The 72089-nt window shown below is 36.0% G+C and overlaps 1 protein-coding gene across 1 annotated transcript; it reads right to left on the bottom strand.

Moving 5' to 3' along the window:
* Nucleotides 1-34161: 34161 nt before the first annotated feature.
* Nucleotides 34162-44695, bottom strand: LOC145983603 (uncharacterized). The gene is made up of 4 exons (XM_083116666.1): nt 44039-44695; nt 36570-36833; nt 35652-35862; nt 34162-34496 (listed from the first exon to the last, which is right to left on the bottom strand). Exons 1-4 carry the CDS (start codon nt 44693-44695, stop codon nt 34162-34164), a joined length of 1467 nt encoding a protein of 488 aa, XP_082972792.1.
* Between the last annotated feature and the right edge of the window lie 27394 nt (nt 44696-72089).

The raw sequence follows: 72089 nt of genomic DNA, 5'->3' as shown, positions 1-72089 counted from the left end.
AGCGTTTCCTGCGCTATAAGAGTTTTCATTTCATCGAAGCTAGACTGCTCCTTTTCTCCCCAAGTCCATATTTTATTTTTCTGTAAAAGTTCCGAAAGTGGAGCTATTACTTCCGAATAATTAGGTACGAACCTTTTGAACCACACGAAGCTTCCTAATATCCTCTGTACTTCCTTTCTGCTACGGGGGATCGGTAACTCCACTATACTTCTGACTTTATCGGGGTTAACTTTTATTCCTTCTGCAGAGATAATATGTCTCAAAAACATAACTTCAGATTTTCCAAACTCTGTTTTCTTCAATTTCGCTGTCATTCCAGCGTCCCTTATGCGTTTTAAAATGAAACACACGTGATTTACATGATCATCAAAGTCTGAATCAAAAATTAAAATATCATCAACATACACAATACAAAAATCAGATACATTGCCTAAAACATGATTCATTGCACTAGTAAACGCCGATACTCCAGTCGAAATTCCAAAAGGCAGCTTCTTAAATTTATACATTTTACCATCAAAAATGAAGGCTGTAGAGTCTCTACTTTCTTCTGTTAACGGTATTTGAAAATACCCTGCACATAAATCAAGCGATGTAAAATACCTCTTGCCATGAAAGCTCGCCAATATTTCTTCTAAACTTTTCACTCTATTATGCTCCAGTCTGATTTTAGCGTTAGTAGTACGAAAATCCACAACTATCCTTTTCTCGTCAGAACGTGGCTTGGGTACCACTAACAAAGGGTTGAGGTAAACAGAATGTCCCAACTCAACAATATCATCTTCTTGCCACTGACCTATTTGTTTTCTAACTTCCTCTTTCAAAGCAAACGGAACAGGGTAATACTTTCCCACAGCTGGTTCATTATCAATCAGTTTAATATTATAAGTGAATTTATTGCAAGTCCCAGGCCGATCCGAAAATACATCTAACAAAAGAGCAGTTCTATTCAACATTTCTTCTTTTTGCGCCACCGTCAGAGCAGTAGACATTTCCATGCGAGCTTTCAGGTCTTCAGGTCTCTAACGTCGCCAGTTTCTAAACCTGCTACGATCACCAAATCGGACACCCTTCTCTTCATAATCACATCTTGGCAAAAATCCGACAACTACTTTTCCACCATTAGTTTGAAATAACATTTTTTTCTCTTGAAAATTAAGAGTAGCTTCAACGGTAAATAATAAATCGCTACCCAGAATGGCAGGCACATTAAAATCTCTAACAACAATAAATTCCATGAGCAAACTAGCATTTGCCAGAACAGTCGGTATAACTGTTTTCCCCATCACTCTTGTTTTGTTTTTTCCGCTATAATCTATTAACATAATATTATCTACCTTTTCTAGAGAAGGCCTAGTCACGTCAGAAGTAATATTTTTCCATGTATTAGCAGAAATTAGCGATACCTGAGAGCCGGAATCCAGTAAACAGTTTACAGCTTTACCATTCATTTCCACTTCTACGCAAATAGAATGTTTAATTAATTTTCTCTTTTCCACACTGTTCAAAATTTCATTATTACATTTCAAGTTTTCAACTTCCAGATTTTCATACTCCCTTACATCTACTTCACAAATATGTACAGGTTGCAATTCTAAAAGAGTCAAAAATTCCTTCATAGCCATTTCATTCCAGTGAACTAAGTCTTCTTCTCTCTTTAGTAGGTAACGTTCATATTTGCTTAAATCCATCTCTCCATTCTCCATATAAAACATCTTTTCTAGATCCACAACCTTCACATGATCACACTCTTTATTTTTTATTACTCTATTAAAATACAACAATTTTTTCCAATGACCATATTCCGAAACATGAGCCACGGCCGGAATAGGTGGAACAGTACACAAAATAATCTCATTACTTCTTTCTTTCAAATACGACACTAAGTAAGAATACATTTCCTCAAAATGCTCATTTTCAGTGAATCTCATGACATCATTAGTCCCTACAAGAACTAGAACGTTTTCCCATTTACAACTTGCACTTTCCTTTCTTTCCTTTTCTTCCAAAGCATGAACAAGCTCAGAGACTCTACTTCCACTAACACACAATTCTTCCCAGCCGCTTTCTATGCAGTTTAATTCAGGAATTTGCCTTCTACAATATGACGCTAATCTTTTTAACAAACTATCTCCTAACAGCACACAACTCTTGAGACTAGCCACAGAATTCTCTAAGTCTGCATTTATTTCAACATCAGTATGCTTTTTATCAGCATCAAAAAAAATATTTTTACGGTTCACCTTCGACCCTATTTTTGATTCTCGTGCCTCACTCGCACTTTCATTTCTCTTCTCTACATACTGACTTCTGTTGCTTATTCGTTCAAGAGTACTAATTATTTCATCCTTTTGTGTCTTCAGATAAATATCGCTGTTTATTTCACATTTTGAAAAATTTCCCAAATCTTTTTCCTCCGAGTTTAACTGTTCAAGTTCGTCTTCTATTCGTTCTTCATCCTTTCTTGCAGGTTCAATAATATCTTTGAAATTCATTTTAATATTTACATCTTGGTTTTTGGTCCGCCCACTCTTTAGTGGCGGAACGGTAACTCGTTTTTTGGATCCTCCTGGTTATGTACTTCGGCGGCGACGACCTCATCTTCGCTTCTATTCCTCCTAAAAGGCAGACTAGAACTTTCATAATATTCACTCTGCCAGATTTTTCTCTCAAAACGAGGTGAATAGTTGCTTTTTCTTCGCTCATCCCACGGAGATACATCAGATCTTTCATTTCTCTTCAAATTTTGGTTTCCTCCTCTTCCAAACTGCAAATTCCGACGATAGAATCTTGAATGGTTCCTCCCTTCATCATGATTCTCGAAACTTTCCGTCGATGTCTGTCTATAGTTATCCTTTCTCGGTGATGTAGGAGTAACATCGACATTACCAACATTATATCGTCGCTCCTCTCTACCTCCAACGTTTCTCTCATTTTTCTGGCCTCTAGAAGAATCTCGATTCTTCTGTTCCATCCACAATAATTCATGACTCCTTATCAGATCAGCAACTGAAGACAAGGTTTTACTTTTAACGGTTAACAACATTTCACGAAGCCTAAAAAGGGAGTAAGTTTGCTATTAGGCTGACACACTTTTCTTCCGATAAGGCAGGTTCGAGCAGCTTCAGTTGCCTCGCCTTGTCCCAATAGAACTCTTCTACACTTCTTCCCTGACCTGACACAAATTTCTGTGTTAGAACTTGAGCTAAACTTGCAGACTTAACATTTTCTGACTCAAAAGCATCCAAAAATTCCTTCTTAAATACTTCATAGTTCGTAAACTTTTGCTTATTTTCTATATACCACATTTTAGCAGTCTTTACCAACACAAAAGGTATCACATTCAGGTACTGATGCTTGCTCAGGGCCATCAGATTCAAGCTGTCTTCCACATGCTGAAGAAATTCAGTGGGTAACATTTCGTCTGTCTCTCCTGTAAACTTGGTTAACTTCGACACTTCACTGTACTTAATCCCTACTTCCTGCCTGCTAAGAATAGTCACACCATCTCTCTTTACTTCCTCTCCATCATCAGTCTTTACTTCATTCTGAACAAAATCTTCAAACGGCTTAAGGTCACAACACTTTCTAGAATCCTCAGTTTCCTTGAATCTGACAAAATCATGCTCTAACACGTCAACCCTATTTTTTATAACCTGTATTTCAACATCAGTTTCCTTGAACTTGCTTTTATTAACACTCCGTTCCTGAACCCACACCAACTCCCAAAGTTTCAACGTTCCCTTGAATGATATTTAAATCATATTTCAACTTTTCCATTCCTGTCTGGCATGATACTTTATTTATCTCCATAACGTCCTCCATTTTTTCTATCCTCGTGACTTGCACCTCCAAAACGTTTAGTCTTTCCTCCATCTTGTCATTTATTTTTTGCATGGAAGCATTTATTATTTCCTTGAGTTCCAATTTATTCTGTTCCTGTTTCTGCTCCAATTTTCTGTATAAGTCTTCCTGCACCAGCCTATCTTTTTCCTCTTTCTGTCTCCGTTCTAACCTATCTTGTTCCATTTTCTCGTATAATCTCTCCCATTTCAATCTATCCTGTTCCTTATTTTCTTCCCATTTTAGGCATAAGTTCTCCTGCGCTAGCCTACTCTGTTCCATAAAAGACAAAATTGAATTCAAGACATAATTTTCCTTTCCCCGACCAACGTCAACTTGGCAAACAAATTCGTCGGTTTCTTTCGAAACACCCTGTTCTTTTTCCGTTATTTTTACTCCAACGGCAGGTTTTTCTCAACTCGATTTTTGCATCGTTCACATAAAAAGTCTTTACCAATGTCAGTTTCGTGTTCTTTATACTCTTCCTCACTCATTCCTATACAGTCTTTATGCAGCCATTGTTTGCAACCCAAACATTCTATCGCTCCATCTCTTCCACAACAATCCAATATTTTCTCCCACCCCACTTCGGGTGCGAAGTCCTTTTCAGACTGAGTATTTCCTTTTGTGCGAACCATGTTGCCGGTACACGCTGACCAAAGTTACAACACAACGATAAATGTTTTCATAAATATTGCCGACAACGACGCAACACAATGCCTGTTACCCCTTTTATTTTTTTTCTTTCACCAAGACTATCTAAGGCAACTCCCGTGGCTTTCGGACACCATATAACGATAAAACGTGATTTTATCGTTATTACTATTAGTATTAGACTTAGCTTTGCTTTTTAACTACAGTTCGGTTGAGATAAACTGATTTCAACTATTATTATAGATTTCAATGTTTGAAGGAAAGAATAACCAATTACCTTTACTTTCTTTTATTACAGAAGAAAACTAAGAAAAAACTTCACAAAAAAAATAATTAAAGGTTCACACTGATTCGCTGGTGGTTCTTGGTTTACATGAGTAAACCCAATACAAGAGTTGACACCAGTACTTTAGATTATCTTGGTAAAAGAAATGTAAGAAAAAATCACTCTCACATATATTTATAAAAAAGAACAAATTTAACCTTTTTACTCACGATTACATTGCCGACCTTTAGAAAGAATTAGCGCTTTTCAAAATTTAGTGGGATTTTTTCATCACAAGATCAAGCTTGTGGGGGTTAAAACACGAGAGCTTTCGTCACTTAGGACCACTTCACTAAAATCCTCGTTGTTCCGTCTTCTTTTTCCGACGATTCTTGGTGTCTTGTCGCTGGAGAAAATCCTTCTCTGGAATCTCTGCAAAACTCAACAGAAAGAGCACTGAATTGCGCGACCACCTTCCAGTCAAAATCTCCGCGCCAACTTCTGTAACTTCTCCGCGCCAACTCCTCGAGCGATTCCTTCCCTTTGTGTACCGGACTCAGTCTATTATTTCAGAAAGGGGTGTTTTGATGCTTTTTGCTTCTTTCTTCCCGGAATGTTCTGTAAACAATATGTTACAACCTGTGCTCTGTTAATATAATGTAAGCTAGAACCGATATTCCAGCAATCAATTTTCAATTCTCAGCTATTTATAAGAAAATACGTTTTCATTTACATTGAACACTTACTAACGTATGGGTAGTTTAATTGCATGTGTGATTCTGTGTTTTATAAACCAATATTGTTCTTGAAAAATACAGGATTACACTGTAGTCTTAGGCTTGAAATAAGATGAATTCAACATCAAACGAGGAAGAAATACGGAAATAATCTAGGATGTCAGTAGAGATTTGACACCACCCACTAAAAGAAAGAGAAGAGAAGAGAGAGAAAGAGAAAGAGGAAGAGAGAGAGAGAGAGAAAGAGGAAGAGAGAGAGAGAGAGAGAGAGAAAGAGGAAGAGGATATGAGAAAGAGAGAACACACATACACAGAGAGAGAGAGGGGGGGAGAGAGAGAGAGAGAGAGAAAGAGGAAATGAGAAAGAGAGAAAGCACACACACACACAGAGAGAGAGAGAGAGAGAGAGAGAGAGAGGAAGAGGAAATGAGAAAGAGAGAAAACACACACACAGAGAGAGAGAGAGAGAGAGATAGAGAAAGAGGAAATGAGAAAGAGAGCACACACACACACACACACACACACACACACCCAAGAAAGAGAAAGAGGAAGAGAGAAATAGACAGAGATAGGAAGAGAGAGAGAGAGAGAGAAAGAGGAAATGAGAAAGAGAGAACACACACACACAGAGAGAGAGAGAGAGAAAGACAGAGACTGAGAGAGAGAGAGAGAGAGAGAGTGAGAGAGAGAGAGATAAACCGAGATACAGAGAGAGATGGAGAGAGAAAGGGTTGAAAAAAAGGGTAGAAAAGTGTTTTTAGGCGTTTGTTTTGAGATTTAACCCTCAAAGAATAAAAGAGACGATAGAAAGTGGTTAAAGAGAGAAAGAGGGAATAAAGATGCGAAAGATTATAGGTGGCGAACCTGAGAAAGGGAGAGAGAGTTGAAAAAAGGGGATAGAAAGGTGTTTTTTGGTGGAAAAAAGGGTAGAAAAGTGTTTTTAGGCGTTTGTTTTGAGACTTAACCCTCAAGGAATAAAAAAAAACGATAGAAAGCGAATAAAGATAGAAAGAGGGAATAAAGAGGCGGAAGATTATAGGTGGCGAACCAGAGAAAGGGAGAGAGTTGAAAAAAAGGGGGGTGGGATAAAAAGGTGTTCTTTGGTATTTATTCTGATTGTCTGTTACCACTCGAAGAATAAGAACATAAGAAAAAAGGGATAAAGATGAGAGAGAGAGAGAGAGAGAGAGAGAGAAGAGGAAATGAGAAAGAGGGTGAAGAGAGCGAGTTGAATAAGTGGTAATTGATGGAAGATTATTCACACAAAACAGAGAGAGAGGAATAAGAAAGTGGGAGAGAGATAAAGAGGAAATAAGAGGGAGAGAGAGAAATATGAAATAAGAGGGAGAAAGAGAAAATGAAAATGAGAAAGAGGGAGAGAGAGAGGGAGAAAGGAATAAAATAGTAGTCTAATTGATGGAAGAATACTCACACAAAACAGCCATGCTTTGTTTGGGAATCGAACCCAGTGGTGAGTTTGAAGGCGAGAACGAAATCTGAGCTGATTGAGAATATAGGAAGAATGGCATTGCTGATCATCCGTGGAACTGTTGTTTTGTGCTGAATTTTGAAAGTAATGAAATTTCCGATGTTATTTTGAAAATCCTAGAATGGAACTGTGACACCCTTTCTCCAGCATATTTACTGGTTTCCAACGGGAAGGTGTTTCAAAGGCACATTTTTTGGATCTATGACCGTTCATCGGCAGGAAGTGTAATTTCTACTTTGATGTCGATTGTCTGTTAATACCCTGAAGTGTTAACGGGAGACGCACTATTTCGGAAGATTGACTTTCTCCGATTGTGTCGTCGGATTAAAAATAGAGACATACAAGCACAATGTGTTTGCGGAAAATTTTGTGCACCGATGACGTTGAAGTAGTTACTGTATCGACAACAGTATAAAATTAGATGATTGTCACCAGCTGCCACATTTCCGAAAGAAGCTCAAGAAGACGCAAGCTGTATTTGCCGACTTGTATCACTAAATTAATACCAGGTAAGACTGTAGTGAGTTGTTATAATTTTACTGTTTAATATTGCATTGTGTATTTGAGATAAAAGTTTAATGTGAATTTTGTGCATTTTATTAAGTTTTTATTAGACTAATTGCGATGATGATGATGACAAAATTAAAAATGGCTTCTCGAGTTTATTTTATGCTCGGATAGGTTAATCAGGACTGGGTTTATATTTTAAATTAAGATCCGAACCAATGCTCTGTGTTTCTAGACCGATATTTTAATACATCAGTCGCAGTGAGGGTTCACGAGTGGGAAACGCCACAAAGATGCGAACTTAGAATTATTATTATTATTATTATTTGGCGCACTAGGATGTTAACCAACCGCTACGATTCTTAACCTTTTGCTTTGTAGGTACTGTCTCGGAGAATGGTAGTAAGACATCTGAATGTCTTTCAAAATAAAATTTGTTGTGATTTTAGTTTAGAGCAAAGATGAATTGAAAAATTTACCGAAAACACTAATATTATTTTTTCTTTTCAGATTAACACTGCAGAATCGCCCTTCTACTTTGTGTGAACCATATTTGAAAATAAAAAAATCGGTAAGTAAATTTTAAACGAACATTATTTTTTTTAAATTAACGATTCAGTGAATATTGCAGTGAATATATTGATATTATTTCTATGTATTGGTTATTGGTAACTTGAAAAAACGAGTCAGTGTGCAATATCTTCTAGACCAAGATTTCCTTGAATACATGGCGACGATGAGACTGAATGTTGACAAGATGAAAACCGTTTTATTAAGGTTATTCTATGCTCGCATAGGTTAATTTTGACTGGATCTATATATTTAAAATGCAGATTATAACTAGTGTGCAAGGTTTATACGCCAAGACACATCCCCACTATTACTGTATCATCGAGTATCAAGAGTCAAACATAAAATAGGATTCGAATTTAGATTTTTTTTGACATTATAGGATGCAAACAATTTTTAACGATTTTGATTTTCATTGATTGATTGATTTACTTTATTTTATTTTGTGCTTTTTGGCTAATTTGCGATGATGGGGATGAAAATTGATGAATGGACACTCACAAACATTTATGCCCATTTATGGACTTCTAGCGTCGGAGCGCGATGCTAACCACTCGGCCACGGGGTGCGACATTTTAACGATTTTGAATTCTATGCTTTCTAGCTAACTTCACCGACAGGAAGAATGGTAGCAATGCATGCAAATAATTTTCAAATAAAATTTGTTGCATACGATAGTCTGTTTAAATTTATTAGATTTATTTAATTGAACAATGTACGGAAAACACTAATATATTTTTTTATTATTTTCAGGTTATTCGTGCGGATCATCTTTTCTATTTCGTTTGAAGTGTATTTGATAATACGAAGCGGTAAGTAATTTTTAAACAAGAACAATATTTTTTGTTTAACTTTTAATAGATTCAGTTACAGTGTAGTGCATATAATTATTTCATTACTATGAAAACCAGTGATGTTGCTTCGGAGTTAACTATTGGGGGGGGGGCGGTGGAAGATGAAATGTGTTAATTACATTCACAATAGAACAGTTTGTATTACAGTGAGGATTTTTTTACTACCCAAGAAGCTAGCATTATTTGAAAAAGATTTTTTTTTACTACCCAAGAAGCTATTATTATTTGAAAGAGATAGATATTTGTATTTAGAAAAACAGAGACATTTGAAGAAAATTGTTCTGGCGCATTTACGATTCGAACCTAAGACTTTTGATTTTGATGTGCACCAAGATTTTCTATTTTTATTTTATGTTATTTTTTCTACCACTTTTGGCTGAACGCGACGATGAGTTATGAAGGGATACTTACAAATAACATCTTTGCCTAATTCGGGATTCGAACAAGGGACCCCTTTGGCGCGCCAGCATTCTTAAAATATAACTTTCGTAATTCAATGTAGCTTTTTCTACCGATGAGTAACCTCGACGGTGAGGATAAGTGATGATATGATGCAATTGATGAAAGAACACAAAAAAAACCCAATGCAAAAAAAAACAGGAATCGAACCTAGGATCTCTGGTGCTGTGCTAACCACTTCACCAAGCGGTAGGATATTTGGGAATATGTTCTTTTGGCATAAAGTTATGTGCATCGGAATATAATATTGTGTCAACCATGTAAATTTATGTATCTTCACGGTAATTTCGAAGAGGAAATGTTTGTGAGTTTTTTCTAAGCGTGTGTGGCGATGCGGTTTCAATTTTTTATCCCATTTTAAATTGTAGGTCCAGTCCCAATTAGCCTTACTGCCCATAAAATGGACCTAAAATACCAAATCAATCAGCCAACAACCAAACGGTATGATATTTGGGAATCTGGTCTTCTGACATAAAGTTATGTGCTTTGGAATATAATATTGTGTCAACTATGTAAAAGTATGTACTTCCACGGAAATATCGAAGAGGAAATGATTGATAGTAATTGTATTATATGTAATAAATTTATAAAATTAAAAAATAACCACCTTGAGACTTATCCAGATTTTATTTTTCAGCGAAATGACCATCGACGCAAACATGGTAATTGTGAACCCCATGGAAGTGGACGTAGTGTGTGTATGAAACGACCGAGGATATTACCCACGTTTTCACAGTCGAGTATTCATGATGGCAGGGAAGAACACCATCGAAGTAGACAATGATATTGTTACGGAAATTTTAACGTTCTGTACATGTTCGCACGATTATGTCGACGTGTACTGTCTCTGGAACTCATTGAAGCGTTACACTCCAGATTACGCTGTGATTTGCAATGGATGTTACGAATGTTTGGATAATCAGGATGGACATTCTTGTGAGATGGACCATTTTTTGAAATGTTTGTGTTTCACAAACACACAAGCACACACAGAGAGAGAGAGAGAGAGAGAGAGAGAGAGAGAGAGAGAGAGAGATGTGTGTTGTTCTCACTTTCTTATTTCCTTTTTCTACATCTCTCTCTCTCTCTCTCTCTCTCTCTCTCTCTCTCTGTGTGTGTGTGTGTGTGCTTGTGTGTTTGTGTTTTCTCTTTTTCATTTCCTCTTTCTCTCTCTGTCTCCAGGGTTCGATACCCGGTGGAAGCACATAGTGGTTCGGATCCCACTTTAAACTGTAGGTCCAGTCTCGATTAGCCTTACTGTGCATAAAGTGGACCTAAAACACCAACTCAATCAATCTTTACCACTATTCCTTTACCTTCACCATTATCCAAATGTGGTAAAACATAGATCACATGACATCACAAAATATACCTTATCTAAAACTTCATATGCGTCCTTTTGCAATTTCTTTCCCAGTTTGGCATGCCAATACTCTATTTTGCACCAAATATTACTTAGGTGATAACAAATCCATCTTGACACATTTTTCAGTTACAAATCATCCCATTTGTAGTAATATATCACATGACGTGTAGAAACTGTTCAATTTCGAAAAAAATATTACGTCCTGGAACATTTTCGGATAATAATTCATGCTCAATGTTGTAAAAAAGTTTGTTCTCTGATCAAATCCAAAACACACGCCCATTTTTTACTTCCCTTTATTCCCAACTGTTTTCCCTTATCACCATTAAATCCTTCAGATTCTTCCAACGGTTTTTGTTATCAAGGTACAAGAAAAAGCATATAAGAGGAATATAAGATGTCCATAGGCGAGTGTCATCGAGTATCGAACCAGGAACCCCCTTTAATCTTTACAAACTTGTCGTCAAAAGTCAGTTCACTGTTCAGTTTTCTGTTAGTCAAAGGTTTTGTGTTGTGTTGTGTTTAATTGCTTTATAGCAAATCTGTGTGAATCTTTTGGGGGGAAAAAAGCAACAGTGCAGTGAAGGGTATAATCTAAGAGATTTCGAAAATTCTAATACACCCTGGAACATTCTTGGATACTATTTAATTCTCAACCTTGTAAAACGTTTGTTCAATGTTCAATTCCAACCCTCAACCACTTCTTTACTCTCTTCCATTCTCAACATTTTCCCCCTACCACACTTAAAAAACCACCCACAAATTGTTCCAACGGTTTTTCTTATCAAAATATGAAATAGGTATATGAGGTGAATTTGAGATGTTCGTAGGCGAATGCTCCATCGAGTCTCGAACCAGGGACACTTTGACCTTTTCAAATTTGTCTTCGAGAGTCAGTTTACTGTTCAGTTATCTGCTCGACAAATGATTGGTGTTGTGTTTTATTACTTTGTCGCAGCTCTGTGTGAATCTAAAAGAGAGAAAACAGCAGTGAAGGATATGCTCTGAGAGACAAAAGGGAGGGAGTGTTTATTTCTCTCATGTTTCTTTTGGTTTGTTTTTTATCGCTCTTTGTATTTTATTTATTTTTCTCTCCTTTCGAGTCACGATAACAAAAAAGAAGACAAAAAGAGGGAATTTGTATATCTTTTTATTTTCTGCTTTGTTCCTATATCTCTTTGACTCTATCTCTGTTTCTTTCTTTCCTTTTTCACAGCCGCACATGAAAAAAACAAGAGAAAAATAGTTATTCTTTCTATTTCTTCTCCCTCTCTTTATCTTCATCTCTCTTTTCTCCCTGCATGCTATTATTCCGCTTGGCACCGGTTTTGTCTTAATATGCAAATCAGAAAATGTTAGTTCCGTTGTACGAATCGGTTCATTTGCAGAAAACGCGATAAAATAATAGTTCTGTTGGACGTATTTATCAAAAGAACTCGAACTTGTAATCTCAAACACAGCTCTGTTAAAATATCAAGGCATAAGATGCAACTTTGAAATTGGTGTATCGTCATCGGGTATCGATTCTGGGACCCCTTTATCATAATGTCACTGCTTGATTATCTTAATTTCTTTACTGTCGCATTCCTGCCACTTTTCTCTCATTACAACAATGTGAATTGGAGTGATGATACTTACATCGGGTATCTAACCAGCAACCTTTGAACCTTTCAAATTTGTCTTCAAAAGTCCCTAGTTCGACCGTAGACTGGTGTCTCCACCATGTGTCCGTCCTTGGAACCTTGAACATTTGTGTTAACCGGCATTACAAGTATATTATTTGCATCATTGCATGTTAACAACATTACAACTACAACTTGCGAAAAACAAAAAAAATAATAATAATAATTCTCTCAATTATTTTACCTTTTCCATTTTCAAGTAGATTAAATGTGTTAACCACTTCTATTATTTATGGAATCTCTCTTCTTACTTTACACACATTTATCAAGTTTGACTGCTGTGAACTTCCAAGACTTTACACCCAAATCTTACAATTCCGAGAAATTTCTCCCCACACATCTCCAAAGACCTTGTGGGTCCGGACAATGTGTGTTCCCACCGGGTATTCAGCCAGGCATTTTTATTACAAGGTGACAACATTACCTACTGCTGGTAAATTTGAGATGGACATAGAATAGATATTTTCATTAGGTGTCAAACTCAGAACAGTTAAATACAAGACATAACATAGGTTACCATTACATCATTAGTTCATTAAGTTAATTAATTTAATGTCGAATTCCAACCACTCTGAGTTAATAGTTTCAGTATGTTTCTACATCCATTTCATTCACAAAGTGACTAATCAGGATAGGACCTACAGTTTGAAAAGTGAAATCCGAACCACCATTCCCTCTATCTTATTACATATTGCATACATTTATATACATCACCATTCATTTCATTATAAATAATTTATATATGCACCAATTATGTACTTCAAAAATTGTAACTAAACATTCATAAACTTTAAACATATTTTATTTCTTGTAATCATTACAATAAACAACAGTATAATTTTCAAACATTTAATTGCATGAGTTTTTACATTTTCACATTTGGCATGTTCTCTATACTTATCACATTTTTACTTTTCATAATACCACGGTATTTTTCAACAGCGTGAAAGAACGCTTCACACTATCCACTTGTGGACATTCAAGTTCATATGACAAACATTTTCTCTAACTATAACTTATCCACCCATTTTACTTTTTGTGAGGGGGGGATAGAAAGAGCAGTGGACCAACAGTTTTAAACAAAACCTATACTTCACTCACATTAACGGTAGAAAAAGCGACATTAAATTACAAAAGTTACATTTTAAGAATGCTGGTGCGCCAAAGAGGTTCCTTGTTCGAATCCCGAATTAGGTCAAAATGTTATTTGTAAATATCCCTTCATCACATCGTCACTCGTCGTCGCGTTTAGCCAAAAGTAGTAGAAAAAAATAGCATAAAATAAAAAAAAATCTTGGCGCACATCAAAATCAAAAGTCTTAGGTTCGAATCGTAAATGTGCCAGCACCATTTTCTTCAAATTTCTCTGTTTTGCTAAATACAAACATCTATCTCTTTCAAATAACGTTAGGTTCTTGGGTAGTAAAGAAAAATCCTCACTGTAATAGAAACTATTCTATTGTGAATATAATTAACACATATCATCTTCCACGCCACCTCAATACACTTAGTAGTAAACTCCGAAGCAACATCACTAGTTTTCATAGTAATAAAATCATTTTTTGCGCTACACTGTAACTGAAACTATTAAAAATAAAACAAAAAATATTGTTTTTGTTTAAAAATTATCACTTATCTATACAAAACATCCATTACCTTAACACCTATCTCCCCATCTGGTCGCACCATATGTCCGCTCATTCTCTGCAATGCATACCACCAGTTCTTTCAACAGTGAAGACATCTCACAAAGAGTGCAAAGGTTATTGTAGAATACCTGCTCATCTCCTAGCGGATCTCCCTTGAATTCAGGGTGGCTCTGTTGATAGAACTGAAATACATGTAACGTATTCTCTGGTTCCTGGAAATACTGCCTCACACTTCTTATCTTGCTCCATATGCACCGATGACATTCAGATTCAGATCCTTTGCCGCCGCATTTCAAAAAATGGTCCATCTCACAAGAATGTCCATCCTGATTATCCAAACATTCGTAACATCCATTGCAAATCACAGCGTAATCTGGAGTGTAACGCTTCAATGAGTTCCAGAGACAGTACACGTCGACATAATCGTGCGAACATGTACAGAACGTTAAAATTTCCGTAACAATATCATTGTCTACTTCGATGGTGTTCTTCCCTGCCATCATGAATACTCGACTGTGAAAACGTGGGTAATATCCTCGGTCGTTTCATACACACACTACGTCCACTTCCATGGGGTTCACAATTACCATGTTTGCGTCGATGGTCATTTCGCTGAAAAATAAAATCTGGATAAGTCTCAAGGTGGTTATTTTTTAATTTTATAAATTTATTACATATAATACAATTGCTATCAATCATTTCCTCTTCGATATTTCCGTGGAAGTACATACTTTTACATAGTTGACACAATATTATATTCCAAAGCACATAACTTTATGTCAGAAGACCAGATTCCCAAATATCATACCGTTTGGTTGTTGGCTGATTGATTTGGTATTTTAGGTCCATTTTATGGGCAGTAAGGCTAATTGGGACTGGACCTACAATTTAAAATGGGATAAAAAATTGAAACCGCATCGCCACACACGCTTAGAAAAAACTCACAAACATTTCCTCTTCGAAATTACCGTGAAGATACATACATTTACATGGTTGACACAATATTATATTCCGATGCACATAACTTTATGCCAAAAGAACATATTCCCAAATATCCTACCGCTTGCTGAAGTGGTTAGCACAGAACCAGAGATCCAAGGTTCGATTCCTGTTTTTTTTTTTTTTTTTTTGCATTGGGTTTTTTTGTGTTCTTTCATCAATTGCATCATATCATCACTTATCCTCACCGTCGCGGTTACGCATCGGTAGAAAAAGCTACATTGAATTACAAAAGTTATATTTTAAGAATGCTGGCGCGCCAAAGGGGTCCCTTGTTCGAATCCCGAATTAGGCAAAGATGTTATTTGTAAGTATCCCTTCATAACTCATCGTCGCGTTTAGCCAAAAGCGGTAGAAAAAATAACATAAAATAAAAATAGAAAATCTTGGTGCACATCAAAATCAAAAGTCTTAGGTTCGAATCGTAAATGCGCCAGAACAATTTTCTTCAAATGTCTCTGTTTTTCTAAATACAAATATCTATCTCTTTCAAATAATAATAGCTTCTTGGGTAGTAAAAAACATATTTTTCAAATAACGCTAGCTTCTTGGGTAGTAAAAAAATCCTCACTGTAATACAAACTGTTCTATTGTGAATGTAATTAACACATTTCATCTTCCACCGCCCCCCCCTCAATAGTTAACTCCGAAGCAACATCACTTGTTTTCATAGTAATGAAATAATTATATGCACTACACTGTAACTGAATCTATTAAAAATTAAACAAAAAATATTGTTCTTGTTTAAAAATTACTTACCGCTTAGTATTATCAAATACACTTCAAACGAAATAGAAAAGATGATCCGCACGAATAACCTGAAAATAATAAAAAAATATATTAGTGTTTTCCGTACATTGTTCAATTAAATAAAACTAATACATTTAAACAGACTCTCGTATGCAACAAATTTTATTTGAAAATTATTTGCATGCATTGCTACCATTCTTCCTGTCGGTGAAGTTAGCTAGAAAGCATAAAATTCAAAATCGTTAAAATGTCGCACCCCGTGGCCGAGTGGTTAGCATCGCGCTCCGACGCTAGAAGTCCATAAATGGGCATAAATGTTTGTGAGTGTCCATTCATCAATTTTCATCCCCATCATCGCAAATTAGCCAAAAAGCACAAAATAAAATAAAGTAAATCAATCAATCAATGAAAATCAAAATCGTTAAAAATTGTTTGCATCCTATAATGTCAAAAAAAATCTAAATTCGAATCCTATTTTATGTTTGACTCTTGATACTCGATGATACAGTAATAGTGGGGATGTGTCTTGGCGTATAAACCTTGCACACTAGTTATAATCTGCATTTAAAATATATAGATCCAGTCAAAATTAACCTATGCGAGCATAGAATAACCTTAATAAAACGGTTTTCATCTTGTCAACATTCAGTCTCATCGTCGCCATGTATTCAAGGAAATCTTGGTCTAGAAGATATTGCACACTGACTCGTTTTTTCAAGTTAGCAATAACCAATACATAGAAATAATATCAATATATTCACTGCAATATTCACTGAATCGTTAATTTAAAAAAAATAATGTTCGTTTAAAATTTACTTACCGATTTTTTTATTTTCAAATATGGTTCACACAAAGTAGAAGGGCGATTCTGCAGTGTTAATCTGAAAAGAAAAAATAATATTAGTGTTTTCGGTAAATTTTTCAATTCATCTTTGCTCTAAACTAAAATCACAACAAATTTTATTTTGAAAGACATTCAGATGTCTTACTACCATTCTCCGAGACAGTACCTACAAAGCAAAAGGTTAAGAATCATAGCGGTTGGTTAACATCCTAGTGCGCCAAATAATAATAATAATAATAATTCTAAGTTCGCATCTTTGTGGCGTTTCCCACTCGTGAACCCTCACTGCGACTGATGTATTAAAATATCGGTCTAGAAACACAGAGCATTGGTTCGGATCTTAATTTAAAATATAAACCCAGTCCTGATTAACCCATCCGAGCATAAAATAAACTCGAGAAGCCATTTTTAATTTTGTCATCATCATCATCGCAATTAGTCTAATAAAAACTTAATAAAATGCACAAAATTCACATTAAACTTTTATCTCAAATACACAATGCAATATTAAACAGTAAAATTATAACAACTCACTACAGTCTTACCTGGTATTAATTTAGTGATACAAGTCGGCAAATACAGCTTGCGTCTTCTTGAGCTTCTTTCGGAAATGTGGCAGCTGGTGACAATCATCTAATTTTATACTGTTGTCGATACAGTAACTACTTCAACGTCATCGGTGCACAAAATTTTCCGCAAACACATTGTGCTTGTATGTCTCTATTTTTAATCCGACGACACAATCGGAGAAAGTCAATCTTCCGAAATAGTGCGTCTCCCGTTAACACTTCAGGGAATTAACAGACAATCGACATCAAAGTAGAAATTACACTTCCTGCCGATGAACGGTCATAGATCCAAAAAATGTGCCTTTGAAACACCTTCCCGTTGGAAACCAGTAAATATGCTGGAGAAAGGGTGTCACAGTTCCATTCTAGGATTTTCAAAATAACATCGGAAATTTCATTACTTTCAAAATTCAGCACAAAACAACAGTTCCACGGATGATCAGCAATACCATTCTTCCTATATTCTCAATCAGCTCAGATTTCGTTCTCGCCTTCAAACTCACCACTGGGTTCGATTCCCAAACAAAGCATGGCTGTTTTGTGTGAGTATTCTTCCATCAATTAGACTACTATTTTATTCCTTTCTCCCTCTCTCTCTCCCTCTTTCTCAGTTTCATTTTCTCTTTCTCCCTCATATTTCATATTTCTCTCTCTCCCTCTTATTTCCTCTTTATCTCTCTCCCTCTTTCTTATTCCTCTCTCTCTGTTTTGTGTGAATAATCTTCCATCAATTACCACTTATTCAACTCGCTCTCTTCACCCTCTTTCTCATTTCCTCTTCTCTCTCTCTCTCTCTCTCTCTCTCTCTCATCTTTATCCCTTTTTTCTTATGTTCTTATTCTTCGAGTGGTAACAGGCAATCAGAATAAATACCAAAGAACACCTTTCTATCCCACCCCCCCTTTTTTTCAACTCTCTCCCTTTCTCAGGTTCGCCACCTATAATCTTCCGCCTCTTTATTCCCTCTTTCTATCTTTATTCGCTTTCTATCGGTTTTTTTATTCCTTGAGGGTTAAGTCTCAAAACAAACGCCTAAAAACACTTTTCTACCCTTTTTTCCACCAAAAAACACCTTTCTATCCCCTTTTTTCAACTCTCTCTCCCTTTCTCAGGTTCGCCACCTATAATCTTTCGCATCTTTATTCCCTCTTTCTCTCTTTAACCACTTTCTATCGTCTCTTTTATTCTTTGAGGGTTAAATCTCAAAACAAACGCCTAAAAACACTTTTCTACCCTTTTTTTCAACCCTTTCTCTCTCCATCTCTCTCTGTATCTCGGTTTATCTCTCTCTCTCTCTCTCTCTCAATCTCTCTCTCTCTCTCAGTCTCTGTCTTTCTCTCTCTCTCTCTCTCTGTGTGTGTGTGTGTGTTCTCTCATTCTCATTTCCTCTTTCTCTCTCTCTCTCTCTCTCTTCCTATCACTGTCTATTTCTCTCTTCCTCTTTCTCTTTCTTGGGTGTGTGTGTGTGTGTGTGCTCTCTTTCTCATTTCCTCTTTCTCTCTCTCCCTCTCTCTCTCTCTCTCTGTGTGTGTGTGTGTGTGTGTGTGTTTTCTCTTTCTCATTTCCTCTTCCTCCCTCTCTCTCTCTCTCTCTCTCTCTCTCTGTGTGTGTGTCTGTGTGTGTGTGTGTGTGCTTTCTCTCTTTCTCATTTCCTCTTTCTCTCTCTCTCTCTCTCTCCCCTCTCTCTCTCTCTCTGTGTATGTGTGTTCTCTCTTTCTCATATCCTCTTTCTCTTTCTCTTTCTCTCTCTCTCTCTCTTCCTCTTTCTCTCTCTCTCTCTCCCTCTCTCCCTCTCTCTCTTCTCTTCTCTTTCTTTGAGTGGGTGGTGTCAAATCTCTACTGATGTCCATGCTAAACTGACCAAATTGAACATTTGCAGACCATGATCGAGCTTCAGAAAGATACAAAAATCCAGAATGATCTCGAGTTTTAATCCTCCGTATCACGTGCGGCGGAACTGAGTGAAACCTCTATTTAAAATTTTGAATCATTTCGTTACGAGCGCAATAATGGCCGGGAAAGCACTAGGAAACCTTTCTACACAATTCCCAATGAAACGTGTAGGCGTCGGCGCATCTTTTCAGGCGTTCTTTCTGTTATTTACACGCCACTGAATTGACCAGTCCGTCATTATCGGCACTCAGTAACGGGCTCGGAAAATTTTCCTACTGTATATAGCATCCCAGGCATGAATTTGGCGGGAAAAAGTATAAGACGAACGCACATTGTTCTTAATACAAATTATTTGTATGCAGAAACCATTCCAGCACACATACGAAATGTCGGAGTTGTCAAAATAACGATATTGAAAAGTGACAGCATTCTGTTTCTTATATTTGACTCAGTATGTCTACTCGCAAGAGTACCAGAAATAAATTGAATACGCAGGTTTGAGAAGGGAATAAGGCCAAAAAGTAAATTTGTTTGAAATTAAAAAGACCGGTAGGAGTGGTAGGAATTCATTCCCTACTTGAGTATGCCGATTCAATTGAGATTTGAACATTTTAAAAATATTTGGTAAGGTTTTTCGAGTAGTATTTTGAACATTTGGTTGCATTTTCTGCGAGTCAGAGAATGTGACAGAGTTTTGGAACCATTAATTTCTATCTAAACCCATATATATTAGATAGGATATCAACTATTTTGAAAAATTCGTTGAAAATTTCTTCGAAAAATACCGTGATTTTATTAGAAACATTACGTTGATATTTATTAAAAATTAAGTTGAACATCTTTGAGTGGTGAGTTAATTTTTTAATTCATTAATTATATTGCACAATTTTCTTTTTTTTACAATATTATTTTTGTGCATTAGATTCAAGAGTCAATGTTAGTAATTGTATTAGACACTTTCATTTTTATTTATTTATTTATTTTAATAGCTAATAAAAATATCCGAAACGGACACATTTGTATTCATGTATATTTCGCTTTATTGACAGTAAGTGCTTGCTTAATTCTACATCTATTTTCATCAATGAGTCGTGAAAATAATGTTGGTTTTGATGGGGAGGCACTGAGTGACGCGCGGATTCATTTGCACTATTATGAGGGCGAGGATGACGGAAGGTTAAATTACCTCTGGAAGAATGATAAAAACAGCACCAAGTCTACATTTCACAGGTGCAAAACTTTATATACGATTTAAATTTCTCTGCTTGTCGAAGGAAGTAACGAATTAGTCGATGTACACGGCGATATCGATGATTATGCATCACAATGTTATAAAATCAGGGAATTCCTTGCCCAAAACCTTCTCCTGCTGCGGACAAGGTTTTGAGCAAGGATTGCGCCGAGTTTTCTTGAACTTTGCTTATATACGTGAATAACAATGAACATTGTTTTGAAAAACAAAAATGCTAGAAACGTATAAACAAATATAACAATGGAAATGATTGAAAATGTACACAAGCAGTCTCCTCGTGAACAAGGTTTCATTCTTGATTGTACATTATTGCTGTTGAATGGTAACCCGAAAATAATTGTAGACAATACTGGACACACTGAACATTCTCAACTATAACCAACACATTTGCATCCTATATCCACTGTTGGAGAAACAGGTATAAAAGAAAAAAATCAGTCATCTACCTTTAACAAACTTCTCAGTTTGACACTCCTTGTTCAATCGTTTCAGAGCTCATCCCCTATCTTAAGCAATTTATTCTCAATTTCCTAAGCCAACTTGTAAAGTGGGATGGGCAAATATTTTCCTTTCTTTCTCGAATTGTCCTAGACACTTTTTCATTCTTTTCTTCTATTTCATTCATAATACTTGCACCTGTGCTCTGTTAATATAATGTAAGCTAGAACCGATATTCCAGCAATCAATTTTCAATTCTCAGCTATTTATAAGAAAATACGTTTTCATTTACATTGAACACTTACTAACGTATGGGTAGTTTAATTGCATGTTTGATTCAGTGTTTTATAAACTAATATTGTACACCAGTACTTTAGATTATCTTGGTAAATGAAATATAAGAAAAAATCACTCTCACATATACTTCTCCGCGCCAACTCCTCGACCGCTTCCTTCCCTTTGTGTACCGGACTGAGTCTATTATTTCAGAAAGGGGTGTTTCGATGCCTTTTGCTTCTTTCTTCCCAGAATGTTCTGTAAACAATCTGTTACAGATGCCCTCTCCCAGATGAGACATTAGATGGACTGATCAAGGAGAGGTAATGTCTTTTAGAGTCTATTCATCTCCTTGATTTTTTTTTAAATCCTCGTATATATATTTTTCACACTCACATTGCAGTTATCATTTTTTTTAAATACACATAACGATATCGATATTCCTTTATATGTAGCACAAAAATATTTGTAAGGTATGATTTTCAGTTACTAAATGTGTATATAATAATTTAATTACAATGATTTCAGGTGAATTCACGACATTAGAAATTTAAATATTTACTCTTGAATTCACACATAAGCACCATGTGTATTCATTCATCTAAGCACTATTAACATTCTACGCAAACTTTCCAATATATATATTATCATAGTTCACCTATCTTTATACCTTACATAAAATAAACTTTCAATCATTATCACTATACGGTCTATCAATCTAGTACAAGTAACATTAATCAATCACATTTACTCTTGGAGGTTTTCGAATTTTTTCAACTGGCTTACATAAATTTCTCTCTTACAGTTACTACAATTCCATAATTTTAAATTTTCCACATGTTGAGATTCAAGTACCTCTCCAGAGCAACAATCAAGTAAATCAAAACTTCCAGAATTAATTTGATTTTTACACAAATAAGGACCCTTATAAAGTAAACAATATTTTGCTATAACTTTATTAATTAAAGAACTCTGATTTCTAGCCTTCAGGAACACCAGGTCCCCTTCTTGAATTTCCCTTCTACCTTTCTCTTCATTTGCTTTCTTCTTCATATCCTTTTCCCTAATTGTTCTGGTCCTTGATTCCACCATTATCAGCCGTTTCTCCAATTCTTCTGGAATTTCTTCTAATTTTAAAGCAACTTTCAGTGGGTTATCTATTTGTTCATTAAGATGAATTGTGACTGGCGCTTCGCCTAAAGTGTCATTGATAGAATAATTTAGTAAATTTACAACTTTCGCCACCTGTTTAGGCCAATCTTCGTGAGCTTCATTGCAAAGAAGTCGCATTAATCTATTAATTTCTTGATGGATTCTCTCCACGAGATTAGTCTGCGGATGGTAGCTATTACAGTAATAAACCTCTACTCCAAAACTGTTCATTTTCTCCTTAAATTGTTTACTAATAAAACAAGGCCCTCGATCGCAGATGATTCTCTTAGGTATCCCTAGGTGCACAAAATAGTTATTTACAAGTTTTTCCAGCACCCTCTCAGTTGTTGCAGCTGTCATAGCATATGCTACTAAATATCTTGAAAAACCATCCAACACCGTTAGAAGAAAATTTTCTCTCCGGCAAACTCTAGGTAAAGGTCCTTGCAAATCCACAAACACTTGTTCTCTCATTCTCTCTATGCGATGTTGCCCCAAACTAGACTTCGGAGGGTGCTTGTCAGCTTTACTCCTGGCACAAATCTCACAGTCATTAATCCAGTCTTTGATATCTTGCCTCATTCTCCTCCAACTAAACGTCTTCAATATTCGATCAAACGTTTTCTTCAATCCAAAATGTCCTGATTGATCGTGATAAACGAATAACACATTACCAATCAAATTTCGAGGCAAACATATTTTCCACACTCGTTCAAAGTGAAAATCTCTAATCATCAACACTCCAGACTCAACTTGGTAATATTTTAGTAGCGGTCCTTTTCTCTTAACATTTTCTACATTTTCGTCAGTTTCTAAAGCATCAATTATTTTCCTCATTTCTTCATCTTTTCTTTGTGCTATTACAAAATCTTCTATTTTCAGATTTAAATCTGATAAAGAAATATTTCCCACTACATTAACAAACAATTTCTCCTTTTCAACTTCAGGCTGAAAACGAGACAACAGGTCAGCTAGATGATTTTCTGAGCCCTTTATGTATTCAATTCGAAAATTAAATTTACTCAATTCCAGCGACCATCTACATAGCCGAGGGTTCCAATGTTTGGCCGCAGTCAGCCACTGAAGTGCTTTGTGATCGCTCCAAACAACAAATTCCATGCCCGCGACATATACTTCAAACTTTTTAATCCAGAATAGTATAGCTAGGCACTCTAATTCTGTAATTGTATACTTTCTCTCAGCCTGATTTAGTTTCCTACTAGCATAGTGTATAATTCTCCGTTCACCATTTTCAAGCTGGAACAAATATCCACCTAAGGCCATAGTAGAAGCATCACAGCTGATGTAAAACATCTGTGAAAAATCTGGATGGTACAAAAGCGTTTCCTGCGCTATAAGAGTTTTCATTTCATCGAAGCTAGACTGCTCCTTTTCTCCCCAAGTCCATGTTTTATTTTTCTGTAAAAGTTCCGAAAGTGGAGCTATTACTTCCGAATAATTAGGTACGAACCTTTTGACCCACACGAAGCTTCCTGATATCCTCTGTACTTCCTTTCTGCTACGGGGGATCGGTAACTCCACTATACTCCTGACTTTATCGGGGTTAACTTTTATTCCTTCTGCAGAGATAATATGTCTCAAAAACATAACTTCAGATTTTCCAAACTCTGTTTTCTTCAATTTCACTGTCATTCCAGCGTCCCTTATGCGTTTTAAAATGAAACACACGTGATTTACATGATCATCAAAGTCTGAATCAAAAATTAAAATATCATCAACATACACAATACAAAAATCAGATACATTGCCTAAAACATGATTCATTGCACTAGTAAACGCCGATACTCCAGTCGAAATTCCAAAAGGCAGCTTCTTAAATTTATACATTTTACCATCAAAAATGAAGGCTGTAGAGTCTCTACTTTCTTCTGTTAACGGTATTTGAAAATACCCTGCACATAAATCAAGCGATGTAAAATACCTCTTGCCATGAAAGCTCGCCAATATTTCTTCAAACCTTTTCACTCTATTATGCTCCAGTCTGATTTTAGCGTTAGTAGTACGAAAATCCACAACTATCCTTTTCTCGTCAGAACGTGGCTTGGGTACCACTAACAAAGGGTTGAGGTAAGCAGAATGTCCCAACTCAACAATATCATCTTCTTGCCACTGACCTATTTGTTTTCTAACTTCCTCTTTCAAAGCAAACGGAACAGGGTAATACTTTCCCACAGCTGGTTCATTATCAATCAGTTTAATATTATAAGTGAATTTATTGCAAGTCCCAGGCCGATCCGAAAATACATCTAACAAAAGAGCAGTTCTATTCAACATTTCTTCTTTTTGCGCCACCGTCAGAGCAGTAGACATTTCCATGCGAGCTTTCAGGTCTTCGATACTCGCGTCTCTAACGTCGCCAGTTTCTAAACCTGCTACGGTCACCAAATCGGACACCCTTCTCTTCATAATCACATCTTGGCAAAAATCCGACAACTACTTTTCCACCATTAGTTTGAAATAACATTTCTTTCTCTTGAAAATTAAGAGTAGCTTCAACGGTAAATAAAAAATCGCTACCAAGAATGGCAGGCACATTCAAATCTCTAACAACAATAAATTCCATGAGCAAACTAGCATTTGCCAGAACAGTCGGTATAACTGTTTTCCCCATCACTCTTGTTTTGTTTTTTCCGCTATAATCTATTAACATAATATTATCTACCTTTTCTAGAGAAGGCCTAGTCACGTCAGAAGTAATATTTTTCCATGTATTAGCAGAAATTAGCGATACCTGAGAGCCGGAATCCAGTAAACAGTTTACAGCTTTACCATTCATTTCCACTTCTACGCAAATAGAATGTTTAATTAATTTCTCTTTTCCACACTGTTCAAAATTTCATTATTACATTTCAAGTTTTCAACTTCCAGATTTTCATACTCCCTTACATCTACTTCACAAATATGTACAGGTTGCAATTCTAAAAGAGTCAAAAATTCCTTCATAGCCATTTCATTCCAGTGAACTAAGTCTTCTTCTCTCTTTAGTAGGTAACGTTCATATTTGCTTAAATCTATCTCTCCATTCTCCATATAAAACATCTTTTCTACATCCACAACCTTCACATGATCACACTCTTGATTTTTTATTACTCTATTAAAATACAACAATTTTTTCCAATGACCATATTCCGAAATATGAGCCACAGCCGGAATAGGTGGAACAGTACACAAAATAATCTCATTACTTCTTTCTTTCAAATACGACACTAAGTAAGAATACATTTCCTCAAAATGCTCCTTTTCAGTGAATCTCATGACATCATTAGTCCCTACAAGAACTAGAACGTTTTCCCATTTACAATTTGCACTTTCCTTTCTTTCTTTTTCTTCCAAAGCATGAACAAGCTCAGAGACTCTACTTCCACTAACACACAATTCTTCCCAGCCGCTTTCTATGCAGTTTAATTCAGGAAATTGCCTTCTACAATATGACGCTAATCTGTTTAACAAACTATCTCCTAACAGCACACAACTCTTGAGACTAGCCACAGAATTCTCTAAGTCTGCATTTATTTCAACATCAGTATGCTTTTTATCAGCATCAAAAACATTTTTACGGTTCACCTTCGACCCTATTTTTGATTCTCGTGCCTCACTCGCACTTTCATTTCTCTTCTCTACATACTGACTTCTGTTGCTTATTCGTTCAAGAGTACTAATTATTTCATCCTTCTGTGTCTTCAGATAAATATCGCTGTTTATTTCACATTTTGAAAAATTTCCCAAATCTTTTTCCTCCGAGTTTAACTGTTCAAGTTCGTCTTCTATTCGTTCTTCATCCTTTCTTGCAGGTTCAATAATATCTTTGAAATTCATTTTAATATTTACATCTTGGTTTTTGGTCCGCCCACTCTTTAGTGGCGGAACGGTAACTCGTTTTTTGGATCCTCCTGGTTATGTACTTCGGCGGCGACGACCTCATCTTCGCTTCTATTCCTCCTAAGAGGCAGACTAGAACTTTCATAATATTCACTCTGCCAGATTTTTCTCTCAAAACGAGGTGAATAGTTGCTTTTTTTTCGCTCATCCCACGGAGATACATCAGATCTTTCATTTCTCTTCAAATTTTGGTTTCCTCCTCTTCCAAACTGCAAATTCCGACGATAGAATCTTGAATGGTTCCTCCCTTCATCATGATTCTCGAAACTTTCCCTCGATGTCTGTCTATAGTTATCCTTTCTCGGTGATGTAGGAGTAACATCGACATTACCAATATTATATCGTCGCTCCTCTCTACCTCCAACGTTTCTCTCATTTTTCTGGCCTCTAGAAGAATCTCGATTCTTCTGTTCCATCCACAATAATTCCTGACTCCTTATCAGATCAGCAACTGAAGACAAGGTTTTACTTTTAACGGTTAACAACATTTCACGAAGCCTAAAAAGGGAGTAAGTTTGCTATTAGGCTGACACACTTTTCCTCCGATAAGGCAGGTTCGAGCATCTTCAGTTGCCTCGCCTTGTCCCATAGAACTCTTCTAAACTTCTTCCCTGACCTGACACAAATTTCTGTGTTAGAACTTGAGCTAAACGTGCAGACTTAACATTTTCTGACTCAAAAGCATCCAAAAATTCCTTCTTAAATACTTCATAGTTCGTAAACTTTTGCTTATTTTCTATATACCACATTTTAGCAGTCTTTACCAACACAAAAGGTATCACATTCAGGTACTGATGCTTGCTCAGGGCCATCAGACTCAAGCTGTCTTCCACATGCTGAAGAAATTCAGTGGGTAACATTTCGTCTGTCTCTCCTGTAAACTTGGTTAACTTCGACACTTCACTGTACTTAATCCCTACTTCCTGCCTGCTAAGAATAGTCACACCATCTCTCTTTACTTCCTCTCCATCATCAGTCTTTACTTCATTCTGAACAAAATCTTCAAACGGCTTAAGGTCACAACACTTTCTAGAATCCTCAGTTTCCTTGAATCTGACAAAATCATGCTCTAACACGTCAACCCTATTTTTTATAACCTGTATTTCAACATCAGTTTCCTTGAACTTGCTTTTATTAACACTCCGTTCCTGAACCCACACCAACTCCCAAAGTTTCAACGTTCCCTTGAATGATATTTAAATCATATTTCAACTTTTCCATTCCTGTCTGACATGATACTTTATTTATCTCCATAACGTCCTCCATTTTTTCTATCCTCGTGACTTGCACCTCCAAAACGTTTAGTCTTTCCTCCATCTTGTCATTTATTTTTTGCATGGAAGCATTTATTATTTCCTTGAGTTCCAATTTATTCTGTTCCTGTTTCTGCTCCAATTTTCTGTATAAGTCTTCCTGCACCAGCCTATCTTTTTCCTCTTTCTGTCTCCGTTCTAACCTATCTTGTTCCATTTTCTCGTATAATCTCTCCCATTTCAATCTATCCTGTTCCTTATTTTCTTCCCATTTTAGGCATAATTTCTCCTGCGCTAGCCTACTCTGTTCCATAAAAGACAAAATTGAATTCAAGACATAATTTTCCTTTCCCCGACCAACGTCAACTTGACAAACAAATTCGTCGGTTTCTTTCGAAACACCCTGTTCTTTTTCCGTTATTTTTACTCCAACGGCAGGTTCTTTCTCAACTCGATTCTTGCATCGTTCACATAAAAAGTCTTTACCAATGTCAGTTTCGTGTTCTTTATACTCTTCCTCACTCATTCCTATACAGTCTTTATGCAGCCATTGTTTGCAACCCAAACATTCTATCGCTCCATCTCTTCCACAACAATCCAATATTTTCTCCCACCCCACTTCGGGTGCGAAGTCCTTTTCAGACTGAGTCTTTCCTTTTGTGCGAACCATGTTGCCGGTACACGCTGACCAAAGTTACAACACAACGATAAATGTTTTCATAAATATTGCCGACAACGACGCAACACAATGCCTGTTACCCCTTTTATTGTTTTTCTTTCACCAAGACTATCTAAGGCAACTCCTGTGACTTTCGGCACCATATAACGATTAAACGTGATTTTATCGTTATTACTATTAGTATTAGACTTAGCTTTGCTTTTTAACTACAGTTCGGTTGTCGCTGTGTCTTGTCGCTGGAGAAAATCCTTCTCTGGAATCTCTGCAAAACTCAACAGAAAGAGCACTGAATTGCGCGACCACCTTCCAGTCAAAATCTCCGCGCCAACTGCTGTAACTTCTCCGCGCCAACTCCTCGAGCGCTTCCTTCCCTTTGTGTACCGGACTCAGTCTATTATTTCAGAAAGGGGTGTTTGGATGCTTTTTGCTTCTTTCTTCCCGGAATGTTCTGTAAACAATCTGTTACAACCTGTGCTCTGTTAATATAATGTAAGCTAGAACCGATATTCCAGCAATCAATTTTCAATTCTCAGCTATTTATAAGAAAATACGTTTTCATTTACATTGAACACTTACTAACGTATGGGTAGTTTAATTGCATATTTGATTCTGTGTTTTATAAACCAATATTGTTCTTGAAAAATACAGGATTACACAGTAATCTTAGGCTTGAAATAAAAATATATTATTTACAAAAGTAACAACTGGGATGAGTAACTTAATTCTTGGTGTTTAGATGTCACCTAAGTTTTTACATTTGTAAGGAATTTCATTGAATTTGACAATTTCATAAAGTTTATCAATATTTATATTCTTGTCAGTAATCATTTAACCTATGATCATCCATGCATAGGCTAAAGGGGGCTGGGTGCATATACGTAGCTTCATCCTAACACCTGCTCACTTTATCTCCAGGTTGTGTAAATTTTGGGTTTATGCAAATTCCTTACAAAAGTTACCTTACAAGAAGTCTCGATATAAGCGATAATAACATTCTTGCAAGCGATTCAACAAAAATCCATTAGGACGCAAGATTTAATATTACAAGGGTCGTTCAAGGTTGACCGGGATTTTCTTACGTAAAAAATCGACGAATGTTGAAACGTGCGGGTGACGTAATGTATTCCATGCGCGAGTAACTAGCGCCCGGCATGACGTATTTCGCGCTTGCGCAGCAGTTGCAGCAAACCTGGCGGCAAGCAGTGTGTCTGTGGCTGTGGAGCAGCGGTGTGTAATCAAATTTCTCGTGTAGGAGAAAATGAAACCAGCTGAGATTTTCAGATGATTGCAAGCACAGTATGGTGAACAAACGATGTCGCGGACAAGAGGGTACGAATGGTGTGAGCAGTTTTGCGAAGGACGGGAGCTGGTGACAAATGAAGCGCATGGACACATTCGCCCGACTGCAGTCACACCAGTGGTGAAACATGGTTGCACAATTCAACCCCAGAGACCAAAAGACGCAGCATGGAGTGGCGGCATAAAGGTTCCCCGCCCCCCAAGAAAAACAAAACGCAGCCGTCCGCTAGAAAGATCATGGCAAGTGTCTTCTGGGACATGAAGGGCGTTATCCATGTTGATTTTCTGGACAAAGGGAGCACGATTAATGCCCAGTATTACTCCACTTTCTTGAGTGGTGCTGTACGAAAGTCCATTCGCAAGAAAAGACCTGGGATGTTGTCTGGAAACGTCATTCTTCTCCATGACAATGCCCGCCCACACACGGCCAATGTGACAACAACAACTCTGGCCGACATGAGCTGGGAAGTTCTGTCCCATCCCCCCTACAGGCCGGATTTAGCCCCCACTGATCATAATTTGTTTGCACCCCTTAAAGACCATCTGGGAGGGAATAAATTCACGACAGACGAAGCACTGCGGAGCGATGTCCTCCAGTGGCTACGATAACAACCAAGTTCTTTCTACGCCAAAGGAATTCGTGAGCTGCCAGAACGATGGCAACGGTGCCTCGGCGTGCACGGAGAATACATTGAAAAACTGACATAGTTTGGTGTTTCTTATGCTACCTATTTCCTCTGCAGAAATAAAAGTCCGGTCAACCTTGAACGACCCTTGTACAAGTACATAGTCATGAGAATAATAAATCTTCATTGCCTGGACATCTTTCTTTTTTTAAAAAAAGAAATATATTTTCCATTAAAATATATTCACTTAATTTTAATTTTACGGATATTCACTTTCAAATCCAAATAAAACTTTAGGATTATAGTTATTAGAAATTGCGGACGTCACCACCTTATAGAGGAGTGCAAAATGTAATCAATTTCGCCTGCGCAGTGTATCTCCAAGTTGTGTAAATTTCGGTGTTCAAATTCTTTGCGAGGGGCAATATTAATGGTACCTCACAGGAAGACTTTGCAAAAGCGAGAATATCTTCCTTGCAAAATATTCAACATAAATTCATTAAGAAGCAAGAGTTAACATTATAATATTCCAAGTACATAGTCAAGAGAATAGTTAATCCGCATTAACTGGACATCTATAATGTAAAAAATCATTTTTTTAAATATAAATATTTTCATAAAATTTCAGTTTAACCGATGTTTACTTTCAAATTCATTTTTCATTTCAAAAGTATAATTATTTGGAGCTGCGGATATCACCATCTAAACAAGAAGTGTAAAATATAATGAATGTCGCATTTGCTCAGCTGATCCTATTAGACTCTTGCACTCGTGATACATCCAATACTTCGTTGCGCCAGAGGTATTTCTGCATCGAGATAAATCTCGAGATTCATGTGAAAATTGGAAAAATGCAATCGCACAGTAACCATGGTCACCCATTTCCGGTATCAAATATTTGCGTGCAAATGTGGATACTATAAGATGAATTCAACATCAAACGAGGAAGAAATACGGAAATAATCTAGGATGTCCATGCTAAACTGACCAAATTGAACATTTGCGGACCATGATCGAGCTTCAGAAAGATACAAAGATCCAGAATGATCTCGAGTTTTAATCCTCCGTAACACGTGCGGCGGAACTGAGTGAAACCTCTATTTAAAATTTTGAATCATTTCGCTACGAGCGCAATAATGGCCGGGAAAGCACTAGGGAACCTTTCTACACAATTCCCAATGAAACATGTAGGCGTCGGCGCATCTTTTCAGGCGTTCTTTCTGTTATTTACACGCCACTGAATTGACCAGTCCGTCATTATCGGCACTCAGTAACGGGCTCGGAAAATTTTCCTACTGTAAACTATAGCATCCCAGCCATGAATTTGGCGGGAAAAAGTATAAGACGACCGCACATTGTTCGTAATGCAAATTATTTGTATGCAGAAACCATTGCAGCACACATACGAAATGTCGGAGTTGTCAAAAAACCGATATTGAAAAGTGACAATATAACGATAAAACGTGATTTTATCGTTATTACTATTAGTATTAGACTTAGCTTTGCTTTTTAACTATAGTTCGGTTGAGATAAACTGATTTCAACTATTATTATAGATTTCAATGTTTGAAGGAAAGAATAACCAATTACCTTTACTTTCTTTTATTACAGAAGAAAACTAAGAAAAAACTTCACAAAAAAAATAATTAAAGGTTCACACTGATTCGCTGGTGGTTCTTGGTTTACATGAGTAAACCCAATACAAGAGTTGACACCAGTACTTTAGATTATCTTGGTAAATGAAATATAAGAAAAAATCACTCTCACATATACTTCTCCGCGCCAACTCCTCGACCGCTTCCTTCCCTTTGTGTACCGGACTGAGTCTATTATTTCAGAAAGGGGTGTTTCGATGCCTTTTGCTTCTTTCTTCCCAGAATGTTCTGTAAACAATCTGTTACAGATGCCCTCTCCCAGATGAGACATTAGATGGACTGATCAAGGAGAGGTAATGTCTTTTAGAGTCTATTCATCTTCTTGATTTTTTGTTCAATCCTCGTATATATATTTTTCACACTCACATTGCAGTTATCATTTTTTTTAAAATACACATAACGATATCGATATTCCTTTATATGTAGCACAAAAATATTTGTAAGGTATGATTTTCAGTTACTAAATGTGTATATAATAATTTAATTACAATGATTTCAGGTGAATTCACGACAATAGAAATTTAAATATTTACTCTTGAATTCACACATAAGCACCATGTGTATTCATTCATCTAAGCACTATTAACATTCTACGGAAACTTTCCAATATATATATTATCATAGTTCACCTATCTTTATACCTTACATAAAATCAACTTTCAATCATTATCACTATACGGTCTATCAATCTAGTACAAGTAACATTAATCAATCACATTTACTCTTGGAGGTTTTCGAATTTTTTCAACTGGCTTACATAAATTTCTCTCTTACAGTTACTACAATTCCATAATTTTAAATTTTCCACATGTTGAGATTCAAGTACCTCTCCAGAGCCACAATCAAGTAAATCAAAACTTCCAGAATTAATTTGCTTTTTACACAAATAAGGACCCTTATAAAGTAAACAATATTTTGCTATAACTTTATTAATTAAAGAACTCTGATTTCTAGCCTTCAGGAACACCAGGTCCCCTTCTTGAATTTCCCTTCTACCTTTCTCTTCATTTGCTTTCTTCTTCATATCCTTTTCCCTAATTGTTCTGGTCCTTGATTCCACCATTATCAGCCGTTTCTCCAATTCTTCTGGAATTTCTTCTAATTTTAAAGCAACTTTCAGTGGGTTATCTATTTGTTCATTAAGATGAATTGTGACTGGCGCTTCGCCTAAAGTGTCATTGATAGAATAATTTAGTAAATTTACAACTTTCGCCACCTGTTTAGGCCAATCTTCGTGAGCTTCATTGCAAAGAAGTCGCATTAATCTATTAATTTCTTGATGGATTCTCTCCACGAGATTAGTCTGCGGATGGTAGCTATTACAGTAATAAACCTCTACTCCAAAACTGTTCATTTTCTCCTTAAATTGTTTACTAATAAAACAAGGCCCTCGATCGCAGATGATTCTCTTAGGTATCCCTAGGTGCACAAAATAGTTATTTACAAGTTTTTCCAGCACCCTCTCAGTTGTTGCAGCTGTCATAGCATATGCTACTAAATATCTTGAAAAACCATCCAACACCGTTAGAAGAAAATTTTCTCTCCGGCAAACTCTAGGTAAAGGTCCTTGCAAATCCACAAACACTTGTTCTCTCATTCTCTCTATGCGATGTTGCCCCAAACTAGACTTCGGAGGGTGCTTGTCAGCTTTACTCCTGGCACAAATCTCACAGTCATTAATCCAGTCTTTGATATCTTGCCTCATTCTCCTCCAACTAAACGTCTTCAATATTCGATCAAACGTTTTCTTCAATCCAAAATGTCCTGATTGATCGTGATAAACGAATAACACATTACCAATCAAATTTCGAGGCAAACATATTTTCCACACTCGTTCAAAGTGAAAATCTCTAATCATCAACACTCCAGACTCAACTTGGTAATATTTTAGTAGCGGTCCTTTTCTCTTAACATTTTCTACATTTTCGTCAGTTTCTAAAGCATCAATTATTTTCCTCATTTCTTCATCTTTTCTTTGTGCTATTACTAAATCTTCTATTTTCAGATTTAAATCTGATAAAGAAATATTTCCCACTACATTAACAAACAATTTCTCCTTTTCAACTTCAGGCTGAAAACGAGACAACAGGTCAGCTAGATGATTTTCTGAGCCCTTTATGTATTCAATTCGAAAATTAAATTTACTCAATTCCAGCGACCATCTACATAGCCGAGGGTTCCAATGTTTGGCCGCAGTCAGCCACTGAAGTGCTTTGTGATCGCTCCAAACAACAAATTCCATGCCCGCGACATATACTTCAAACTTTTTAATCCAGAATAGTATAGCTAGGCACTCTAATTCTGTAATTGTATACTTTCTCTCAGCCTGATTTAGTTTCCTACTAGCATAGTGTATAATTCTCCGTTCACCATTTTCAAGCTGGAACAAATATCCACCTAAGGCCATAGTAGAAGCATCACAGCTGATGTAAAACGTCTGTGAAAAATCTGGATGGTACAAAAGCGTTTCCTGCGCTATAAGAGTTTTCATTTCATCGAAGCTAGACTGCTCCTTTTCTCCCCAAGTCCATTTTTTTGTTTTTCTGTAAAAGTTCCGAAAGTGGAGCTATTACTTCCGAATAATTAGGTACGAACCTTTTCACCCACACGAAGCTTCCTAATATCCTCTGTACTTCCTTACTGCTACGGGGGATCGGTAACTCCACTATACTTCTGACTTTATCGGGGTTAACTTTTATTCCTTCTGCAGAGATAATATGTCTCAAAAACATAACTTCAGATTTTCCAAACTCTGTTTTCTTCAATTTCACTGTCATTCCAGCGTCCCTTATGCGTTTTAAAATGAAACACACGTGATTTACATGATCATCAAAGTCTGAATCAAAAATTAAAATATCATCAACATACACAATACAAAAATCAGATACATTGCCTAAAACATGATTCATTGCACTAGTAAACGCCGATACTCCAGTCGAAATTCCAAAAGGCAGCTTCTTAAATTTATACATTTTACCATCAAAAATGAAGGCTGTAGAGTCTCTACTTTCTTCTGTTAACGGTATTTGAAAATACCCTGCACATAAATCAAGCGATGTAAAATACCTCTTGCCATGAAAGCTCGCCAATATTTCTTCTAAACTTTTCACTCTATTATGCTCCAGTCTGATTTTAGCGTTAGTAGTACGAAAATCCACAACTATCCTTTTCTCGTCAGAACGTGGCTTGGGTACCACTAACAAAGGGTTGAGGTAAGCAGAATGTCCCAACTCAACAATATCATCTTCTTGCCATTGACCTATTTGTTTTCTAACTTCCTCTTTCAAAGCAAACGGAACAGGTTAATACTTTCCCACAGCTGGTTCATTATCAATCAGTTTAATATTATAAGTGAATTTATTGCAAGTCCCAGGCCGATCCGAAAATACATCTAACAAAAGAGCAGTTCTATTCAACATTTCTTCTTTTTGCGCCACCGTCAGAGCAGTAGACATTTCCATGCGAGCTTTCAGGTCTTCGATACTCGCGTCTCTAACGTCGCCAGTTTCTAAACCTGCTACGGTCACCAAATCGGACACCCTTCTCTTCATAATCACATCTTGGCAAAAATCCGACAACTACTTTTCCACCATTAGTTTGAAATAACATTTCTTTCTCTTGAAAATTAAGAGTAGCTTCAACGTTAAATAAAAAATCGCTACCCAGAATGGCAGGCACATTCAAATCTCTAACAACAATAAATTCCATGAGCAAACTAGCATTTGCCAGAACAGTCGGTATTACTGTTTTCCCCATCACTCTTGTTTTGTTTTTTCCGCTATAATCTATTAACATAATATTATCTACCTTTTCTAGAGAAGGCCTAGTCACGTCAGAAGTAATATTTTTCCATGTATTAGCAGAAATTAGCGATACCTGAGAGCCGGAATCCAGTAAACAGTTTACAGCTTTACCATTCATTTCCACTTCTACGCAAATAGGATGTTTAATTAATTTCTCTTTTCCACACTGTTCAAAATTTCATTATTACATTTCAAGTTTTCAACTTCCAGATTTTCATACTCCCTTACATCTACTTCACAAATATGTACAGGTTGCAAATCTAAAAGAGTCAAAAATTCCTTCATAGCCATTTCATTCCAGAGAACTAAGTCTTCTTCTCTCTTTAGTAGGTAACGTTCATATTTGCTTAAATCTATCTCTCCATTCTCCATATAAAACATCTTTTCTAGATCCACAACCTTCACATGATAACACAATCTTGATTTTTTATTACTCTATTAAAATACAACAATTTTTTCCAATGACCATATTCCGAAATATGAGCCACAGCCGGAATAGGTGGAACAGTACACAAAATAATCTCATTACTTCTTTCTTTCAAATACGACACTAAGTAAGAATACATTTCCTCAAAATGCTCCTTTTCAGTGAATCTCATGACATCATTAGTCCCTACAAGAACTAGAACGTTTTCCCATTTACAATTTGCACTTTCCTTTCTTCCTTTTTCTTCCAAAGCATGAACAAGCTCAGAGACTCTACTTCCACTAACACACAATTCTTCCCAGCCGCTTTCTATGCAGTTTAATTCAGGAAATTGCCTTCTACAATATGACGCTAATCTTTTTAACAAACTATCTCCTAACAGCACACAACTCTTGAGACTAGCCACAGAATTCTCTAAGTCTGCATTTATTTCAACATCAGTATGCTTTTTATCAGCATCAAAAACATTTTTACGGTTCACCTTCGACCCTATTTTTGATTCTCGTGCCTCACTCGCACTTTCATTTCTCTTCTCTTCTTACTGACTTCTGTTGCTTATTCGTTCAAGAGTACTAATTATTTCATCCTTCTGTGTCTTCAGATAAATATCGCTGTTTATTTCGTCTGTCTCTCCTGTAAACTTGGTTAACTTCGACACTTCACTCTACTTAATCCCTACTTCCTGCCTGCTAAGAATAGTCACACCATCTCTCTTTACTTCCTCTCCATCATCAGTCTTTACTTCATTCTGAACAAAATCTTCAAACGGCTTAAGGTCACAACACTTTCTAGAATCCTCAGTTTCCTTGAATCTGACAAAATCATGCTCTAACACGTCAACCCTATTTTTTATAACCTGTATTTCAACATCAGTTTCCTTGAACTTGCTTTTATTAACACTCCGTTCCTGAACCCACACCAACTCCCAAAGTTTCAACGTTCCCTTGAATGATATTTAAATCATATTTCAACTTTTCCATTCCTGTCTGACATGATACTTTATTTATCTCCATAACGTCCTCCATTTTTTCTATCCTCGTGACTTGCACCTCCAAAACTTTTAGTCTTTCCTCCATCTTGTCATTTATTTTTTGCATGGAATCATTTATTATTTCCTTGAGTTCCAATTTATTCTGTTCCTGTTTCTGCTCCAATTTTCTGTATAAGTCTTCCTGCACGAGCCTATCATTTTCCTCTTTCTGTCTCCGTTCTAACCTATCTTGTTCCATTTTCTCGTATAATCTCTCCCATTTCAATCTATCCTGTTCCTTATTTTCTTACCCATTTTAGGCATAAGTTCTCCTGCGCTAGCCTACTCTGTTCCATAAAAGACAAAATTGAATTCAAGACATAATTTTCCTTTCCCCGACCAACGTCAACTTGACAAACAAATTCGTCGGTTTCTTTCGAAACACCCTGTTCTTTTTCCGTTATTTTTACTCCAACGGCAGGTTTTTCTCAACTCGATTTTTGCATCGTTCACATAAAAAGTCTTTACCAATGTCAGTTTCGTGTTCTTTATACTCTTCCTCACTCATTCCTATACAGTCTTTATGCAGCCATTGTTTGCAACCCAAACATTCTATCGCTCCATCTCTTCCACAACAATCCAATATTTCCTCCCACCCCACATTGGGTGCGAAGTCCTTTTCAGACTGAGTCTTTCCTTTTGTGCGAACCATGTTGCCGGTACACGCTGACCAAAGTTACAACACAACGATAAATGTTTACATAAATATTGCCGACAACGACGAAGCACAATGCCTGTTACCCCCTTTATTTTTTTCTTTCACCAAGACTATCTAAGGCAACTCCCGTGACTTTCGGACACCATATAACGATAAAACGTGATTTTATTGTTATTACTATTAGTATTAGACTTAGCTTTGCTTTTTAACTACAGTTCGGTTGAGATAAACTGATTTCAACTATTATTATAGATTTCAATGTTTGAAGGAAAGAATAACCAATTACCTTTACTTTCTTTTATTACAGAAGAAAACTAAGAAAAAACTTCACAAAAAAAATAATTAAAGGTTCACACTGATTCGCTGGTGGTTCTTGGTTTACATGAGTAAACCCAATACAAGAGTTGACACCAGTACTTTAGATTATCTTGGTAAAAGAAATATAAGAAAAAATCACTCTCACATATATTTATAAAAAAGAACAAATTTAACCTTTTTACTCACGATTACATTACCGACCTTTAGAAAGAATTAGCGCTTTTCAAAATTTAGTGGGATTTTTTCATCACAAGATCAAGCTTGTGGGGATTAAAACACGAGAGCTTTCGTCACTGGGGACCACTTCACTAAAATCCTCGTTGTTCCGTCTTCTTTTTCCGACGATCCTTGGTGTCTTGTCGCTGGAGAAAATCCTTCTCTGGAATCTCTGCAAAACTCAACAGCAAGAGCACTGAATTGCGCGACCTCCTTCCAGTCAAAATCTCCGCGCCAACTGCTTTAACTTCTCCGCGCCAACTCCTCGAGCGCTTCCTTCCCTTTGTGTACCGGACTCAGTCTATTATTTCAGAAAGGGGTGTTTTGATGCTTTTTGCTACTTTCTTCCCGGAATGTTCTGTAAACAATCTGTTACAACCTGTGCTCTATTAATATAATGTAAGCTAGAACCGATATTCCAGCAATCAATTTTCAATTCTCAGCTATTTATAAGAAAATACGTTTTCATTTACATTGAACACTTACTAACGTATGGGTAGTTTAATTGCATGTTTGATTCTGTGTTTTATAAACCAATATTGTTCTTGAAAAATACAGGATTACACAGTAGTCTTAGGCTTGAAATAAGATGAATTCAACATCAAACGAGGAAGAAATACGGAAATAATCTAGGATGTCCATGCTAAACTGACCAAATTGAACATTTGCGGACCATGCTCGAGCTTCAGAAAGATACAAAAATCCAGAATGATCTCGAGTTTTAATCCTCCGTATCACGTGCGGCGGAACTGAGTGAAACCTCTATTTAAAATTTTGAATCATTTTCGTTACGAGCGCAATAATGGCCGGGAAAGCACTAGGAAACCTATCTACACAATTCACAATGAAACATGTAGGCGTCGGCGCATCTTTTCAGGCGTTCTTTCTGTTATTTACACGCCACTGAAATGAACAGTCCGTCATTATCGGCACTCAGTAACGGGCTCGGAAAATTTTCCTACTGTAAACCATAGCATCCCAGCCATGAATTTGGCGGGAAAAAGCATGAGACGAACGCACATTGTTCGTAATGCAAATTATTTGTATGCAGAAACCATTGCAGCACACAAACGAAATGTCGGAGTTGTCAAAATAACGATATTGAAAAGTGACAACATTCTGTTTCTTATATTTGACTCAGTATGTCTACTCGCAAGAGTACCAGAAATAAACTGAATACGCAGGTTTAAGAAGGGAATATGGCCAAAAAGTAAATTTGTTTGAAATTAAAAAGAACTGTAGGAGTGGTAGGAATTCATTTTCTTCTTACATCTTGCTTATAGTTAAGGGTTCTTTATCTTCCTCTAGGGTCTGACTGCTTTCTATATCTTTCTTCACACTCTAGTGTAGAGCGACGCTTTTCGAAGATGTCCACTACAAAATGTCATTTTACCATTCTTTGGTCTATATTCCCTTCTTGAGTATGCCGATTCAATTGAGATTTGAACATTTTAAAAATATTTGGTAAGGTTCTTCGAGTAGTATGTTGTACATTTGATTGCTTTTTCTGCGAGTCAGAGAATGTGACAGAGTTTTGAAACCAATATTTTCTATCGAAACCCATATGTATTGTAGATAGGATATCAACACTTTCATTTTTATTTATTTATTTATTTTAATAGCTAATAAAAATATCCGAAACGGACACATTTCTATTCATGTATATTTCGCTTTATTGACAGTAAGTGCTTGCTTAATTCTACATCTATTTTCATCAATGAGTGGTGAAAATAACGTTGGTTTTGATGGGTTCGGCACTGAGTGACGCGCGGGTTCATTTGCACTATTATGAGGGCGAGGATGACGGAAGATTAAATTACCTCTGGAAGAATGATAAAAACAGCACCAAGTCTACATTTCACAAGTGCAAAACTTTAGATACGATTTAAATTTCTCTGCTGGTCGAAGGAAGTAACGAATGAGTCGATGTACACGGCGTTATCGATGATTATGCATCACAATGTTATAAAATCAGGGTATTCCTTGCCCAAAACCTTCTCCTGCTGCGGACAACGTTTTGAGCAAGGATTGCGCCGAGTTTTCTTGAACTTTGCTTATATACGTGAATAACAATGAACATTGTTTTGAAAAACAAAAATGCTAGAAACGTATAAACAAATATAACAATGGAAATGATTGAAAATGTACACAAGCAGTCTCCTCGTTAACAAGGTTTCATTCTTGGTTGTACATTATTGCTGTTGAATGGTAACCCGAAAATAATTGTAGACAATACTGGACACACTGAACATTCTCAACTATCACCAACACATTTGCATCCTATATCCACTGTTGGAGAAACAGGTATAAAAGAAAAAAATCGGTCATCTACCTTTAAGAAACTTCTCAGTTTGACACTTTTTGTTCAATCGTTTCAGAACTCATCCCCTATCTTAAGCAATGTATTCTCAATTTCCTAAGCCAACTTGTAAAGTGGGATGGGCAAATATTTTCCTTTCTTTCTCGAATTGTCCTAGACACTTTTTTATTCTTTTCTTCTATTTCATTCAAAATACTTGCACCTGTGCTCTGTTAATATAATGTAAGCTAGAACCGATATTCCAGCAATCAATTTTCAATTCTCAGCTATTTATAAGAAAATACGTTTTCATTTACATTGAACACTTACTAACGTATGGGTAGTTTAATTGCATCTTTGATTGTGTGTTTTATAAACCAATATTGTTCTTGAAAATACAGGATTACACAGTAGTACACAAAAGAAACAACTGGGATGAGTAACTTAATTCTTGGTGTTTAGATGTCATCTAAGTTTTTACTTTTGTAAGGAATTTCATTGAATTTGACAATTTCATAAAGTTTATCAATATTTATATTCTTGTCAGTAATCATTCGTTCGATATGCGACAAAATGACAACTAGTCTTATTTCTTCATTTAAAATATTATCATCCATGCATAGGCTAAAGGGGGCTGGGTGCATATACGTAGTTTCATCCTAACACCTGCGCATTGTATATCCAGGTCGTGTAAATTTTGGGTTTATGCAAATTCCTTACAAAAGTTAACTTACAAGAAGTCTCGATATAAGCGATAATAACATTCTTGCAAGCGATTCAACAAAAATCCATTAGGACGCAAAATTTAATATTACAAGTACATAGTCATGAGAATAATTAATCTTCATTGCCTGGACATCTTTTTTATAAAAAAAGAAATATGTTTTCCATTAAAATATATTCACTAAATTTTAATTTTACGGATATTCACTTTCAAATCCAAATAAAACTTTAGGATTATAGTTACTAGAAATTGCGTATGTCACCACCTTATAGAGGAGTGCAAAATGTAATCAATTTCGCCTGCACAGTGTATCTCCAAGTTGTGTAAATTTCGGTGTTCAAATTCTTTGCGAGGGGCAATATTAATGGTACCTCACAGGAAGACTTTGCAAAAGCGAGAATATCTTCCTTGCAAAAGATTCAACATAAATTCATTAAGAAGCAAGAGTTAACATTACAATATTCCAAGTACAACGTCAAGAGAATAGTTAATCAGCATTAACTGGACACCTATAAAATAAAGAATCATTTTTTTAAATATAAATATTTTCATAAAATTTCAGTTTAAACGATGTTTACTTTCAAATTCATTTTTCATTTCAAAAGTATAATTATTTGGAGCTGCGGATGTCACCACCTAAACAAGAAGTGTAAAATATAATGAATGTCGCATTTGCTCAGCTGATCCTATTAGACTCTTGCACTCGTGATACATCCAATACTTCGTTGCGCCAGAGGTATTTCTGCATCGAGATAAATCTCGAGATTCAAGTAAAAATTGGAAAAATGCAGTCGCACAGTAACCATGGTCACCCATTTCCGGTATCAAATATTTGCGTGCAAATGTGGATACTATAAGATGAATTCAACATCAAACGAGGAAGAAATACGGAAATAATCTAGGATGTCCATGCTAAACTGACCAAATTGAACATTTGCGGATCATGATCGAGCTTCAGAAAGATACAAAGATCCAGAATGATCTCGAGTTTTAATCCTCCGTAACACGTGCGGCGGAACTGAGTGAAACCTCTATTTAAAATTTTGAATCATTTCGTTACGAGCGCAATAATGGCCGGGAAAGCACTAAGGAACCTTTCTACACAATTCCCAATGAAACATGTAGGCGTCGGCGCGTCTTTTCAGGCGTTCTTTCTTTTATTTACACGCCACTGAAATGAACAGTCCGTCATTATCGGCACTCAGTAACGGGATCGGAAAATGTTCCTACTGTAAACTATAGCATCCCAGCCATGTATTTGCCGGGAAAAGTATAAGACGAAGGCACATTGTTCGTAATGCAAATTATTTGTATGCAGAAACCATTGCAGCACACATACGAAATGTCGGACTTGTCAAAATAACGATATTGAAAAGTGACAATATAACGATAAAACTTGATTTTATCGTTATTACTATTAGTATTAGACTTAGCTTTGCTTTTTAACTACAGTTCGGTTGAGATAAACTGATTTCAACTATTATTATAGATTTCAATGTTTGAAGGAAAGAATAACCAATTACCTTTACTTTCTTTTATTACAGAAGAAACTTCACAAAAAAAAATAATTAAAGGTTCACACTGATTCGCTGGTGGTTCTTGGTTTACATGAGTAAACCCAATACAAGAGTTGACACCAGTACTTTAGATTATCTTGGTAACAGAAATATAAGAAAAAATCACTCTCACATACGTTTATAAAAAAGAACAAATTTAACCTTTTTACTCACGATTACATTGACGGCTTTTAGAAAGAATTAGCGCTTTTCAAAATTTAGTGGGATTTTTTCATCAGAAGATAAAGCTTGTGGGGGTTAAAACACGAGAGCTCTCGTCACTGGGGACCATTTCACTAAAATCCTTGTTGTTCCGTCTTCTTTTTTAGACGATCTTTGGTGTATTGTCGCTGGAGAAAATCCTTCTCTGCAATCTCAGATTCACTGAAAGAAAATCTGCTAAACTGCTGCAAACGGAGTTCACTCCTGCACGATCTCTTTTCCGGAGAGCCTTAATGCCGATTTAACGTTTCTTGTGCCTCTGCAAACAACGCCGGACTAGCGTGGTCTTCCGACTGAAGAGACTACTTTACCACTTCGCCAAGAAAATGTCACCGGAGGTATTCAAAACTCAACAGAACGAGCACTGAATTGCGCGACCACCTTCCAGTCAAAATCTCCGCGCCAACTGCTGTAACTTCTCCGCGCCAACTCCTCGAGCGCTTCCTTTCCTTTGTGTACCGGACTGAGTCTATTATTTCAGAAAGGGGTGTTTCGATGCCTTTTGCTTCTTTCTTCCCAGAATGTTCTGTAAACAATCTGTTACAGATGCCCTCTCCCCGAAGAGACATTAGATGGACTGATCAAGGAGAGGTAATGTCTTTGAGAGTCTATTCATCTCCTTGATTTTTTGTTCAATCCTCGTATATATATTTTTCACACTCACATTACAGTTATCATATTTTTTTAAAATAGACATAACGATATCGATAATCCTTTATATGTAGCACAAAAATATTTGTAAGGTATGATTTTCAGTTACTAAATGTGTATATAATAATTTAATTACAATGATTTCAGGTGAATTCACGACAATAGAAATTTAAATATTTACTCTTGAATTCACACATAAGCACCATATGTATTCATTCATCTAAGCACTATTAACATTCTACGCAAACTTTCCAATACATATATTATCATAGTTCAACTATCTTTATACCTTACATAAAATCAACTTTCAATCATTATCACTATACGGTCTATCAATCTAGTACAAGTAACATTAATCAATCACATTTACTCTTGGAGGTTTTCGAATTTTTTCAACTGGCTTACATAAATTTCTCTCTTAAAGTTACTACAATTCCATAATTTTAAATTTTCCACATGTTGTGATTCAAGTACCTCTCCAGAGCAACAATCAAGTAAATCAAAACTTCCAGCATTAATTTGCTTTTTACACAAATAAGGACCCTTATAAAGTAAACAATATTTTGCTATAACTTTATTAATTAAAGAACTCTGATTTCTAGCCTTCAGGAACACCAGGTCCCCTTCTTGAATTTCCCTTCTACCTTTCTCTTCATTTGCTTTCTTCTTCATATCCTTTTCCCTAATTGTTCTGGTCCTTGATTCCACCATTATCAGCCGTTTCTCCAATTCTTCTGGAATTTCTTCTAATTTTAAAGCAACTTTCAGTGGGTTATCTATTTGTTCATTAAGATGAATTGTGACTGGCGCTTCGCCTAAAGTGTCATTGATAGAATAATTTAGTAAATTTACAACTTTCGCCACCTGTTTAGGCCAATCTTCGTGAGCTTCATTGCAAAGAAGTCGTATTAATCTATTAATTTCTTCATGGATTCTCTCCACGAGATTAGTCTGCGGATGGTAGATATTACAGTAATAAACCTCTACTCCAAAACTGTTAATTTTCTCCTTAAATTGTTTACTAATAAAACAAGGCCCTCGATCACAGATGATTCTCTTAGGTATCCCTAGGTGCACAAAATAGTTATTTACAAGTTTTTCCAGCACCCTCTCAGTTGTTGCAGCAGTCATAGCATATGCTACTAAATATCTTGAAAAACCATCCAACACCGTTAGAAGAAAATTTTCTCTCCGGCAACCTCTAGGTTGCTACCTCATCGAAGCTAGACTGCTCCTTTTCTCCCCAAGTCCATTTTTTATTTTTCTGTAAAAGTTCCGAAAGTGGAGCTATTACTTCCGAATAATTAGGTACGAACCTTTTGACCCACACGAAGCTTCCTGATATCCTCTGTACTTCCTTTCTGCTACGGGGGATCGGTAACTTCACTATACTCCTGACTTTATCGGGGTTAACTTTTATTCCTTCTGCAGAGATAATATGTCCCAAAAACATAACTTCAGATTTTCCAAACTCTGTTTTCTTCAATTTCGCTGTCATTCCAGCGTCCCTTATGCGTTTTAAAATGAAACACACGTGATTTACATGATCATCAAAGTCTGAATCAAAAATTAAAATATCATCAACATACACAATACAAAAATCAGATACATTGCCTAAAACATGATTCATTGCACTAGTAAACGCCGATACTCCAGTCGAAATTCCAAAAGGCAGCTTCTTAAATTTATACATTTTACCATCAAAAATGAAGGCTGTAGAGTCTCTACTTTCTTCTGTTAACGGTATTTGAAAATACCCTGCACATAAATCACGCGATGTAAAATACCTCTTGCCATGAAAGCTCGCCAATATTTCTTCAAACCTTTTCACTCTATTATGCTCCAGTCTGATTTTAGCGTTAGTAGTACGAAAATCCACAACTATCCTTTTCTCGTCAGAACGTGGCTTGGGTACCACTAACAAAGGGTTGAGGTAAGCAGAATGTCCCAACTCAACAATATCATCTTCTTGCCACTGACCTATTTGTTTTCTAACTTCCTCTTTCAAAGCAAACGGAACAGGGTAATACTTTCCCACAGCTGGTTCATTATCAATCAGTTTAATATTATAAGTGAATTTATTGCAAGTCCCAGGCCGATCCGAAAATACATCTAACAAAAGAGCAGTTCTATTCAACATTTCTTCTTTTTGCGCCACCGTCAGAGCAGTAGACATTTCCATGCGAGCTTTCAGGTCTTCGATACTCGCGTCTCTAACGTCGCCAGTTTCTAAACCTGCTACGGTCACCAAATCGGACACCCTTCTCTTCATAATCACATCTTGGCAAAAATCCGACAACTACTTTTCCACCATTAGTTTGAAATAACATTTCTTTCTCTTGAAAATTAAGAGTAGCTTCAACGGTAAATAAAAAATCGCTACCCAGAATGGCAGGCACATTCAAATCTCTAACAACAATAAATTCCATGAGCAAACTAGCATTTGCCAGAACAGTCGGTATAACTGTTTTCCCCATCACTCTTGTTTTGTTTTTTCCGCTATAATCTATTAACATAATATTATCTACCTTTTCTAGAGAAGGCCTAGTCACGTCAGAAGTAATATTTTTCCATGTATTAGCAGAAATTAGCGATACCTGAGAGCCGGAATCCAGTAAACAGTTTACAGCTTTACCATTCATTTCCACTTCTACGCAAATAGAATGTTTAATTAATTTTCTCTTTTCCACACTGTTCAAAATTTCATTATTACATTTCAAGTTTTCAACTTCCAGATTTTCATACTCCCTTACATCTACTTCACAAATATGTACAGGTTGCAATTCTAAAAGAGTCAAAAATTCCTTCATAGCCATTTCATTCCAGAGAACTAAGTCTTCTTCTCTCTTTAGTAGGTAACGTTCATATTTGCTTAAATCTATCTCTCCATTCTCCATATAAAACATCTTTTCTACATCCACAACCTTCACATGATAACACAATCTTGATTTTTTATTACTCTATTAAAATACAACAATTTTTTCCAATGACCATATTCCGAAATATGAGCCACAGCCGGAATAGGTGGAACAGTACACAAAATAATCTCATTACTTCTTTCTTTCAAATACGACACTAAGTAAGAATACATTTCCTCAAAATGCTCCTTTTCAGTGAATCTCATGACATCATTAGTCCCTACAAGAACTAGAACGTTTTCCCATTTACAATTTGCACTTTCCTTTCTTCCTTTTTCTTCCAAAGCATGAACAAGCTCAGAGACTCTACTTCCACTAACACACAATTCTTCCCAGCCGCTTTCTATGCAGTTTAATTCAGGAAATTGCCTTCTACAATATGACGCTAATCTTTTTAACAAACTATCTCCTAACAGCACACAACTCTTGAGACTAGCCACAGAATTCTCTAAGTCTGCATTTATTTCAACATCAGTATGCTTTTTATCAGCATCAAAAACATTTTTACGGTTCACCTTCGACCCTATTTTTGATTCTCGTGCCTCACTCGCACTTTCATTTCTCTTCTCTTCTTACTGACTTCTGTTGCTTATTCGTTCAAGAGTACTAATTATTTCATCCTTCTGTGTCTTCAGATAAATATCGCTGTTTATTTCGTCTGTCTCTCCTGTAAACTTGGTTAACTTCGACACTTCACTCTACTTAATCCCTACTTCCTGCCTGCTAAGAATAGTCACACCATCTCTCTTTACTTCCTCTCCATCATCAGTCTTTACTTCATTCTGAACAAAATCTTCAAACGGCTTAAGGTCACAACACTTTCTAGAATCCTCAGTTTCCTTGAATCTGACAAAATCATGCTCTAACACGTCAACCCTATTTTTTATAACCTGTATTTCAACATCAGTTTCCTTGAACTTGCTTTTATTAACACTCCGTTCCTGAACCCACACCAACTCCCAAAGTTTCAACGTTCCCTTGAATGATATTTAAATCATATTTCAACTTTTCCATTCCTGTCTCACATGATACTTTATTTATCTCCATAACGTCCTCCATTTTTTCTATCCTCGTGACTTGCACCTCCAAAACGTTTAGTCTTTCCTCCATCTTGTCATTTATTTTTTGCATGGAAGCATTTATTATTTCCTTGAGTTCCAATTTATTCTGTTCCTGTTTCTGCTCCAATTTTCTGTATAAGTCTTCCTGCACCAGCCTATCTTTTTCCTCTTTCTGTCTCCGTTCTAACCTATCTTGTTCCATTTTCTCGTATAATCTCTCCCATTTCAATCTATCCTGTTCCTTATTTTCTTCCCATTTTAGGCATAAGTTCTCCTGCGCTAGCCTACTCTGTTCCATAAAAGACAAAATTGAATTCAAGACATAATTTTCCTTTCCCCGACCAACGTCAACTTGACAAACAAATTCGTCGGTTTCTTTCGAAACACCCTGTTCCTTTTCCGTTATTTTTACTCCAACGGCAGGTTCTTTCTCAACTCGATTCTTGCATCGTTCACATAAAAAGTCTTTACCAATGTCAGTTTCGTGTTCTTTATACTCTTCCTCACTCATTCCTATACAGTCTTTATGCAGCCATTGTTTGCAACCCAAACATTCTATCGCTCCATCTCTTCCACAACAATCCAATATTTTCTCCCACCCCACTTCGGGTGCGAAGTCCTTTTCAGACTGAGTCTTTCCTTTTGTGCGAACCATGTTGCCGGTACACGCTGACCAAAGTTACAACACAACGATAAATGTTTTCATAAATATTGCCGACAACGACGCAACACAATGCCTGTTACCCCTTTTATTTTTTTTTCTTTCACCAAGACTATCTAAGGCAACTCCCGTGACTTTCGGACACCATATAACGATAAAACGTGATTTTATCGTTATTACTATTAGTATTAGACTTAGCTTTGCTATTTAACTTCAGTTCGGTTGTCGCTGTGTCTTGTCGCTGGAGAAAATCCTTCTCTGGAATATCTGCAAAACTCAACAGAAAGAGCACTGAATTGCGTGACCACCTTCCAGTCAAAATCTCCGCGCCAACTGCTGTAACTTCTCCGTGCCAACTCCTCGAGCGCTTCCTTCCCTTTGTGTACCGGACTCAGTCTATTATTTCAGAAAGGGGTGTTTGGATGCTTTTTGCTTCTTTCTTCCCGGAATGTTCTGTAAACAATCTGTTACAACCTGTGCTCTGTTAATATAATGTAAGCTAGAACCGATATTCCAGCAATCAATTTTCAATTCTCAGCTATTTATAAGAAAATACGTTTTCATTTACATTGAACACTTACTAACGTATGGGTAGTTTAATTGCATATTTGATTCTGTGTTTTATAAACCAATATTGTTCTTGAAAAATACAGGATTACACAGTAATCTTAGGCTTGAAATAAAAATATATTATTTACAAAAGTAACAACTGGGATGAGTAACTTAATTCTTGGTGTTTAGATGTCACCTAAGTTTTTACATTTGTAAGGAATTTCATTGAATTTGACAATTTCATAAAGTTTATCAATATTTATATTCTTGTCAGTAATCATTTAACCTATGATCATCCATGCATAGGCTAAAGGGGGCTGGGTGCATATACGTAGCTTCATCCTAACACCTGCTCACTTTATCTCCAGGTTGTGTAAATTTTGGGTTTATGCAAATTCCTTACAAAAGTTACCTTACAAGAAGTCTCGATATAAGCGATAATAACATTCTTGCAAGCGATTCAACAAAAATCCATTAGGACGCAAGATTTAATATTACAAGGGTTGTTCAAGGTTGACCGGGATTTTCTTACGTAAAAAATCGACGAATGATGAAACGTGCGGGTGACGTAATGTATTCCATGCGCGAGTAACTAGCGCCCGGCATGACGTATTTCGCGCTTGCGCAGCAGTTGCAGCAAACCTGGCGGCAAGCAGTGTGTCTGTGGCTGTGGAGCAGCGGTGTGTAATCAAATTTCTCGTGTAGGAGAAAATGAAACCAGCTGAGATTTTCAGATGATTGCAAGCACAGTATGGTGAACAAACGATGTCGCGGACAAGAGTGTACGAATGGTGTCAGCAGTTTTGCGAAGGACGGGAGCTGATGACAAATGAAGCGCATGGACACATTAGCCCGACTGCAGTCACACCAGTGGTGAAACATGGTTGCACAATTCAACCCCAGAGACCAAAAGACGCAGCATGGAGTGGCGGCATAAAGGTTCCCCGCCCCCCAAGAAAAACAAAACGCAGCCGTCCGCTGGAAAGATCATGGCAAGTGTCTTCTGGGACATGAAGGGCGTTATCCATGTTGATTTTCTGGACAAAGGGAGCACGATTAATGCCCAGTATTACTCCACATTCTTGAGTGGTGCTGTACGAAAGTCCATTCGCTAGAAAAGACCTGGGATGTTGTCTGGAAACGTCATTCTTCTCCATGACAATGCCCGCCCACACACGGCCAATGTGACAACAACAACTCTGGCCGACATGCGCTGGGAAGTTCTGTCCCATCCCCCCTACAGGCCGGATTTAGCCCCCACTGATCATAATTTGTTTGCACCCCTTAAAGACCATCTGGGAGGGAATAAATTCACGACAGACGAAGCACTGCGGAGCGATGTCCTCCAGTGGCTACGATAACAACCAAGTTCTTTCTACGCCAAAGGAATTCGTGAGCTGCCAGAACGATGGCAACGGTGCCTCGGCGCGCACGGAGAATACATTGAAAAACTGACATAGTTTGGTGTTTCTTATGCTACCTATTTCCTCTGCAGAAATAAAAGTCCGGTCAACCTTGAACGACCCTTGTACAAGTACATAGTCATGAGAATAATAAATCTTCATTGCCTGGACATCTTTCTTTTTTTAAAAAAAGAAATATATTTTCCATTAAAATATATTCACTTAATTTTAATTTTACGGATATTCACTTTCAAATCCAAATAAAACTTTAGGATGATAGTTATTAGAAATTGCGGACGTCACCACCTTATAGAGGAGTGCAAAATGTAATCAATTTCGCCTGCGCAGTGTATCTCCAAGTTGTGTAAATTTCGGTGTTCAAATTCTTTGCGAGGGGTAATATTAATGGTACCTCACAGGAAGACTTTGCAAAAGCGAGAATATCTTCCTTGCAAAAGATTCAACATAAATTCATTAAGAAGCAAGAGTTAACATTACAATATTCCAAGTACATAGTCAAGAGAATAGTTAATCCGCATTAACTGGACATCCATAATGTAAAAAATCATTTTTTTAAATATAAATATTTTCATAAAATTTCAGTTTAACCGATGTTTACTTTCAAATTCATTTTTCATTTCAAAAGTATAATTATTTGGAGCTGCGGATATCACCATCTAAACAAGAAGTGTAAAATATAATGAATGTCGCATTTGCTCAGCTGATCCTATTAGACTCTTGCACTCGTGATACATCCAATACTTCGTTGCGCCAGAGGTATTTCTGCATCGAGATAAATCTCGAGATTCAAGTGAAAATTGGAAAAATGCAATCGCACAGTAACCATGGTCACCCATTTCCGGTATCAAATATTTGCGTGCAAATGTGGATATTATAAGATGAATTCAACATCAAACGAGGAAGAAATACGGAAATAATCTAGGATGTCCATGCTAAACTGACCAAATTGAACATTTGCGGACCATGATCGAGCTTCAGAAAGATACAAAGATCCAGAATGATCTCGAGTTTTAATCCTCCGTAACACGTGCGGCGGAACTGAGTGAAACCTCTATTTAAAATTTTGAATCATTTCGCTACGAGCGCAATAATGGCCGGGAAAGCACTAGGGAACCTTTCTACACAATTCCCAATGAAACATGTAGGCGTCGGCGCATCTTTTCAGGCGTTCTTTCTGTTATTTACACGCCACTGAATTGACCAGTCCGTCATTATCGGCACTCAGTAACGGGCTCGGAAAATGTTCCTACTGTAAACTATAGCATCCCAGCCATGAATTTGGCGGGAAAAAGTATAAGACGACCGCACATTGTTCGTAATGCAAGTTATTTGTATGCAGAAACCATTGCAGCACACATACGAAATGTCGGAGTTGTCAAAATAACGATATTGAAAAGTGACAATATAACGATAAAACGTGATTTTATCGTTATTACTATTAGTATTAGACTTAGCTTTGCTTTTTAACTATAGTTCGGTTGAGATAAACTGATTTCAACTATTATTATAGATTTCAATGTTTGAAGGAAAGAATAACCAATTACCTTTACTTTCTTTTATTACAGAAGAAAACTAAGAAAAAACTTCACAAAAAAAATAATTAAAGGTTCACACTGATTCGCTGGTGGTTCTTGGTTTACATGAGTAAACCCAATACAAGAGTTGACACCAGTACTTTAGATTATCTTGGTAAATGAAATATAAGAAAAAATCACTCTCACATATACTTCTCCGCGCCAACTACTCGAGCGCTTCCTTCCCTTTGTGTACCGGACTGAGTCTATTATTTCAGAAAGGGGTGTTTCGATGCCTTTTGCTTCTTTCTTCCCAGAATGTTCTGTAAACAATCTGTTACAGATGCCCTCTCCCAGATGAGACATTAGATGGACTGATCAAGGAGAGGTAATGTCTTTTAGAGTCTATTCATCTTCTTGATTTTTTGTTCAATCCTCGTATATATATTTTTCACACTCACATTGCAGTTATCATTTTTTTTAAAATACACATAACGATATCGATATTCCTTTATATGTAGCACAAAAATATTTGTAAGGTATGATTTTCAGTTACTAAATGTGTATATAATAATTTAATTACAATGATTTCAGGTGAATTCACGACAATAGAAATTTAAATATTTACTCTTGAATTCACACATAAGCACCATGTGTATTCATTCATCTAAGCACTATTAACATTCTACGCAAACTTTCCAATATATATATTATCATAGTTCACCTATCTTTATACCTTACATAAAATCAACTTTCAATCATTATCACTATACGGTCTATCAATCTAGTACAAGTAACATTAATCAATCACATTTACTCTTGGAGGTTTTCGAATTTTTTCAACTGGCTTACATAAATTTCTCTCTTACAGTTACTACAATTCCATAATTTTAAATTTTCCACATGTTGAGATTCAAGTACCTCTCCAGAGCCACAATCAAGTAAATCAAAACTTCCAGAATTAATTTGCTTTTTACACAAATAAGGACCCTTATAAAGTAAACAATATTTTGCTATAACTTTATTAATTAAAGAACTCTGATTTCTAGCCTTCAGGAACACCAGGTCCCCTTCTTGAATTTCCCTTCTACCTTTCTCTTCATTTGCTTTCTTCTTCATATCCTTTTCCCTAATTGTTCTGGTCCTTGATTCCACCATTATCAGCCGTTTCTCCAATTCTTCTGGAATTTCTTCTAATTTTAAAGCAACTTTCAGTGGGTTATCTATTTGTTCATTAAGATGAATTGTGACTGGCGCTTCGCCTAAAGTGTCATTGATAGAATAATTTAGTAAATTTACAACTTTCGCCACCTGTTTAGGCCAATCTTCGTGAGCTTCATTGCAAAGAAGTCGCATTAATCTATTAATTTCTTGATGGATTCTCTCCACGAGATTAGTCTGCGGATGGTAGCTATTACAGTAATAAACCTCTACTCCAAAACTGTTCATTTTCTCCTTAAATTGTTTACTAATAAAACAAGGCCCTCGATCGCAGATGATTCTCTTAGGTATCCCTAGGTGCACAAAATAGTTATTTACAAGTTTTTCCAGCACCCTCTCAGTTGTTGCAGCTGTCATAGCATATGCTACTAAATATCTTGAAAAACCATCCAACACCGTTAGAAGAAAATTTTCTCTCCGGCAAACTCTAGGTAAAGGTCCTTGCAAATCCACAAACACTTGTTCTCTCATTCTCTCTATGCGATGTTGCCTCAAACTAGACTTCGGAGGGTGCTTGTCAGCTTTACTCCTGGCACAAATCTCACAGTCATTAATCCAGTCTTTGATATCTTGCCTCATTCTGCTCCAACTAAACGTCTTCAATATTCGATCAAACGTTTTCTTCAATCCAAAATGTCCTGATTGATCGTGATAAACGAATAACACATTACCAATCAAATTTCGAGGCAAACATATTTCCCACACTCGTTCAAAGTGAAAATCTCTAATCATCAACACTCCAGACTCAACTTGGTAATATTTTAGTAGCGGTCCTTTTCTCTTAACATTTTCTACATTTTCGTCAGTTTCTAAAGCATCAATTATTTTCCTCATTTCTTCATCTTTTCTTTGTGCTATTACTAAATCTTCTATTTTCAGATTTAAATCTGATAAAGAAATATTTCCCACTACATTAACAAACAATTTCTCCTTTTCAACTTCAGGCTGAAAACGAGACAACAGGTCAGCTAGATGATTTTCTGAGCCCTTTATGTATTCAATTCGAAAATTAAATTTACTCAATTCCAGCGACCATCTACATAGCCGAGGGTTCCAATGTTTGGCCGCAGTCAGCCACTGAAGTGCTTTGTGATCGCTCCAAACAACAAATTCCATGCCCGCGACATATACTTCAAACTTTTTAATGCAGAATAGTATAGCTAGGCACTCTAATTCTGTAATTGTATACTTTCTCTCAGCCTGATTTAGTTTCCTACTAGCATAGTGTATAATTCTCCGTTCACCATTTTCAAGCTGGAACAAATATCCACCTAAGGCCATAGTAGAAGCATCACAGCTGATGTAAAACGTCTGTGAAAAATCTGGATGGTACAAAAGCGTTTCCTGCGCTATAAGAGTTTTCATTTCATCGAAGCTAGACTGCTCCTTTTCTCCCCAAGTCCATTTTTTTGTTTTTCTGTAAAAGTTCCGAAAGTGGAGCTATTACTTCCGAATAATTAGGTACGAACCTTTTCACCCACACGAAGCTTCCTAATATCCTCTGTACTTCCTTACTGCTACGGGGGATCGGTAACTCCACTATACTTCTGACTTTATCGGGGTTAACTTTTATTCCTTCTGCAGAGATAATATGTCTCAAGAACATAACTTCAGATTTTCCAAACTCTGTTTTCTTCAATTTCACTGTCATTCCAGCGTCCCTTATGCGTTTTAAAATGAAACACACGTGATTTACATGATCATCAAAGTCTGAATCAAAAATTAAAATATCATCAACATACACAATACAAAAATCAGATACATTGCCTAAAACATGATTCATTGCACTAGTAAACGCCGATACTCCAGTCGAAATTCCAAAAGGCAGCTTCTTAAATTTATACATTTTACCATCAAAAATGAAGGCTGTAGAGTCTCTACTTTCTTCTGTTAACGGTATTTGAAAATACCCTGCACATAAATCAAGCGATGTAAAATACCATTGCCATGAAAGCTCGCCAATATTTCTTCTAAACTTTTCACTCTATTATGCTCCAGTCTGATTTTAGCGTTAGTAGTACGAAAATCCACAACTATCCTTTTCTCGTCAGAACGTGGCTTGGGTACCACTAACAAAGGGTTGAGGTAAGCAGAATGTCCCAACTCAACAATATCATCTTCTTGCCACTGACCTATTTGTTTTCTAACTTCCTCTTTCAAAGCAAACGGAACAGGGTAATACTTTCCCACAGCTGGTTCATTATCAATCAGTTTAATATTATAAGTGAATTTATTGCAAGTCCCAGGCCGATCCGAAAATACATCTAACAAAAGAGCAGTTCTATTCAACATTTCTTCTTTTTGCGCCACCGTCAGAGCAGTAGACATTTCCATGCGAGCTTTCAGGTCTTCGATACTCGCGTCTCTAACGTCGCCAGTTTCTAAACCTGCTTCGGTCACCAAATCGGACACCTTTCTCTTCATAATCACATCTTGGCAAAAATCCGACAACTACTTTTCCACCATTAGTTTGAAATAACATTTCTTTCTCTTGAAAATTAAGAGTAGCTTCAACGGTAAATAAAAAATCGCTACCCAGAATGGCAGGCACATTCAAATCTCTAACAACAATAAATTCCATGAGCAAACTAGCATTTGCCAGAACAGTCGGTATAACTGTTTTCCCCATCACTCTTGTTTTGTTTTTTCCGCTATAATCTATTAACATAATATTATCTACCTTTTCTAGAGAAGGCCTAGTCACGTCAGAAGTAATATTTTTCCATGTATTAGCAGAAATTAGCGATACCTGAGAGCCGGAATCCAGTAAACAGTTTACAGCTTTACCATTCATTTCCACTTCTACGCAAATAGAATGTTTAATTAATTTTCTCTTTTCCACACTGTTCAAAATTTCATTATTACATTTCAAGTTTTCAACTTCCAGATTTTCATACTCCCTTACATCTACTTCACAAATATGTACAGGTTGCAATTCTAAAAGAGTCAAAAATTCCTTCATAGCCATTTCATTCCAGAGAACTAAGTCTTCTTCTCTCTTTAGTAGGTAACGTTCATATTTGCTTAAATCTATCTCTCCATTCTCCATATAAAACATCTTTTCTACATCCACAACCTTCACATGATAACACAATCTTGATTTTTTATTACTCTATTAAAATACAACAATTTTTTCCAATGACCATATTCCGAAATATGAGCCACAGCCGGAATAGGTGGAACAGTACACAAAATAATCTCATTACTTCTTTCTTTCAAATACGACACTAAGTAAGAATACATTTCCTCAAAATGCTCCTTTTCAGTGAATCTCATGACATCATTAGTCCCTACAAGAACTAGAACGTTTTCCCATTTACAATTTGCACTTTCCTTTCTTCCTTTTTCTTCCAAAGCATGAACAAGCTCAGAGACTCTACTTCCACTAACACACAATTCTTCCCAGCCGCTTTCTATGCAGTTTAATTCAGGAAATTGCCTTCTACAATATGACGCTAATCTTTTTAACAAACTATCTCCTAACAGCACACAACTCTTGAGACTAGCCACAGAATTCTCTAAGTCTGCATTTATTTCAACATCAGTATGCTTTTTATCAGCATCAAAAACATTTTTACGGTTCACCTTCGACCCTATTTTTGATTCTCGTGCCTCACTCGCACTTTCATTTCTCTTCTCTTCTTACTGACTTCTGTTGCTTATTCGTTCAAGAGTACTAATTATTTCATCCTTCTGTGTCTTCAGATAAATATCGCTGTTTATTTCGTCTGTCTCTCCTGTAAACTTGGTTAACTTCGACACTTCACTCTACTTAATCCCTACTTCCTGCCTGCTAAGAATAGTCACACCATCTCTCTTTACTTCCTCTCCATCATCAGTCTTTACTTCATTCTGAACAAAATCTTCAAACGGCTTAAGGTCACAACACTTTCTAGAATCCTCAGTTTCCTTGAATCTGACAAAATCATGCTCTAACACGTCAACCCTATTTTTTATAACCTGTATTTCAACATCAGTTTCCTTGAACTTGCTTTTATTAACACTCCGTTCCTGAACCCACACCAACTCCCAAAGTTTCAACGTTCCCTTGAATGATATTTAAATCATATTTCAACTTTTCCATTCCTGTCTGACATGATACTTTATTTATCTCCATAACGTCTTCCATTTTTTCTATCCTCGTGACTTGCACCTCCAAAACTTTTAGTCTTTCCTCCATCTTGTCATTTATTTTTTGCATGGAATCATTTATTATTTCCTTGAGTTCCAATTTATTCTGTTCCTGTTTCTGCTCCAATTTTCTGTATAAGTCTTCCTGCACGAGCCTATCATTTTCCTCTTTCTGTCTCCGTTCTAACCTATCTTGTTCCATTTTCTCGTATAATCTCTCCCATTTCAATCTATCCTGTTCCTTATTTTCTTCCCATTTTAGGCATAAGTTCTCCTGCGCTAGCCTACTCTGTTCCATAAAAGACAAAATTGAATTCAAGACATAATTTTCCTTTCCCCGACCAACGTCAACTTGACAAACAAATTCGTCGGTTTCTTTCGAAACACCCTGTTCTTTTTCCGTTATTTTTACTCCAACGGCATGTTCTTTCTCAACTCGATTCTTGCATCGTTCACATAAAAAGTCTTTACCAATGTCAGTTTCGTGTTCTTTATACTCTTCCTCTTTATGCAGCCATTGTTTGCAACCCAAACATTCTATCGCTCTATCTCTTCCACAACAATCCAATATTTCCTCCCACCCCACATTGGGTGCGAAGTCCTTTTCAGACTGAGTCTTTCCTTTTGTGCGAACCATGTTGCCGGTACACGCTGACCAAAGTTACAACACAACGATAAATGTTTACATAAATATTGCCGACAACGACGAAGCACAATGCCTGTTACCCCCTTTATTTTTTTCTTTCACCAAGACTATCTAAGGCAACTCCCGTGACTTTCGGACACCATATAACGATAAAACGTGATTTTATTGTTATTACTATTAGTATTAGACTTAGCTTTGCTTTTTAACTACAGTTCGGTTGAGATAAACTGATTTCAACTATTATTATAGATTTCAATGTTTGAAGGAAAGAATAACCAATTACCTTTACTTTCTTTTATTACAGAAGAAAACTAAGAAAAAACTTCACAAAAAAAAAATAATTAAAGGTTCACACTGATTCGCTGGTGGTTCTTGGTTTACATGAGTAAACCCAATACAAGAGTTGACACCAGTACTTTAGATTATCTTGGTAAAAGAAATATAAGAAAAAATCACTCTCACATATATTTATAAAAAAGAACAAATTTAACCTTTTCACTCACGATTACATTGCCGGCCTTTCGTACATTTCGAACAATATATGAACGAACAGTATATTTAGCTTTATTGACAGTAAGTGCTTGCTTAATTCTACATCTATTTTCATCAATGAGTCTTGTAAATAACGTTGGTTTTGATGGGGCGGCACTGAGTGACGCGCGGGTTCACTTGCACTATTATGAGGACGAGGGTGACGGAAGGTTAAATTACCTCTGGAAGAATTATAAAAACATGATTTCACAGGTGCTAAACTTTAGATACGATTTAAATTTCTCTGCTCGTCGATGGAAATAGCGAATGAGTCGATGTACACGGCGTTATCGATGATTATGTAGATCACAATGTTATAAAATCAGGGCATTCCTTGCCCAAAACCTTCTCCTGCTGCGGACAAGGTTTTGAGCAAGGATTGCGCCGATTTTTTTGAACTTTGCTTATATACGTGAATAACAATGAACATTGTTTTGAAAAACGAAAATGCTAGAAACGTATAAACAAATATAACAATGGAAATGATTGAACATGTACACAAGCAGTCTCCTCGTGAACAAGATTTCGTTCTTGGTTGTACATTATTGCTGTTGAATGGTAACCCGAAAATAATTGTAGACAATACTGGACACACTGAAAATTCTCAACTATCACCAACACATTTGCATCCTATATCCACTGTTGGAGAAACAGGTATAAAAGAAAAAAATCAGTCATCCACCTTTAAGAAACTTCTCAGTTTGACACTCCTTGTTCAATCGTTTCAGAGCTCATCCCCTATCTTAAGCAATGTATTCTCAATTTCCTAAGCCAACTTGTAAAGTGGGATGGGCAAATGTTTTCCTTTCTTTCTCGAATTGTCCTAGACACTTTTTCATTCTTTTCTTCTATTTCATTCATAATACTTGCACCTGTGCTCTGTTAATATAATGTAAGCTAGAACCGATATTCCAGCAATCAATTTTCAATTCTCAGCTATTTATAAGAAATTACGTTTTCAATTACATTGAACACTTACTAACGTATGGGTAGTTAAATTGCTTGTTTGATTCTGTGTTTTATAAACTTATATTGTTCTTGAAAAATACAGGATTACACAGTAATCTTAGGCTTGAAATAAAAATATATTATTTACAAAAGTAACAACTGGGATGAGTAACTTAATTCTTGGTGTTTTGATGTCATCTAAGTTTTTACTTTTGTAAGGAATTTCATTGAATTTGTCAATTTCATCAAGTTTATCAATATTTATATTCTTGTCAGTAATCATTCGTTGGATATGCGACAAAATGACAACTAGTCTTATTTCTTCATTTAACCTATCATCATTCATGCATAGGCTAAAGGGGGCTGGGTGCATATACGTAGTTTCATCCTAACACCTGCGCATTGTATCTCCAGGTTCTGTAAATTTTGGGTTTTTGCAAATTCCTTGCGAGTGGTTATTACAAAAGTTACCTCACAAGAAGTCTCGAAATAAACGATAATAACATTCTTGCAAACGATTCAACAAAAATCCATTAGGACCCAAGATTTAATATTACAATATTACAAGTACATAGTCATCAGTATAATTAATCTTCATTGCCTGGACATCTTTTTTTTTAAAAAAATAAATATTTTTTCCATTAAAATATATTCACTAAATTTTAATTTTATGGATATTCACTTTCAAAGCAAAATAAAATTTTAGGATCATAGTTATTAGAAATTTCGGACGTCACCACCTTATAGAGGAGTGCAAAATGTAATCAATTTCGCCTGCGCAGTGTATCTCCAAGTTGTGTAAATTTCGAAGTTCAAATTCTTTGAAAAGGGGCAATATTAATGGTACCTCACAGGAAGACTTTGCAAAAGCGAGAATATCTTCCTTGCAAAAGATTCAACATAAATTCATTAAGAAGCAAGAGTTAACATTACAATATTCCAAGTACATAGTCAAGAGAATAGTTAATCCGCATTAACTGGACATAAATAATATAAAAAATCATTTTTCTAAATAAAAATATATTCACAAAATTTCAGTTTATCGGATGTTTACTTTCAAATTCATTTTTCATTTCAAAAGTATAATTATTTGGAGCGTCGGATGTCACCATCTAAACAAGAAGTGTAAAATATAACGAATGTCAGCTGATCCTATTAGACTCTTGCACTAGTGATACATCCAATACTTCGTTGCGCCAGAGGTATTTCTGCATCGAGATAAATTTCGAGATTCAAGTGAAAATTGGAAAAATGCAATCGAACAGTAACCATGGTCACCTATTTCCGTTCTCAAATATTTGCGTGCAAATGTGGATACTATAAGATGAATTCAACATCAAACGAGGTAGAAATACGGAAATAATCTAGGATGTCCATGCTAAACTGACCAAATTGAACATTTGCGGACCTTGATCGAGCTTCAGAAAGATACAAAAATCCAGAATGATCTCGAGTTTTAATCCTCCGTAACACGTGCGGCGGAACTGAGTGAAACCTCTATTTAAAATTTTGAATCATTTTCGTTATGAGCGCAATAATGGGCGGGAAAGCACTAGCAAACCTATCTACACAATTCCCAATGAAACATGTAGGCGTCGGCGCATCTTTTCAGGCGTTCTTTCTGTTATTTACACTCCACTGAAATGAACAGTCCGTCATTATCGGCACTCAGTAACGGGATCGGAAAATTTTCCTACTGTAAACCATAGCATCCCAGCTATGAATTTGGCGGGAAAAAGTAAAAGACGAACGCACATTGCTCGTAATGCAAATTATTTGTATGCAGAAGCCATTGCAGCACACATACGAAATGTCGGAGTTGTCAAAATAACGATATTGAAAAGTGACAACATTCTGTTTCTTATATTTGACTCAGTATGTCTACTCGTAAAAGTACCAGAAATAAATTGAATAGGCAGGTTTAAGAAAGGAATATGGCCAAAAAGTAAATTTGTTTGAAATTAAAAAGAACTGTAGGAGTGGTAGGAATTCATTTTCTTCTTACACCTTGCTTGTAGTTAAGCGTTCTTTATCTTCCTCTAGGATCTGACTGCTTTCTATATCTTTCTTCACACTCGAGAGTAGAGCGACGCTTTTCGAAGATGTCGAGTACAAAATGTCATTTTACCATTCTTTGGTCTTCATTCCCTTCTTGAGTATGCCCATTCAATTGAGATTTGAACATTTTAGAAATATTTGGTAAGGTTCTTCGAGTAGTATTTTGTACATTTGATTGCTTTTTCTGCGAGTCAGAGAATGTGACAGAGTTTTGGAACCAATATTTTCTATCTAAACCCATATATATTGTAGATAGGATATCAACTATTTTTGAAAAATTCGTTGAAAATTTTTTCGAAAAATACCTTGGTTCTTTTCGAAAAATTACGTTGATATTTATTAAAAATTACGTTGAACATCTTTGAGTGGTGAGTTAATTTTTTAATTCATTAATTATATTGCACAATTTTCATTATTTTTACAATATTATTTTTGTGCATTAGATTCAAGAGTCAATGTTAGTAATTGCAATAGACACTTTCATTTTTATTTATTTATTTATTTTAATAGCTAATAAAAATATCCGAAACGGACACATTTTTATTCATGTATATTTCGCTTTATTGACAGTAAGTGCTTGCTTAATTCTACATCTATTTTCATCAATGAGTCGTGTAAATAACGTTGGTTTCGATGGTTCGGCCCTGAGTGACGCGCGGGTTCATTTGCACTGTTATGAGGGCGAGGATGACGGAAGGTTAAATTACCTCTGGAAGAATGATAAAAACAGCACCAAGTCTACATTTCACAGGTGCAAAACTTTAGATACGATTTAAATTTCTCTGCTCGTCGAAGGAAGAAGCGAATGAGTCGATGTACACGGCGATATCGATGATTATGTAGATCACAATGTTATAAAATCAGGGCATTCCTTGCCCAAAACCTTCTCCTGCTGCGGACAAGGTTTTGAGCAAGGATTGCGCCGAGTTTTCTTGAACTTTGCTTATATACGTGAATAACAATGAACATTGTTTTGAAAAACAAAAATGCTAGAAACATATAAACAAATATAACAATGGAAATGATTGAACATGTACACAAGCGGTCTCCTCGTGAACAAGATTTCATTCTTGGTTGTACATTATTGCTGTTGATTGGTAACCCGAAAATAATTGTAGACAATACTGGACACACTGAACGTTCTCAACTATCACCAACACATTTGCATCCTATATTAACTGTTGGAGAAACAGGTATAAAAGAAAAAAATCACTCATCCACCTTTAAGAAACTTCTCAGTTTGACACTCCTTGTTCAATCGTTTCAGAGCTCATACCCTATCTTAAGCAATGTATTCTCAATTTCCTAAGCCAACTTGTAAAGTGGGATGGGCAAATATTTTCCTTTCTTTCTCGAATTGTCCTAGACACTTGTTCATTCTTTTCTTCTATTTCATTCATAATACTTGCACCTGTGCTCTGTTAATATAATGTAAGCTAGAACCGATATTCCAGCAATCAATTTTCAATTCTCAGCTATTTATAAGAAATTACGTTTTCATTTACGTTGAACATTTACTAACGTATGGGTAGTTTAATTGCATGTTTGATTCTGTGTTTTATAAACTTATATTGTTCTTGAAAAATACAGGATTACACAGTAGTCTTAGGCTTGAAATAAAAATATATTATTTACAAAAGTAACAACTGGGATGAGTAACTTAATTCTTGGTGTTTAGATGTCATCTAAGTTTTTACTTTTGTAAGGAATTTCATTGAATTTGACAATTTCATAAAGTCTATCAATATTGATATTCTTGTCAGTAATCATTCGTTCGATATGCGACAAAATGACAACTAGTCTTATTTCTTCATTTAACCTATCATCATCCATGCATAGGCTAAAAGGGGCTGGGTGCATATACGTAGTTTCATCCTAACACCTGCGCACTGTATCTCCAGGTTGTGTAAATTTTGGGTTTATTCAAATTCCTTGCGAGGGGTTATTACAAAAGTTACCTCACAAGAAGTCTCGATATAAGCGATAATAACATTCTTGCAAACGATTCAACAAAAATCCATTAGGGACCAAGATTTAATATTACAATATTACAAGTACATAGTCATGAGAATAATTATTCTTCATTGCCTGGACCTCTTTTTTTTTAAAAAATTTTTTTTTTCAATTAAAATATATTCACTAAATTTTAATTTTACGGATATTCACTTTGAAATCCAAATAAAATTTTAGGATCATAGTTATTAGAAATTGCGGACGTCACCACCTGATAGAGGAGTGCAAAATGTAATCAATTTCGCCTGCGCAGTGTATCTCCAAGTTGTGTAAATTTCGGTGTTCAAATTCTTTGCGAGGGGCAATATTAATGGTACCTCACAGGAAGACTTTGCAAAAGCGAGAATATCTTCCTTGCAAAAGATTCAACATAAATTCATTAAGAAGCAAGAGTTAACATTACAATATTCCAAGTACATAGTCAAGAGAATAGTTAATCCGCATTAACTGGACATCTATAATATCAAAAATCATTTTTCAAATCTAAATATATTCACAAAATTTCAGTTTAACGGATGTTTACTTTCAAATTCATTTTTCATTTCAAAAGTATAATTATTTGGAGCGTCGGATGTCACCATCTAAACAAGAAGTGTAAAATATAATGAATGTCGCATTTGCTCAGCTGATCCTATTAGACTCTTGCACTAGTGATACATCCAATACTTCGTTGCGCCAGAGGTATTTCTGCATCGAGATAAATTTCGAGATTCAAGTGAAAATTGGGTAAATGCAATCGAACAGTAACCATGGTCACCCATTTCCGTTCTCAAATATTTGCGTGCAAATGTGGATACTATAAGATGAATTCAACATCAAACGAGGTAGAAATACGGAAATAATCTAGGATGTCCATGCTAAACTGACCAAATTGAACATTTGCGGACCATGATCGAGCTTCAGAAAGACACAAAAATCCAGAATGATCTCGAGTTTTAATCCTCCGTAACACGTGCGGCGGAACTGAGTGAAACCTCTATTTAAAATTTTGAATCATTTTCGTTACGAGCGCAATAATGGGCGGGAAAGCACTAGCAAACCTATCTACACAATTCCCAATGAAACATGTAAACGTCGGCGCATCTTTTCAGGCGTTCTTTCTGTTATTTACACGCCACTGAAATGAACAGTCCGTCATTATCGGCACTCAGTAACGGGATCGGAAAATTTTCCTACTGTAAACCATAGCATCCCAGCTATGAATTTGGCGGGAAAAAGTAAAAGACGAACGCACATTGCTCGTAATGCAAATTATTTGTATGCAGAAGCCATTGCAGCACACATACGAAATGTCGGAGTTGTCAAAATAACGATATTGAAAAGTGACAACATTCTGTTTCTTATATTTGACTCAGTATGTCTACTCGTAAAAGTACCAGAAATAAATTGAATAGGCAGCTTTAAGAAAGGAATATGGCCAAAAAGTAAATTTGTTTGAAATTAAAAAGAACTGTAGGAGTGGTAGGAATTCATTTTCTTCTTACACCTTGCTTGTAGTTAAGCGTTCTTTATCTTCCTCTAGGGTCTGACTGCTTTCTATATCTTTCTTCACACTCGAGAGTAGAGCGACGCTTTTCGAAGATGTCGAGTACAAAATGTCATTTTACCATTCTTTGGTCTTCATTCCCTTCTTGAGTATGCCCATTCAATTGAGATTTGAACATTTTAGAAATATTTGGTAAGGTTCTTCGAGTAGTATTTTGTACATTTGATTGCTTTTTCTGCGAGTCAGAGAATGTGACAGAGTTTTGGAACCAATATTTTCTATCTAAACCCATATATATTGTAGATAGGATATCAACTATTTTTGAAAAATTCGTTGAAAATTTTTTCGAAAAATACCTTGGTTCTTTTCGAAAAATTACGTTGAACATCTTTGAGTGGTGAGTTAATTTTTTAATTCATTAATTATATTGCACAATTTTCATTATTTTTACAATATTATTTTTGTGCATTAGATTCAAGAGTCAATGTTAGTAATTGTAATAGACACTTTCATTTTTATTTATTTATTTACTTTAATAGCTAATAAAAATATCCGAAACGGACACATTTGTATTCATGTATATTTCGCTTTATTGACAGTAAGTGCTTGCTTAATTCTACATCTATTTTCATCAATTAGTCGTGTAAATAACGTTGGTTTCGATGGTTCGGCACTAAGTAACGCGCGGGTTCATTTGCACTGTTATGAGGGCGAGGATGACGGAAGGTTAAATTACCTCTGGACGAATGATAAAAACAGCACCAAGTCTACATTTTACAGGTGCAAAACTTTAGATACGATTTAAATTTCTCTGCTCGTCGAAGGAAGAAGCGAATGAGTCGATGTACACGGCGATATCGATGATTATGTAGATCACAATGTTATAAAATCAGGGCATTCCTTGCCCAAAACCTTCTCCTGCTGCGGACAAGGTTTTGAGCAAGGATTGCGCCGAGTTTTCTTGAACTTTGCTTATATACGTGAATAACAATGAATATTGTTTTGAAAAACAAAAATGCTAGAAACATATAAACAAATATAACAATGGAAATGATTGAACATGTACACAAGCGGTCTCCTCGTGAACAAGATTTCATTCTTGATTGTATATTATTGCTGTTGAATGGTAACCCGAAAATAATTGTAGACAATACTGGACACACTGAACGTTCTCAACTATCACCAACACATTTGCATCCTATATTAACTGTTGGAGAAACAGGTATAAAAGAAAAAAATCACTCATCCACCTTTAAGAAACTTCTCAGTTTGACACTCCTTGTTCAATCGTTTCAGAGCTCATCCCCTATCTTAAGCAATGTATTCTCAATTTCCTAAGCCAACTTGTAAAGTGGGATGGGCAAATATTTTCCTTTCTTTCTCGAATTGTCCTAGACACTTGTTCATTCTTTTCTTCTATTTCATTCATAATACTTGCACCTGTGCTCTGTTAATATAATGTAAGCTAGAACCGATATTCCAGCAATCAATTTTCAATTCTCAGCTATTTATAAGAAATTACGTTTTCATTTACGTTGAACATTTACTAACGTATGGGTAGTTTAATTGCATGTTTGATTCTGTGTTTTATAAACTTATATTGTTCTTGAAAAATACAGGATTACACAGTAGTCTTAGGCTTGAAATAAAAATATATTATTTACAAAAGTAACAACTGGGATGAGTAACTTAATTCTTGGTGTTTAGATGTCATCTAAGTTTTTACTTTTGTAAGGAATTTCATTGAATTTGACAATTTCATAAAGTCTATCAATATTGATATTCTTGTCAGTAATCATTCGTTCGATATGCGACAAAATGACAACTAGTCTTATTTCTTCATTTAACCTATCATCATCCATGCATAGGCTAAAAGGGGCTGGGTGCATATACGTAGTTTCATCCTAACACCTGCGCACTGTATCTCCAGGTTGTGTAAATTTTGGGTTTATTCAAATTCCTTGCGAGGGGTTATTACAAAAGTTACCTCACAAGAAGTCTCGATATAAGCGATAATAACATTCTTGCAAACGATTCAACAAAAATCCATTAGGGACCAAGATTTAATATTACAATATTACAAGTACATAGTCATGAGAATAATTATTCTTCATTGCCTGGACCTCTTTTTTTTAAAAAAATTTTTTTTTTCAATTAAAATATATTCACTAAATTTTAATTTTACGGATATTCACTTTGAAATCCAAATAAAATTTTAGGATCATAGTTATTAGAAATTGCTGACGTCACCACCTGATAGAGGAGTGCAAAATGTAATCAATTTCGCCTGCGCAGTGTATCTCCAAGTTGTGTAAATTTCGGTGTTCAAATTCTTTGCGAGGGGCAATATTAATGGTACCTCACAGGAAGACTTTGCAAAAGCGAGAATATCTTCCTTGCAAAAGATTCAACATAAATTCATTAAGAAGCAAGAGTTAACATTACAATATTCCAAGTACATAGTCAAGAGAATAGTTAATCCGCATTAACTGGACATCTATAATATCAAAAATCATTTTTCAAATCTAAATATATTCACAAAATTTCAGTTTAACGGATGTTTACTTTCAAATTCATTTTTCATTTCAAAAGTATAATTATTTGGAGCGTCGGATGTCACCATCTAAACAAGAAGTGTAAAATATAATGAATGTCGCATTTGCTCAGCTGATCCTATTAGACTCTTGCACTAGTGATACATCCAATACTTCGTTGCGCCAGAGGTATTTCTGCATCGAGATAAATTTCGAGATTCAAGTGAAAATTGGGTAAATGCAATCGAACAGTAACCATGGTCACCCATTTCCGTTCTCAAATATTTGCGTGCAAATGTGGATACTATAAGATGAATTCAACATCAAACGAGGTAGAAATACGGAAATAATCTAGGATGTCCATGCTAAACTGACCAAATTGAACATTTGCGGACCATGATCGAGCTTCAGAAAGACACAAAAATCCAGAATGATCTCGAGTTTTAATCCTCCGTAACACGTGCGGCGGAACTGAGTGAAACCTCTATTTAAAATTTTGAATCATTTTCGTTACGAGCGCAATAATGGGCGGGAAAGCACTAGCAAACCTATCTACACAATTCCCAATGAAACATGTAAACGTCGGCGCATCTTTTCAGGCGTTCTTTCTGTTATTTACACGCCACTGAAATGAACAGTCCGTCATTATCGGCACTCAGTAACGGGATCGGAAAATTTTCCTACTGTAAACCATAGCATCCCAGCTATGAATTTGGCGGGAAAAAGTAAAAGACGAACGCACATTGCTCGTAATGCAAATTATTTGTATGCAGAAGCCATTGCAGCACACATACGAAATGTCGGAGTTGTCAAAATAACGATATTGAAAAGTGACAACATTCTGTTTCTTATATTTGACTCAGTATGTCTACTCGTAAAAGTACCAGAAATAAATTGAATAGGCAGCTTTAAGAAAGGAATATGGCCAAAAAGTAAATTTGTTTGAAATTAAAAAGAACTGTAGGAGTGGTAGGAATTCATTTTCTTCTTACACCTTGCTTGTAGTTAAGCGTTCTTTATCTTCCTCTAGGGTCTGACTGCTTTCTATATCTTTCTTCACACTCGAGAGTAGAGCGACGCTTTTCGAAGATGTCGAGTACAAAATGTCATTTTACCATTCTTTGGTCTTCATTCCCTTCTTGAGTATGCCCATTCAATTGAGATTTGAACATTTTAGAAATATTTGGTAAGGTTCTTCGAGTAGTATTTTGTACATTTGATTGCTTTTTCTGCGAGACAGAGAATGTGACAGAGTTTTGGAACCAATATTTTCTATCTAAACCCATATATATTGTAGATAGGATATCAACTATTTTTGAAAAATTCGTTGAAAATTTTTTCGAAAAATACCTTGGTTCTTTTCGAAAAATTACGTTGAACATCTTTGAGTGGTGAGTTAATTTTTTAATTCATTAATTATATTGCACAATTTTCATTATTTTTACAATATTATTTTTGTGCATTAGATTCAAGAGTCAATGTTAGTAATTGTAATAGACACTTTCATTTTTATTTATTTATTTACTTTAATAGCTAATAAAAATATCCGAAACGGACACATTTGTATTCATGTATATTTCGCTTTATTGACAGTAAGTGCTTGCTTAATTCTACATCTATTTTCATCAATTAGTCGTGTAAATAACGTTGGTTTCGATGGTTCGGCACTAAGTAACGCGCGGGTTCATTTGCACTGTTATGAGGGCGAGGATGACGGAAGGTTAAATTACCTCTGGACGAATGATAAAAACAGCACCAAGTCTACATTTTACAGGTGCAAAACTTTAGATACGATTTAAATTTCTCTGCTCGTCGAAGGAAGAAGCGAATGAGTCGATGTACACGGCGATATCGATGATTATGTAGATCACAATGTTATAAAATCAGGGCATTCCTTGCCCAAAACCTTCTCCTGCTGCGGACAAGGTTTTGAGCAAGGATTGCGCCGAGTTTTCTTGAACTTTGCTTATATACGTGAATAACAATGAATATTGTTTTGAAAAACAAAAATGCTAGAAACATATAAACAAATATAACAATGGAAATGATTGAACATGTACACAAGCGGTCTCCTCGTGAACAAGATTTCATTCTTGATTGTATATTATTGCTGTTGAATGGTAACCCGAAAATAATTGTAGACAATACTGGACACACTGAACGTTCTCAACTATCACCAACACATTTGCATCCTATTACCAATATTGGAGAAACAGGTATAAAAGAAAAAAATCAGTCATCTACGTTTAACAAACTTCTCAGTTTGACACTCCTTGTTCAATCGTTTCAGAGCTCATACCCTATCTTAAGCAATGTATTCTCAGTTTCCTAAGCCAACTTGTAAAGTGGGATGGGCAAATATTTTCCTTTCTTTCTAGAATTGTCCTAGACACTTTTTCATTCTTTTCTTCTATTTCATTCATAATACTTGCACCTGTGCTCTGTTAATATAATGTAAGCTAGAACCGATATTCCAGCAATCAATTTTCAATTCTCAGCTATTTATAAGAAATTACGTTTTCATTTACATTGAACATTTACTAACGTATGGGTAGTTTAATTGCATGTTTGATTCTGTGTTTTATAAACTTATATTGTTCTTGAAAAATACAGGATTACACAGTAGTCTTAGGCTTGAAATAAAAATATATTATTTACAAAAGTAACAACTGGGATGAGTAACTTAATTCTTGGTGTTTAGATGTCATCTAAGTTTTTACTTTTGTAAGGAATTTCATTGAATTTGACAATTTCATAAAGTTTATCAATATTGATATTCTTGTCAGTAATCATTCGTTCGATATGCGACAAAATGACAACTAGTCTTATTTCTTCATTTAACCTATCATCATCCATGCATAGGCTAAAAGGGGCTGGGTGCATATACGTAGTTTCATCCTAACACCTGCGCACTGTATCTCCAGGTTGTGTAAATTTTGGGTTTATTCAAATTCCTTGCGAGGGGTTATTACAAAAGTTACCTCACAAGAAGTCTCGATATAAGCGATAATAACATTCTTGCAAACGATTCAACAAAAATCCATTAGGGACCAAGATTTAATATTACAATATTACAAGTACATAGTCATGAGAATAATTATTCTTCATTGCCTGGACCTCTTTTTTTTAAAAAAATATTTTTTTTTCAATTAAAATATATTCACTAAATGTTAATTTTACGGATATTCACTTTGAAATCCAAATAAAATTTTAGGATCATAGTTATTAGAAATTGCGGACGTCACCACCTGATAGAGGAGTGCAAAATGTAATCAATTTCGCCTGCGCAGTGTATCTCCAAGTTGTGTAAATTTCGGTGTTCAAATTCTTTGCGAGGGGCAATATTAATGGTACCTCACAGGAAGACTTTGCAAAAGCGAGAATATCTTCCTTGCAAAAGATTCAACATAAATTCATTAAGAAGCAAGAGTTAACATTACAATATTGCAAGTACATAGTCAAGAGAATAGTTAATCCGCATTAACTGGACATCTATAATATCAAAAATCATTTTTCAAATCTAAATATATTCACAAAATTTCAGTTTAACGGATGTTTACTTTCAAATTCATTTTTCATTTCAAAAGTATAATTATTTGGAGCGTCGGATGTCACCATCTAAACAAGAAGTGTAAAATATAATGAATGTCGCATTTGCTCAGCTGATCCTATTAGACTCTTGCACTAGTGATACATCCAATACTTCGTTGCGCCAGAGGTATTTCTGCATCGAGATAAATTTCGAGATTCAAGTGAAAATTGGAAAAATGCAATCGAACAGTAACCATGGTCACCTATTTCCGTTCTCAAATATTTGCGTGCAAATGTGGATACTATAAGATGAATTCAACATCAAACGAGGTAGAAATACGGAAATAATCTAGGATGTCCATGCTAAACTGACCAAATTGAACATTTGCGGACCATGATCGAGCTTCAGAAAGATACAAAAATCCAGAATGATCTCGAGTTTTAATCCTCCGTAACACGTGCGGCGGAACTGAGTGAAACCTCTATTTAAAATTTTGAATCATTTTCGTTACGAGCGCAATAATGGGCGGGAAAGCACTAGCAAACCTATCTACACAATTCCCAATGAAACATGTAGGCGTCGGCGCATCTTTTCAGGCGTTCTTTCTGTTATTTACACGCCACTGAAATGAACAGTCCGTCATTATCGGCACTCAGTAACGGGATCGGAAAATTTTCCTACTGTAAACCATAGCATCCCAGCTATGAATTTGGCGGGAAAAAGTAAAAGACGAACGCACATTGCTCGTAATGCAAATTATTTGTATGCAGAAGCCATTGCAGCACACATACGAAATGTCGGAGTTGTCAAAATAACGATATTGAAAAGTGACAACATTCTGTTTCTTATATTTGACTCAGTATGTCTACTCGTAAAAGTACCAGAAATAAATTGAATAGGCAGCTTTAAGAAAGGAATATGGCCAAAAAGTAAATTTGTTTGAAATTAAAAAGAACTGTAGGAGTGGTAGGAATTCATTTTCTTCTTACACCTTGCTTGTAGTTAAGCGTTCTTTATCTTCCTCTAGGGTCTGACTGCTTTCTATATCTTTCTTCACACTCGAGAGTAGAGCGACGCTTTTCGAAGATGTCGAGTACAAAATGTCATTTTACCATTCTTTGGTCTTCATTCCCTTCTTGAGTATGCCCATTCAATTGAGATTTGAACATTTTAGAAATATTTGGTAAGGTTCTTCGAGTAGTATTTTGTACATTTGATTGCTTTTTCTGCGAGTCAGAGAATGTGACAGAGTTTTGGAACCAATATTTTCTATCTAAACCCATATATATTGTAGA

The sequence above is a fragment of the Lepisma saccharinum genome, chromosome 2 (assembly GCF_977018435.1).
Source record: "Lepisma saccharinum chromosome 2, izLepSacc3.1, whole genome shotgun sequence".
Taxonomy (NCBI): Eukaryota; Metazoa; Arthropoda; class Insecta; order Zygentoma; family Lepismatidae; genus Lepisma; species Lepisma saccharinum.
Note: the sequence above shows the minus strand (reverse complement) of the source record. Positions and strands in the feature narration are given on the sequence as shown.

Coding starts and splice junctions, on each gene's coding strand:
- LOC145983603 (XM_083116666.1), bottom strand. CDS start 44,695: ATGACTGCTGCAACAACTGAGAGGGTGCTGGAAAAACTTGTAAATAAC. Junction 36,834..44,038: donor TTGATTGTTGCTCTGGAGAG/GTACTTGAATCA, acceptor ATATCATTCAAG/GGAACGTTGAAACTTTGGGA. Junction 35,863..36,569: donor CTATTCTTAGCAGGCAGGAA/GTAGGGATTAAG, acceptor TATCATGTGAAG/GTTGTGGATCTAGAAAAGAT.